General features: G+C 55.8%; 1 protein-coding gene across 1 annotated transcript; it reads right to left on the bottom strand.

Annotated features, from left to right (window-relative positions):
* Positions 1-17,461: 17,461 nt before the first annotated feature.
* On the bottom strand, positions 17,462-56,106 carry RUNX3 (RUNX family transcription factor 3). Its single transcript, XM_075721979.1, has 5 exons — positions 55,846-56,106; positions 54,530-54,686; positions 49,467-49,571; positions 30,530-30,694; positions 17,462-17,985 (listed from the first exon to the last, which is right to left on the bottom strand). Exons 1-5 carry the CDS (start codon positions 56,104-56,106, stop codon positions 17,462-17,464), a joined length of 1,212 nt encoding a protein of 403 aa, XP_075578094.1.
* Positions 56,107-69,864: the final 13,758 nt, after the last annotated feature.

Genomic DNA, 69,864 nt, shown 5'->3' with positions numbered 1-69,864 from the left:
GCAGAGCTCGGATCCGAGCGTGCACCTTCCCCGTCCTCGCCCCAGCGCGGCCGATCCGGGGCAGGTTTGTGTCTGCTTGTCCTCTCCCTTTGTCTTGTCCATCGCTCCGAAACGCTCTCGGGCGCTTTCATCTGCGCCGTGCTGGCTCTCGCCGCTCGGGGCCAGCATCTCCTCCGCTCCCGGGAGGCGGGCGGGCAGGCACGAGCCCTGCACGTCCCAGGAAGGTCCCACCAGCTTTTGCCAGCCGCAGGAGGGGTCAGCCCTCTCCCGAGCCGAGTCCCACCATGCTCTTCTGGAGCGGGTGGGAAAGCCGAACCCTTGTCACCTCAATTAAAGTCGTGCCCGAGGTGGGTGGGATGCAGCCGCGGTCCTTTTGCTGAGCTGCAGAGCAACGGGGCTTTCTCTGGCCACCATGCCCGAGCGCATTAGACCCTTCTTGGGGAAATAGGGCGAGTCAGGAGCTTCGTTTGGCTCCCGTTAATTGCCCCTGCTGGGCTGGAGTGGGGCAAGGGTTCACCGGCAGCGTGCACTCCCTCTCTGCCCCGTGTCCTTGCCCCTTGCGGGGAGGGGATGGGCATGCACCCATGGGCAGCCATTGGGCTCCCTGCAGCACCCCGAGGGTGCTGAGGCTCAGGGTGGGCTCTGTGTCCCCAGCTTCAGCACAGCACCCACAGCCGAGCGGCTTGTCCAGCCTCCTGGCACAGTGCTGCAGTGCGACGGCATGTCCCGCCTGCATCTTCACCCCCTTGCAGGGAGGGCAGCTGGTCCACCCCAAAATGCCTGTGCAATTCCCTCCGTGAGCCAGGGGATGGCCTCTGAGGCTGGGGCCGTGGGTTCACCCTTCCCTGCCTGCATGGGGGGCAAGGATGGATGTCAGGAGGTGCTGCAGGACACGCTAAGAGGGTCAGGCGGCGCCTTTGGGGGAGCAAGGGCTGGATGATCTCCCATCCTTCGTCTTGACTCAAGCGTTTAATCAGGGGAATGTTGCCACCATGTCGGGCTTTTGATGAGCTCTCATCTTCCTTCCTGGGAGCCAACGAGGGTTCAGAGATTGTCCTGCAGCTGAGAAAGGTAATCAGTGTGCTGGGAATGGGAGCCTTTGGGATGCTCCGGTGTGATAGCAGAGCGGCAGGAATGCTTGCTAATTTTTTATGAGTGCCTCAACAGGTGTTACATTTTTTTTCCACGCTAACTCTGGCCGTGTTGCTGGCAGAGGCTGGTGATGTGGGGCGTTTGCATTGGTGGGCTTGGATTGAACCCATGCCCGGGAGTCAGTAACCGTGCTCAAAGCACGAGGGGTCCAGGTGAATCGGAAGGATGAACTGTGCGATGGTGAACACTTTAATTTTCTTTAATTCTCACTAGACATGGATATTCCCATCAGCTTGGAGCTGCTGTCTGCCTTGCTCAGTGATGCTGGTGCTACCTCGCAGGGAAAGAGCCAGCGTGGGCTCGTGCACGTTGCGAACGCCGCTGCACTCGCAGCAGGGTCCCCTTGGCCACCGCAGGAAAACTCTGCTCGACAGCGACGCTCCGCCAGCTCCCTCCGTGCCAAAGCCATGGGAACTGCCTGACTCAGCGAGGTCTCAGCTGGCCTCTGCAAGGCAAAAATCCGTCCCTGGTGGGAGGGAAGGCTGGGGCAGGGGAGGGAAACGAGCCTTCCTCCTCCGGGAGCTGCAAACCCTGCGGAGATGAGTAATCCCATCCCTCACCAGCTGTCCCGGGTCTCTGCACGCTGGGAAATGGCTTCTCTGCGAGGCTGGTGGCCCTGGAGTCAAGGGGACCAGCAAAGGCACCGTGGTCCGGAGAGGGTCCCTGCTCCTGCCTCTGCATCCCTGCCAGCATTGCTCATGTTCCCGTGGGAGGTTTGGATGCTCCTGTTCCTGCTGGAAGGTTGTTTGGACCTCCACGACACACATCCATCCCTCAGCAATGTCCTGGCTGACATGTGCGGTTGTCCAGGTCCCGTCAGTGTTTCTGTCCGTGTGTTCTAGCGAGGCCAAGGCTGCCGTCTGGGCTTGCAGAGGAAAAAAAAAGACAAAAAGGCCGGACCCAGCCCTGTCATCCTGGCACAGATGAGGTCAGCCAGGCCTCTGCACGGCACATTTCTTACCAACGCCTTTCTGGGCACCTTCAGCATCTTCCTGCAGTGGTGAATAGCACGGAGGGGCTGAAATTTCCTCCTGCTTGGGCTGGACCCGAGGTCAATTCCTGCTACAGGGACGACGCTGGCTTGGATTTGGCCCCCACCAAAGGAACAGCGCTGCGACTTGTTTGTTTGTTTGTTTGTTCCCCCCCTTTTTTTTCTTTTTTTAAACAGATGTTTATTTTCCTTGTGGTTTTGGCAACCCCAGCATTATTGTACCGAGCTCGCCGAAGCCCGGCCCACTCGGGAGGGAGAGGCAGAGCCGAGCGAGCCGGTATCTCATGGGCATCAGTCGGTGGCTTTTTGGGGCAGGGGCTGAGCTGGTGTCTTGGTCCATCACCCACACGCCGTGGACACGTGGTCCCCGAGCACGGCTTGTAGCCGGATACATCCCAACGTGGAGAGCAAGCACAGCTCTCAAGGAGAGACCTCAAACTGAGTGAAAAGACTCTGATTTGGGGCTGACAGCAGCAGGGTGGGAACGGGAGCAAGTTCTGACTCTTGCAAAGCTCCTCGTGCCAATGGGAGGTTAAAAAGGAGCTTTTTTACATCTGCCGGAGCTGGGCTGTTGCACAGCAAAAAAAGCTCGTCCTAAAAACCTGCAGCCTAAGCAGATAGGAAGGCGAGGGCTGTGCGCTGCCGTTGCACACCTGGGGAGGCAGAGCTTTGTCCAAGCCCTGCGGGGAGGTGGTCGCAGAGCCAGAGCTGGCTCCTGCCTTTGCTGAGGAGCCAAGGAGCGCGGCCGTCCCCTGCCCTGCCTGCGCTGCGGGAAGCCGGCAGCCATGCGCCTGAATCGCGGGGACGCGGTGCAGGAGAAAACCAGAGACCGCTCCTCTTTGCAGCTCCCGGGGTCCCCTGTAAGCAAAGAATTTGGCTGGCATTTTTAATGTGTTCCTTTTTTTTAATGATTATTATTTTATTTTGTTTATTTTATTTTCCAGATGAGCTTCGGCCAGCAGGGTCGCTGGCAGTTGTAGGCTGCTCCGCTGGAAATTAAACTGGACTTTTGGTGCCCAGCTTTTCCTCGCTGAAGCGCCAGCTCTGGGCAGCACAGATTCCCCCCAACGCCTCACCTGGGGCTTCGGGCTGCATTTCCTTCCAGCTGCTCATTTTTCATCTGCAGAGCTGAACCTCTTAATACTTTTGTTGGCAAATGCAAAAACAAAAAAAAAAAAACAAAACAAAACAAAAAAATTAATCCTCTCCTGTAAAAACAGCTGATTCAGATCCGTAGTATCTTGATGTGGCAGAAAGAAATTAGTTCTTGCATGTGGGCTGAGAAAGGCTGTTTGTCCAGGAGGATGGGGGTGGGGAACGGCTTCCTTGATTCCTTTCTTTTTTTTTTTATTTACATGATTGAAATCTCCCTGCTCGCTGTATGGGCAGGGGTTGTTTCCTTTAGCAGTGAGACGGTGCTGGGGAAACGTGTCGGGACAACCGTGCCAGCAGCGCCTGCCTCCCCAAAGCACCGCTCGCCCTGACCCTCCCCAGGCTCCATCCCCGGGCACCCTTGGGTGGGCTGGGGACCCCCCCACCCCTTCGGTCCGAGAGCGGAGGGGAGCCAACGCCAACAGCCCCGGTGGTTTTGGAAGAGCCCCGGCAGCATCCGAGCAGTGGATGGAGAGGAAATAACTGGGAAATAATAGGATTCAGTCCAAGGCTCGCTCTCCCCAAGGATGCTGACGCTGGCAGAAGGGGAGGAGGTTCCCGGCCAGGCTGGCACCGCGCTGGGCACAGCCCCGCCGGGCCGCTTGTCACAGCCAAAGCGGGGGGCGAGCGCCGTGAACGTGAGCATCTCGCTGAGAGCAAAGCTCTGCCCCGCCGGCTCAGATGGTTCCAGGGGGACTTAATCCTGGTCCAAAAGTTGGACCTGGTTTGGTGCAGCTCCGTGGGCAGGTTGGGCCCGTGGCCCCTTCTGTGCCGTGGAGGACCACCGGCACGGCGGATGCCTCCCTGTCCCTGGGCTTGGGAGAGGTTCAAGCCTGGCATCCCATAAATTATTATTATTACCCTTTTTTTTTTTAAAAAAAAAAAAACAAACCCAAGAATAAAAATTCCTTTGTAATTGTGAAGCGAAAGCCTCGCAGGGCTTCTGCAAATGTGCGTAAAACTGACTCCGGCTGCCGCCGGCGAGAGACCATTTCATGGACAGGCAAACCAAGTCGGCCGGTGAAGCAGGGAGTCTCCGTCCCCTCCGTCCCACTTGCCCTCAGGTTTTCCCTAGCGCAGGCAGCGGGAAGCTGGGGTTGAGCCCAATTTCCAGCCCTTTCCATTAGGCCCAATTCCTATTTTTCTCTAAGCCCATCCTGAGCATCTCCGTGTGCTGCCGGAGCGGAGATTTGGTCCCCAGCCGGGAGCGTCGGTCCGTTCCGGAGCAGCCCTGAGCTCTGCGTTAGACCGGCAGCTTTCCGACTCAGAGGGTGAGGTTGGGGAGCAAAGAGTTAAAATTTATTCCATCCACCTGTATATTTTCACAAGCCTTCAGATAGCAATCAAGAATGCAGGAAACGGTGTATTTAAGGGGTCTGAATTTGCCAAAACTGTGTCACAAGTCAAACTTTTAAAGCAAAGTTTATTTGTAAGGTTACAGAAGCCCGAAGTATCTCCTGTGAAGGGGTAAGTCTCTTTAAAGCTATCCTAATTTTTTTTTTTTCCACCTCTGCCTTTTAAAATGATTGGGCTTGGGAAGAGGGAGAGGATTCATGAAGAGGGGCTTGGTTTTAATCTAATAAGCTTTTTTTTTTTTCCCCGTAGGCAAGTGCTAAAGCTCACCAAGGCACAGATCAACCCTGCGCTGGGTTATAGAGGGACCTTTGACGTTTGCCTTGAATAATTTCAGCTTGTTTGGAGCCGTGTGAGGGACCCGGCGGGGCTCAGAGATGCCCCCGCCGTGGCTCCCCAGCTCCGGGGGGGGGGCTCGACGCCGCCCAAATCAGCACCCGCCTCGTGGGCTGCTGCGACGGTGCACAGCCAGCACATGTGCAAGGTCTTCGGCCATTAACCCTGCCCACCCCTGCGTGCTAATTAACGGGGATCCTTGAATCCGTAAAGGCTCCGCGAGGGTGTTTTTATAACCTCTCCACATGCGGTGTTGAAGCGACAGCCGCAGAGGCGGTAACTGTACTCCTAGCGCAACGATAACACTTATAAAAAGTTCATTATATATAAAAATATTAATTATGTTTGTATTTCTTGTAGTAGGTAGGAGCTGGGTGGCTTTTTATTTGGCCGCTCGTCGCTCGTGGGCTCGCGGGGGGCAGGGAGGGGGCTGTCGGCATTCGTGTCTTACACCGAGGGCCGGCCACGTCTCCTGGTGACGGTGCCTTTGGCTCCCGGTTGCTGCCCGCCGTGCGAGGGGACCGGGATGGAGAGGCAGCCGAGGTCGGCGGCAGCTCCTGCCTACGTGCGCCCGGGCAGGCGGGCACGCCTGAGCCCGGCTCTCCCCCTCCTCCTGCAGCCTCGGCACCCGGGGCAGGGGGCTGGGACGGGCAGGGGCCATCAGCCCCGTGCGCAGGGGCTGGGGGTGCCCAGGGACACCCCGGAGGCAGACGGCGAAGCCGTAACTCCATGGTGCTTCCCAGCTCTTCGACACACGGCGGCTGCCTGCAGCAGAGCGGGCTCGTCCCTGCCTGCAGGAGAGCAGGCAGGCGAAGCCCCATGGCCGGGCGTGCGGCCCGCGTCGCCATCCCGCCCCGGGCCGCTGCCGCTCGGCCGGACCCCGGCGGCTGCTGTTCCGAGGGCGTCGGGTCGACACGGCGGGGCTGGAAGCGACGGCATCCTCGGGGCTTGGCAGCCATCGCCTGCGCGGCGGCATGCGCGCGGCTCCCTCGGGTTTATTCAAATCCCTCGGCTGCCTCTAATCCCTCTGGAAGGAATCGCTGATAAATATGGGCCGGGAGCGCCGCAGGTGATCCCTCGGCGCAGGGCAGCGGGGCCGGGCACCCGCGGTGGCACCCTGCCACCGCAGACTGGGTGGCCCTTTCTTGGGTGGTGACTGATGACTCTTGTAATTGAGATGAGGCTTTAATATCCACCGGCGGGTGAGCTGACATAAGGGAGGGGGGGAGAAAGCAGCAGAGATAGGGGCAAACACGGCGTGTCTGGGTGAAACGGGCGCTGCTCAGCCAGCCTGACCGGTTGAACCGGCCCGTGCCCGGGTGCCGCATTTCGGCACAAGCCGCCCAGGGCTGGGCTCGCACCTCCTCCCCGCCGCCGCGTGCCCTAACGCGGCACCGAGATGCCAAGGTGCATGAAAGTTTTTGGTTTGGTGTTTTTTTTTTTTTTTTTTTTTTTTTTTTTTAGCTGCAAGAGAAAGCGCGAGGTCGCCCAAAATGCCAGCTGGGTTGGGGTTTGCATGGGGAAGGCGAGCGGCGAGGTCTGGAGGGCGATGCTGGCGTTGCGACATGGCCTGGCTTGGCTGCGGCCACCGCCGCGGCACGGCCCCGAGGAGCCGGCTGGCTGCACGGCTGGAAAAAAACTCTTTGCAGAGAACAATGCGAGCGGCCGGGCCCGGGGGACGCCCGGCACAATGGGGCCGCGCTCGGCAGGGACGGGCCCTGCGGCACGTGGCCGTCCCAGCCCAGCACCGGGGCGAAGCGGCTCAGCACCACGCGCGGCGGCGCCGTGCTGCTCGGGCATCGCCGTGCTGCTCAGGCATCGCCGTGCTGCTCGGGCGTCGCCGCGCTGCTCGGGCATCGCCGCACTGCTCGGGCATCGCCGTGCTGCTCGGGCGTCGCCGCGCTGCTTGGGCATCGCCGCACTGCTCGGGCGTCGCCGTGCTGCTCGGGCGTCGCCGCGCTGCTCGGGCATCGCCGCGCTGCTCGGGCATCGCCGGGCGCAGCGGTGGCTGCGATGGGAAGGGGCGTTTTCCCCCGGCTCTCTCCACCCGAGTCCGACCCTTTAAACTTCACCCTCCAAAATGCAAAGGCCAGAAACCTACTTTACAGTCATTAAAAAAAAAAAAATTATAATCAAATAAAAGGCTGATGCCATGTAAAGGGGCATTTATGAAAGCCACCAGCTGGCGCGTCCAAGGAGCAGTGATGTAACACAGCAATAAAATAATCTCTTCGGGCCAAGACAATGATCTCCATGAAGCCAGCGATGACTTAGAGGGTTGGAAATGCCTCTCTGCTCCCTGACGATGGTGCTCAGGGAGGTACGTGGGCGCCTGCAAGTGCTGAGTGATCCTGCTTTCTCTCAATGAAAAGAAAAGAAAAGAAAAAAAAAAAAAATCCCCCTTTAAGAAAATTCCTGCAGCATTTTCCACACATTTCTTTCCCCCCCACCACGTGGATTATCTCCTCTGGTTCCAAAGCCACAGGAAAATATCATCGTATTTTTTCAAATGAAACCTCAAGGTAAATAAAGGCAAGGGTTTGCATCTGCATTCAACGCTCGCCACTTCTATCGCCCGGGCGGGGGGAACGCCAGCGCAGTTTTCTGCCGATATAAGATAGAAAGGTGGAGAACATTTTTTAAAATGTTCTGAAAACATTCCATCATCTATAGGAATCAAAGCCCCATTGAAAGCTACACAACCCCTCACATTCGAGGTTTTTAATGAAAACCAAATTTTTTTCATGCCCGGTGTTTTTCTTTGCGAGGATTTCCAGGGGAATACAACTGAAGCGGGGGGCGGACGGGGGGAACTTGGCTGGAGTTTCTCCTGGCCCTATAGGGCCCTCACTGCGGGGTTTTTTTTTTTTTTAATGGTTTAAAGATAATATGGCCCTCGTATTTTTGGCCGTGTCAAAGTGCTCTCTCTCGCCCTGGATCAGTGCTGGGTTATTTTTCACTGGAAAATAAATGATGGAGCAGGGGCAGGAGGGGAGATGGGGGTCTCGGGCACTTGCTGGGAGAGGAGGGCTCCCAAGGTCGGGCTGCCAGGCTGCGGGCAGGAAAGCAAAGGCCAAATTTTGGGCTTAATATTTGATGGTGTGGATTTGTGAGAGGGGCTGGGTGCCTGGGGCCGGCCAGCGCCTGCCTTCCGTACCTGGGGAAAACATCCCTCGTGCTGCAAACTGCCCGGCCCCGGGAGCGGAAACCTCTGCGCAGCCTCCCCAGAAAGCAGAGCGGCGGGGTTTATGTCCTTGCAAAAAAATTCTGGGTAGAAAACCAGTTGCTTTGGGTCAGCTGGAAGGCTACTGTTAAGAAACACCTTCTTTTTGGTTTTTTTTTCTTTTTTTCCGCCCCATTTACTTTTAGTCTAACTCCACGTGGGAGTGAGCCATCGTCGTGATGAGGATGCTGGCGAAGAGGGGCCGGCAGAGCGGCCGCAGTGGCCCCGTCCCACAGCAAGCACCTTCCCTCGGGTCTCTCCCTTGGCTGCCAGCACCCCGAAATCCCTGCGGAGCCGCTCGGTGCCCGGCGGGGTCCCCGGCGGGGCGCGGGGAAGGTGAGTGGGCGAAGCGTGGCCGCCCACCCAGGCGGGGACGGCGGTGGCTTGGCCGGGGGCACGGGACCACACAGCTCCGCGGCGGTGCGAGGGAGGGGTGGGGGAGCCCTAAAAGCGCCCGGCGGGCAGGCAGGGGCGGCCGGGGACCCCCAGGTTTCGCAGGAACATTTAATCCCCTCGTTAACGTCCCCCATTAGAACAATTCATTCTTTCACTCTGGCTTAAACACCCAACTTTACTTTTACAGCTCATTTCATTTATGACTGAGAAATGAAATTACTGTATCGATTCCATGGCAGACAGCGAAAAAACCTGGGTGTTCCCAGTCGTAATAAACCCGCCGGCTGCAAAGACAAACAGCAAAACCTGCCAAGGGGGGGGACCGGGCTGCAGCCACCCCGGGAACGGCACCGGGGACGGCACCTCCAGGTCCCCTCTCCGCAGCCAAAGCCAGCTCTGCTAGGGTTATTTTCCTCCCCAGCTTAAAAAATGAGCTGTATATGTTTGCAGGGACCCCGGGGGGCTTTGCAAGTTGCTAGAATGGAAAGGAAATATGCTGCCTGGTAGCACCGGTGTGAAATATCCCTTCTGGAGCTGAGCCAGAGCCCAGGCAGGGGCTGGAGAAGGGGTGCACCGGATTACCGGAGGGGGATCACCGGAGTGCTGCGTGGTGACGGAGAGCCTGACCCTGTCCTTTGGCCGCCCACCCTCCTGCCATCACAGTGCGGACAGAGCCAGGATTTGGGTAGTCCAGCCCAAAAAAGGTCACTGGGGTTTTCCTGGCCCTGCTGCTCCGCTGCTTGGTGGGGCTGCGGGCAGCACTGTGCCGCGGGCAGGAGTTTCGGGCAGCACCCCGGGGCTTTCACCGCCCTCCGCCTGCCCGCTTTGCCGTCCCGGGTGCCATCCCAGGGGTGGTTTGGCTGCTCACCAGAGAGACCAGTGGGATTTCCAGCCCCGTGCTCCCTGGAGCGCAGAGTCGGGCTGGAGGCGAACAGCACCCCATCTGCCCGGAGCCCAGGGTGCATTAAAAATATTTAAAAGCAGCACCCATGTAAGCACCCTGCCCGAACCGCAGCAGGACACGGGACCCAGGACCGACCCCTCAGGGGCTGGAGCAGCAGGGGTGACGCTCCTGACCCGCTCCGGAGGCCGGATCCTGCCGTGCGGGAGCAGAGCATCCCCAGGGCAGCGGCACATCCCTGCGGGGATCCGGCCGGAACGCGGTGCCCGCGCGGGGCTGGCGGGAGGTGGCAGGTGCCGCCGGGTGCCGTCGGGTGCTGCTGGGTGCTGCCGGGCACGCGTCCCCCCCGCCACGCGGACATGCCCCGTCACGCGTGTGCGCTCTGCCCACGCAGGCAGGTGCACGCCCGGGGGTGCTCACCTGGGGGGTGCGCCGAAACGGCACCGCGCGCACACACACACACGCTCCTGCCGCGATGCGGCCTCGACTCCCCTGCCCGCCTCGGCTGGCCTAATTAAAGCCCGCTATCGCCCCATCTAACGCGATTCCAAGGTTAATGAGCCCTCGCTCTCCATCCTCCCCTTTGAAGTCGAGCTGCTTTCATTGCCCGGTGTCTGACGGCGACGGGAGGTGCTCGGTGGAGCGAGCCCGGGTGCCAGCACCGTGTCCCTAACATCATTTTTAGCCTCTGTGGGTTAAGCCAAGAATAAAGCCTCACAGGGCATGAGCCTATTTTAATTTAAACTCTTCTGATCTCCCGGCCCAGCCCAACCCCTGCGCAAGAAAACACCTTCCCTGCATCCCAGCCTGCTGCTGTCAGGGAATTAACAGTTATACAGGCGACTTTGTTTGCATGGCTTAAATAAAAAAATAGCGCGTGTTATTAAATGACAGCCCTCGTGCAGAGTGGCACACAAGGCGCTCCGGGGGGGTTCGAGCCGTGGCTGCCGGTCTCGGTGCAGCCGCCACGCGAGCGGTGCAGCCAGCGCCGGCGTGCGGGCGCGGGTGCCGTCGGGATGTGCGCCCTGGTGACACGGCCCCGCTTGGTGACATCCCTGCGGGGCGGGAGGGATTTGAGGAGGCTGATGGGGATCCAGGGAACCGGGTTTAAATCTGGCACTGGGAATGACTCCTGAGCTGCGCAAAAGTATTTGGGTGCTTAATTCCCACTGGCTTTCTTGTCTGTTTTAGCCCTTGATCCCAAACTGGCTTTAGGGAGAGATTTCCAAGGCGGGTACCGGGAATGGCGTTGTAGAAGTGCCCCGGACGCACTAAAAATGAACCCAAACTGTTCCAGGCGGACCATTCCCCACCCGGGGAGAGCCACGGTGCACCCGGGGGGCCGGCAGCCCTTGGAACCCCGGCTCCCCCGGCAGCCCCGGCCTCGGCTGCCCCCTCCTCGCCGCGATCCGGGGTCCGAAGCCCCGCCGTGCCGCGGGGACGGCTCTTACCCGCAGCCATGCCTCAGCCTTATTCCCCGCACGTGGGCTGGGCCGGGGGAAAACAGGCGTCCTGGCACGGGCTGAAGAGTGAGGATTTGCTGCTGGAGTCCTATTTGTGGGAAAACACAGCCTGCCATTTTTTTTTTTTTTTTTTTTAATCGGAGAGTCTCCTCTGCAATACACGGAAAGATTTGGGGCTGATTTTAGCTGAACAAGCTGTGGCTCAAGGCTGAATGGTGGCGTCGGGACTGGCCGAAGCTGGGGAGCAAGAGCTCCGCAGAGGAGCTACGGCGGACCTGAAAAACAAAACATCCCGGCTGCAGCTGAACAAAACAGCTCTTGTGACCCCGGAACGCTGTTTTTATTGGGTTGTTTTTGTATTGCACCGCACTTGAGAAATTCTGAGCGATCAGGAATGAAGGATTGTTTTTTTCGGGTTTTATAGTTTGGGCACTGAACCAGCCCTCCGCCCCCCCGCTCCGCTCCCAGCTCCCATCCTCGCCGAGCCTCTCGCCAGCCAGCACCGCAGAGGAGCCGGCCGGGGCTCGCTGCCAGCAGGTCCTGGCGTGGCTGCGTGTTTGCCCTTTACGGGCCTTGGCTTACCAGCTCCTGCCTTTTCCACGCGGGTGGGAATGGCACCGGGCACCTCCCAGGGATGCTGAGCACCAGGGCTGGCCCCGGGGGCGTGGGACGGGGACAGAGCCCCAGCGAGGCCGGCGAAGGGGTGGCAGCTCCGCTTCGGGGGGCCAGTTTTGAAGAGCCTGTGAGAAGCAAAAGGGCTCATTTTTGTGCCTGTCTGGGAATTGAATGGAGAGAACACCCCCCCCCCCCCCCGCCCCCAACCCATATATATAAAATATATATAAAAATATATCTCTCCCCCAAGGCGCGTGGTCCCGCTGAGTAAGTAGATGTGAATGACGTGTAACCTAACACTTTCCCAGACACCCTAATGAATTTTCCATGTTTTCCACCATTTAGCTTCTAAATAGGCAGTATTCAAAAAAAAAAAAAAAAAAAAACCAACCCACCCAAACCCAACCTCAACAAACCACCCATCCTTTGCAGCAGGACGGCCCCGCAGCGGGATTAACCCCCGTGGATGCCCACGGAGATGATGCCGAAGTGGGAGCCGGCGGCTCCGCTTCACGCTGGTCCGGGCGATGGGCACCCACGGGGGTTGTTTGCAGGCTCAGGGTGCGGGAAGGGTGCTAGGCACCTCGCCTGGCCGTTTGGCCCTGCTATTTCAGAGGACCAGGATTGTGCCTTAGTGATGCTGGTTGCTCATTTGTGCAAGGTTCGTTGAGGGCTTGACGAGGGAAAGGGACGGTGCGGGCGAGGCGAGACCCCCGCGGCAGCAAGGCAGGCTCCTTCCCCTATGTCCTGTGAAGGCTAGAAACTTTTTGCAAGTTAGAAGTTTATTTACTAAGACTGGCAGTTTGGAGACAACACGGTCATTAAAATAGAGGCTGGGGTTTTGAGTTTGGTCTGGAAGGAGAATATAATAAGATTTTTGCTGAGACTTTTGTTAGCTTTGTTCTCAAAGGAAATATTCTTCATTTTTCCTCGGAGATTTTTTTAGCCCAAACTCCGCTCAATTTAATATCTGAATGTTCAAAGTCATCCAAGCTCCAGTGACTTTTTTTTTTTTCTCTCTCCCTTTCAGTTTTCATTTGCAAAAGAAAAACCAAACATTTCTGCTCTGGCTGCCCCGCAGTATTGCTTTCTGCCCTGTTTTTCCAAGTCCCCCTGGCACAGCGGGAGCCCTCGGGTGCTCGGCTCTGCCGTGGGGCAGCCCGGACCAGCATCTGCAGCCGCTCTCGGCTCCCAAAGGGCCTTTGGGAGAGGCTGACGCACCCCACGTCCCGCGCCGCCACGCTGGGTTCCAGCTTTCCCGCTTAATTCATTAAATCGGTGCAAAACCTGCGCCCAAGCAAGATGCAGCCGCAGCATCCACAGCACGCCGGATCCTGTGCTTGGTAGGTGGCCTGTATAAAAATATCGCCCACATAAAACTAACACCCATCCGGCCCGCGGGTGTTGGGTCCAGTTAACACCGTGGGCTCACCGAGCTACCCAGGCCTGCCAGCGCTATTTTAGCTGCCGCCGCGTCCTCCCCGCGCCGGCTGGGCGCAGCACGGCCTCGATCGGCAGCGCCTGATCCAGCCACAGCCTCACTCCCCGATGGGCATCACCCATCGGCACCAGCACCAAAAGCACTTTGCAGAGGGGCTGCACCCCTCGAAAGCTCCTTTCCCGCGGGTGACCCAGCGCACGCCGGTACAGCAAAGCCCTTTTAATTGGTCCTCTGTTTCTTTTCCCTTTCTTTCTTCTTCTCTCTTTTCATTGCGGCTTTAAACGAGGCTGTGAGTGAAGCGTGGATCAATTTGGAATGGAAAGTTCCTGTAAATAATAGCTACACCTCGGGGTGTTTCCTCTCCCAGTAGATGTGAAGAAAAGGCGGTTATGTCTAGGGTTTGACTTGAAACATATTTCCGCTGGCCAGGGCTGCGGAGCCGGGTTCTCGCCCATATTAGCATTTATTGTGGTTTTGTTCGGGCTTTTCCTTTTTTTTTTTTTTCTTTTCTTTTTCCCCTCTTTCTTTTTTTTCTCTTTCCGTGCAAACGCCGCTCTGGGTTATGCTTACAGAGATGCTGCAAAGGAGAGGCAGAACGTCGGCTCCGGCACGTCCGCCCCGAGCCCTGCTTGATGGGGAAGGCGCTGGCATCGCCCCGGCGCGCCGCTGCCGTTGCCTTTGCCGGGCTCATGAATAACGCTTGCGTTGAGTGGCTTGGCTCCTCGGGAGCCCCCAGCCTACAGCGCATTGGCATCAGATGCTATTGTAGGCTGGGATTTTTTTTTATTTTTGCTTTTCAGCTGTCATTTGGGTTCTGGAGGCGAGTGGTGAGTGCTAAAGGGTTTGGGCTTGGACCGCCTGGGAATTTGGGTCCTGTTTAGGATTTGTGCCGGAGCTTTTGTGTCTCGGGAAGCGGCGCGGCGATGACAGGCGGCGGTCGGGGCGCGGGATGCTTGGCTGGGGATGCAGGGATCACCTGCCAGGTCTCGCTTGGCGCAGCGAGAGCGGTCCAGCCCCACCTTGGCGAAGCCTACGGGGGTTTTCTCAGAGCTGACAGCCCGGGGTCCCCCCACCCTTCGCCTCCCCGTGAAGGCACCTGCCTGCCCTCTTCCCCGCACACCCTCACAACACCTTCTTGGGCCAAACTGTGGCCAAGAGCAGCCGCGAGTCCCCCCCCACCCCGACACCGGATCGGGGCACCAGGATGCTCGGAGAGATGCCAAAATTAGACCCTGGGGAAAGAGCAGCGTGACGAACCTTCCCCTGTACCGGGGCACAGATCTGCTCCCCCCGGCGAGAAGTGAGCAGGCGGAAGGCACCGGGGAGACTTGTAACCATACATTTATTATTCCACACGGAAAGTCATTAAAATGATTACACGGAGGCCTGACGATATAATCACGTACATTGGATAAGAACATCGACACCGATAATAGAAAAGCAGAACTGACCACTTTGCTATATGGCTTCGTACCAACGCGACTTCCACCCGCTCACGAAAGAGCCCGACTCTGTTCTCACCGAAGCCAGCGCAGCAGAGACGTCTCCAGCGAGAGCTTCTTCCAATGACTTCAACAGGAGCAGACCCTCCTCTTCCTCTCCCTCCCTCCCCGCCTCCCCCCTCCCCAGTGACAAGTGCTACAGGTTAAAAAGATGGGCTACATATTAAATATAGGGCATTACCTTCAAGTAGGGCTGGTATGTTACACAAATAACCACATTATTTGGTATCACTAGCATTTTTTTTTTTAATGTCCATCGTAAGACACCATTAAAAAAACCAACAACTTTAGCCTTCTTTATCTGCAAAGATCTTTGTTCTCATCTCCTTAGTTGTTTGTTGTTATTTTACCCTGCACATACAAGTATTAGAAGCATTATTAAGAATCGGATCCTTCAACACATTTAAGAATTATATTATTATAACAAATAAGACCAAAAATTAGATTTTATAGTTAAATATTCTGTGAGCCAGACAAAGGGGTTTTACTGTACAAGCGATTGTGCATTTTTTTAAAAAAGCAAATTATAGTGCAAAGCAAAAAACATTGGCCTGTCTTGTGACCATTTGCATACAAGAGGTGCATATATTTACACCTTCACATGACAATATGTCATAAAAATAACATCGTTGCCATTCTTTTTATTATTTTCTTTTAAATTCACTACAAACAGTCTTAAATTAACCTAGTACTACGAATGCCTTGTTTTCTTTGTGCTTTCAATCAGTGGCGCGATCGGATGATAAACGTAAATGCATCAAAACACAGGCTGCCGTGGTCCAGTTTCTACAGCTGGCAAGCACCGGAGAGGTGCTTGCTGTCGCTAAGGCAAGTGGAGGTTGCAGTTTTGCTGGGGTAGGGCTTTTTTTTTATTATTATTATTTAAAAGAGTTGTTCTTCTTGTTGCTTATTTAGCTCATGAGTGGTCATCGCAGCTTTCCAACGAAGCCAGGATGTCTTGCTCCAGTCTTGACGTGGTAGTGCAATTACAACGCTCTGTACCTCAACCGAGTGCTGACAAGCTGCCAACTGAGATTTGGTGATAGGCGGCATGGCTGTAATGGTGTCACTTAGGCAGAGGGGCTGGGAGGGCAGCTGTGGGGTTTCAATTTTCTTATGCTCATGCAAAAAAAAACCCAAAAAACAAAAAAAAAAACTTGGTTACTGGTGGCACTGGGGGCTGCGGACCGTCCCCATCCCCTTGCCACAGGGTAGGCTCCGGAGGGCAGCGGGTACCGCAGTTACCTGCTCCCCGGGAACCTGCCCACGCACCCTCAGCCCTGCCGGCGTGAGGAATTCCGAATCCAGCCCGAATTCCCACGCCTGCAGAAAGCACAGCCGGCTTGCGGGAGGCGATGCAACCCTGCAGCGTGCGTCAGAGCCAGGCCACTAACCCGGCCTTGGGGGAGCCCCTGCCACCTCTCCGGACACCTACAACCTCCCGTCGTGGTCCGTTCGGGTTGCAAACCCTTTGGTATCAGCTACAAGGGTGTGTGGTGCCCGGGAGACCTGGTTCCTCCAAATGCCACGTGATGCAACCAGCTACCGATGGGCCGGTGGTACCTTTAGTGCCCCTTCTTCAACTTATCTACAGCAAGATACCCATGCTCTGGGTCACTTGGGGGAAAGGAAAGGAGGGTGAGGGGATGGAAAATGCTAGATAACATTGCTTTGCAATATTCCCACCACCAAGGGACTGCGTAGAAATTGCTCCTTTCCCCAAATCTCAGTTAGCGCTTTCAGTATGAACTGACAAGTGTAAGTCGTTTCTTGATAAAAAAAGTCATCGTGTCAATCCGCTCTGGGTGAAAACATGGGAAAGAATCATAAGAGAAATATGATGCTTTGCCACCAGCTGCATGTGTCGCCACTCAGAGAGGATGAAAGGAAGACCCAGAGACCAGTGGCAGGGTCATGCCAAAGGCTCCCGAGTCCCTTTTGCAGCTAACGCGCTTGGAAGTGCATCTCATACATCTTGGATTGTCCTGAACGCCGCCTCCGCTTCAGCCACCATCACTGAGATTTGCTAAGAGGAGCAAAGAATTGAATGGTGAGGTCAGGACAGAAGAGCAAACAAAACAAAACACGTCTCGTAAAAAGTACATCTCATATGTAAACATACAGGAAAGGGGGCGTCTGTCAGGCACGGGATCAACCACGTTACTGTTTTAAAAATGACGACAATGATAAAAATGAACAATACAACCTCTGTCGTCAACAACAAATAATAATAATCAACATCACAGCTCTTGTTCACATGGCTGATGCCGGCCGACCCGCGAGGAGCGCGCAGTCCCCGCACGTGCCCGAGTCCCCGCGGTTGGGCTGTAAACCAGACTCTCACGTGCTGTGTGCGGCTCTGGCGTCGTCCCGGAGCTCTTTGGTGGTCAGGAGCCCTACACTGGCGGGGAGGGAAGGAGAGGAGATAACAGGGGGTTTTTTCTTTTTTTTTCCTTTTTTTTTTTTCAGTTCAGTCTTCCTGCACTGGCAGAGAGATGGCTTGGATGACTCCCTGGTCTTTTATCTTCTCTGAAACATTTTGCAGAAGAATGCTGAGCTTTTCGTAACTTTTGAATGCTTCGTGTGGGGAAGAGGGTGCGAGTGAGATGACTGAGAAGTGTTCTGCAAGAAACATCTGATTCCGCGTATCCTTTTTTTTTCCCTATGTACAATCCACATACTTAAAACATACTAAAGGAACCACATCAAGCGACAAATTCAAGCCTCGTGGACGTTCATCTTGAAATGGTAGGTCCTGGTCCATCTTCGCTTGATGTTTGCCCATGCTTGCATGCAGAGGATCCTGGTTTGCTTTTGGTTTAGGAGACTTTGGTTTACCTTTTCCCTAGGCATCATTTCGCTCTATTCACTACCAAAAGGAGTAACGTAACGGTGGCTGATTAAGTTAAAGCTATCGGTGCCCAGTTGAGTTCCTCCTAGTAGGGTCTCCAGACTGACTCATCCATCCTCCCAGTAGTCGTCATGGTCGTCGGCGAGTTACTGTGGCTCCCGTCCGCATCCACCCCGTCGTTCTGATTGCCCAGGTTGGGATTCATTAAGTTGTTCCCCGCCGAGGCACTTGTACAAGAAGAGAGCATCCGGGTGGGGGAGCGCTCGCCGCCCGCCACCATGGAGAACTGGTAGGAGCCCGAAGACGTGCCGTAGTACAAATGGTAGGGAGAGGGGTTGGCCTGGAAGGGTCCACTTTGGTTTTGCGTGGAGCCGGGGTAGGGGGGTGGCAGGTAAGTGTGGTGGAAACGTGTCGTGGTGGGCATGCTGGTCATGCTGATGCCCCCGATGCCCGTGGCGGAGGGCGTCGCAGTGTAAGGGAAGGCAGCGGACATGGCGCCGGGGTAATGCATCCGCGGGTCGGAGAACCTGGTCTCGGTGAGAGTCGGCAGCGTCGGGAAGGAGCGATCGAACTGCCGGGGGTCAGAGAAGGGGCTCAGATCTGACGTGCCTGTTGGGGTGGAGGAAGAAAGTGGGCGGTTAGAGCACCATCCTCGAGGCTTGTAGAGTTTGTCCTATAGCCTGGGCCATCCCCTGCCCAAGGAATTAAAGTCAGAGGGAAAAGCGTCTCTTGGATCCGCTAGGGAAGAGAGCTGGCGAACTTAAATACAAAAATCCTAAACCCATTTGTTTAAGTTGTTCCCATTTCCTGTCCTAAAATTTGTTGTTTCCTATCCAAGAAGGGACACGTCTAAGCCGACTTCTCTAGGGTTCTATTCATCTCTGGCAGATTAAAAAAACACACCCCATAAACACAGAAAAAAAATGTTTAGCCATTACATCAGCTGTGTAGTAAATAAATGGATGCAGGCCCCAGACGGCCGGTCCCTGAGATAGTCGGTGGTGTATATACACACACACGGAGACAGAGAGGAAAAGCTGGAGTCCAGACCAGCCTGCTAAGCCTTCTTGTGGGTGGCCTGTTCGTGCTGATACCATCAGGGGATGGAGCTGATAAACACACAGCTGAAAACTCCCAAGCTAGGAGCCACAATATCCCTCTGCTCAACTTCTCTTGTGTATTTTTCTCCTTCCAAGAGGACAAAGAGAGTGAGAAATTCAGGCTTTCTTCTGCTGGGGGAAAGGAGACTTGGGCCAGCATGGTGGGGACATCACCCAGCTCCCTCGGGAGCTGGAGCCCCCCGCGCCTTTTCTTGGGGGGGTATCAACCCGAAGGGGCCAGCCAGGGGAGGGACCTCTGCCCGGCGCTGCGGGTCCTGTCCTCCCGCGGGAAGCCCAGGTTGGAGAGGGGAATCCAGACCAGCAGACCCTTTGAGGACCTCAAGGCTTTTCTGTGGCTACCTCAGCTGTCCCGCAGCTGGTGCCATTTCCTTACAGAGCCCAGCACGCCTCTGGCCTTGGCGCACCTGAGACCGAGAGCAATGAGTGTTGCTCTCCAAGGAGAGACGCGAAACCCCTGTCCTCAAGACCTCAGCAGCCCACGCTGGGCTCCGGCACGGGCTATCCGGGAGGACACAGCTGCAAACGCTGTGGTTGTGCCTTTCTCAGCCTTTTAACACCCCTCAGGAGATGACAACCTCTAGAAAGAGCGGTTCCAGCCCAAAGTGCTTGGCTGGCACATCGAGCTCAAAGCCTTGGCCAGCTGGAGGTGGCTCTTCAACCCTTCTGCTTACTCCCAAGACCCCCATTTTTTCCTTGTTAAAAGCAGGGGCATCGCGCCTTTCTGCTTTGGTAGTGGATGTCACCTGGCCTCAGTGACTATTTTTTGTCACATCGGCTGGATTTTTAATCGACTCAGAGCAAGAAAATCTGTGAGATGAGTACGATAAACATGCTTGTTGGTTTTAGCTATGCGTATGTATATAGACACACACATTCATACGACTGTATATTTGCTACGCATGCATAAGGATGTGTTTTATATATATTTATTACAATGAAGCGTTTTTAACTTCTCAGGGCTGGTGTTCCAGGCCCTGCAGCATTTCCCCAGGGAAAAATACTCGAGCGAATCCCTTCCAGCTCACTAGTGGCAAGGGCATGCTCTGGAGGAGCGCACAGGGAGGGGATCTGATCTGAACCCTCTTTCTCATCCCAGGTGAGTCCTTCAGCCATCGGCCGCTGGAAGGAGAAGAGGAGGGGAGGTCCCTCCCTCCCCTCCAGCCTTTTTGCGGGCGATCGGCAGTGCCTGCCTTCCCACGCAGGCTCCACGGAGGAGAAAGGCGGGGGAGCACCTGGTTTGTGAACGTGGCTGCGGCTTTTGGTGCGAGATAAGAGAGGAGCAGCTCAAAGCCGTCACGAACCGCACCGCGCTGCACACACCCGGGGCTGGATGCAGCCGAGCCGAGCGTGGAAGCGGCTGCCCGGCCGCAGGGCCGTCCCTCTCGCATGCTATGCGGAGGGGTAGCGTGCTTGGGCTGGCTGGAAAAGCACAACACTGCGAAAAACGCTCACAACTGACCGAACCAACCTGATTTCACATCCTGCCGGCAGGACGCTCCGTCCCATCCCAAAGCCATGTTACTGCAAAAGCAGCACCGAAACTGCTGTCAGGCGCTGTGAGCTGAGGTCTGGAGACCAGCTCTGCAAGAAGCAGCTTGACCAGAGCCCGTAGCTTTAGCAATCCAGCAGCATCACAGAGTAAGGTAGGACCATGGGACAAAAGTCCTGGCTGAACTTGGACTGGAGAGAAAAAGTGCTATTTTCTGAATGCTTCCTCCTCACACGCACACAGCCCTGCCATTGCGGGCCAAGTAGCTGGACTGTTTTGCCATACGCTGAGAGAAAGCAGCTTCTAAATCCCACCCCAGCCCTCAGAAAACCCCGGCCGCTGCTCACTGGAGCAGACGACAATCTCCAGCGATCAGACCACGCTCCTTCGTTAGCTGTCGCATGCCCATAAATAATATTCCATAACATGCAAATCGAAATAAAACGTAAGTGCTCAGGGCACATTTCCCTTTTCCTCTATAACACACTCAAAGGGTTTCTTTTTTTAAAGGCTACGTTTTATTGGCCTGAACTTGCAACGTTTGGCAATGGGTCCTCGCTACTAATTTAGTCGCAAGCCTGTCAGAGCGTTAATTGCAGGCTGTGTGTGTGACGAGCAAAGCACAGCGATACCGCCGGGTCTGGAGACACTCCGGCTATTGCCTGCAAAATCCCGGCGGGCAGCGGGCGAGCTCTGCGGGTGCCGGGCTGTGACCCCCCCTTCTCTGACAGCTCTCTGCAGGGCTGGGCCTCTGCAGCCTGAGCGCGTGTGGGTGCGAATCCTGCAAGAAAGCAAATCCTGCAGCAAGCAAATCCCACAGCAAGCAAATCCCGCAGCAAGCAAATCCTGCAGCAAGCAAATCCCGCAGCAAGCAAATCCCACAGCAAGCAAATCCTGCAGCAAGCAAATCCCACAGCAAGCAAATCCCGCAGAAAGCAAATCCTGCAGCAAGCAAATCCCGCAGCAAGCAAATCCCGCAGCAAGCAAATCCCGCAGCAAGCAAATCCCACAGCAAGCAAATCCCTTGGCCGTGCCTGCCCCGGCCAGGGAAACCCGCGGCCCCGCGGAGCGAGCAGGGTATCCGAGCGACGATGACCAACTCACTTTCCATCTTCGCTGGGCTCTGGGCTTAAAGTCTGGCCCAGAATAAAGCTCTAGCTTTCCCCAACCAGTCTAAGGCTAACCAAAAAAAAAAAAAAAACCCCCAACACAACCCCAAACCCCACAACCCACTTGTGTATTTTGTCTCTCTGTTATCTGGGGGGGGGGGTGGGGGTGGAATCCGGCCTTCCCAGGCTGTGGCAAGCAGACACCGCGCTGCTCCAGTGTATCACGTCGGCCTCCGTCCCCCCGAGGCCCCCAGCAGCCCCCGGGGAGGCGAAGCCCGTCCGTCCCCGCTCCCCGCCGCGACACCCGGGCGGGAGAGCCGCCCCGGCCGCACGGCGCTGAGGTTCCCCCCGCCCCGGGGCCTCCTCCCTAGCCACCGCCGCGCTGCCGCGGCCCGGCCCGCCGCGGGGCTCGCCGGCCGCCCCGGCTCCCCGCAGGGCCCAGGGCGGGCGGAGGCGGCCGCGCTCCGCGCGCGCCGGCGGAGGGGAAGCCCCGGCCGGGCCCCGCCCGCCGCCAGCAGGGGGCAACGGCCGCGGGCCCGCGCGGGGGCGGAGGCGGCCGCTAGAGGGAGCCGCGGCCGCGCCGGGAGCGGGAACGGGAGCGGGAGCGGGAGCGGGAACGGGGAGCCCTGCGCCGGCCCAGCGCCCGCACGGCGGGGCCCCTCCGCCACCTCAGCGCCGTCACCTCAGGGCTGCCCCTCCATCTCTGCTCCCTGGCCTCACGGCTGCCCCTCCATCCCGGCTCCCACACCTCACGGCTGCCCCTCCATCCCGGCTCCCACACCTCACGGCTGCCCCTCCATCCCGGCTCCTTCACCTCAGGGCTGCCCCTCCATCCCGGCTCCTTCACCTCACGGCTGCCCCTCCATCCCGGCTCCTTCACCTCAGGGCTGCCCCTCCATCCCGGCTCCTTCACCTCAGGGCTGCCCCTCCATCCCGGCTCCTTCACCTCACAGCTGCCCCTCCATCCCGGCTCCTTCACCTCACGGCTGCCCCTCCATCCCGGCTCCTTCACCTCAGGGCTGCCCCCTCCGCCTCACGGATCCATGCAGGTCGGAGCCACACAGCCCCATGCCTGCCCCCCGTCCAGGGGCACCGGCCCTTCTGCCCTCTGTCCGAGGAGAACGCTGCTGAAACAGCCCCAGCAAGGTCCAAATAAAACATTGCCATTAATACCCTCCATAACCACCTAACTCAGCAGCAAAGCAACCCTCCGTCACGCTCAGCCAGCCATCAAACGGCAACCTGGAGCAAGCAACGTGCTAAGCAAATGCCAGGGAAATAGGAGCAGGTGAAGCTGCACCCTCAGGGCCCGTGTTCCCTTCCAAATCACAGCCAACACCGTGCTTTAAAAATCCCATCTCGCTGTCCCCTTCCCCAGCACAGGCAGAGCCCAGCGCATCTCACACACACATCTGCGTGGTAGTGCTGCCTCGGAGGATTTACTACGGTTTGCCTTGCTTACTCGCCGTCCAGCCCCCATTTGCTTTTTTGGACCCTGGCAATCTGAGCTTGAGTATTGCAGTTGTCCAGTTGCCAATCAAAATATTTGAAGGAAATGTTTATTTTCTTCTCGAAATCACACCAGCTGCTGCACTAACTGAATAAGCCCATTTAGCTGTAAGAATTTAACCATTGTAAGAGTGAATTGAGTCCCCCAACTACTCCAAAATCTGACCCAATCTATCAGCGGAAATGTCAATGTTTTGGATGGGAGTTTGGGGAAGTGTGGAATGTGTATTAAATAAAAGCCATGTAAAGGTCAAAGCCCTGATTAGTAATGCCACTGTCTCCTCGTTAGAGCTGTGCTGCCCAGGGGACCGCGGAGGCCGGGACACACCCCGTTATTTAATTGTGCAGCTGCAATTTGCACCTTTTGAGGACCCCCAAGTCCCCCCGCACGTGGAGCCGGATAGAAACAGGCTTTCAAAGCCGCTCAGCCCCTTTCCAGATAAAACAACCGTGCTCAAGTGACACAGCAGCTTTCTTTTCGCCTCCGAGACAATACGGGTCTTTTCTTGGGTGGATGGCAAGGAGATAAACGCAAAGAGCTGCCTCCGAGCGCCTGCGCGGCGATGGGAGCTGAACCTCGGCTGGTTCGTGGCAGAGCCAGGCAGGGTGGCGAGGGCTGGTTGTGAGCGTGGAGGTGCGGAGGCTGGTTCGTGAGGCTGCTGACCACAGAGGTTTCTCTGGGTGTGTTCAGCCGCCTCCCTTAAGACCGTGCTGGGTTTGGGAGCTGCCTCGGATGGAGTGAAACCGGTCCCTGCGCGCTTGCTGGGTCAGGAGTGGTGGATCTGCTCCGAGTTCCCTGGAAGCCTTGGTGGAGCCGAGGCAATGAACCTCACAAGAGGTTTTAAGGACTAACAGCACTGACGTGCATCCATCCCAGCAAAGCGGTGCAGGCTTCCGCTGCCTCCTAACCCAGGAAAATATCTGTTCTGCTTGGAGAGAGGAAGGGGCAGCAAAAGCAACGTCGGGACCTCTTCAGTGCTGCAGCATGGAAAGAGCTTTGAGGGACAGCTAAACAAGAGGCTCACCCGGGGCACGTGCACAGAGCACAGCGCTGGGGCTCGATGTACGGCAGGAGGAGATGATCGGATCATCTGGGGCCGTGCAGCGATGTACGGAACCTGAGCAATTCCACAGCACCCAAGATATCCCTCTCTGGTTCCCATTTTAGAGACGTGGGGAACATGCAGTGGCTTATTGAATCAAGTCAGCAATAAACCTAAGCACATGTGTGCACTACACAACACCCCCAAATACACAAAGTGTGTGGTACACACAGAGAGAATAAAAATTTAAAGGGAACTTTAAAGGGAAATTTAAAGGGAACTCGATAGTGTGGAACTCTCCAAGTGTACAGAATATATAAATATCTTCAGCCTGGCCATATATCACCATTTTATTTATATGCATATACACGCCTTGCAAAATTGTCATGAAAAATCTAGCCTGGGGGAAAATAAAACTCCTTTCCTGTCTTACGCTATGATGATTGACGACAATGTAAACACTAATGATACTTTATGCTTATGTATATAATACGCATGCATGTGCGAGACGGCGTGGGGACAGAAGTTCTCTCTCTGTACCTTTGGCTATTTTTTCTCTACTAGCTTCTGTGATGCTTGGACCTCCAAGTCGTCTTTCAGCATTTTTCTGACCTCTCTTCCTCTCTGCTTCCTTCCCCTGGTCGTAACGGCTCCATCTGGGAGCACGGAGAAGCAGGTGGCCAAAGATGTAGAGAATCTGCTCTGTACGGGAAGGTGCACGAGATGCATTTGATCTCTGAAGACCCAGCTCATCTCTAGAGAAGGCGCTGCTCTCCTCCCCACCCACGCACGCAGGCACGCTCTCACGCCTCTGCCACATATGTGAACAAGTTCATTCGTTTCCAAGTCAGAGCCAACTAAAAAAGAAAACGGCCCCTTCCTCCCACCCCATGAAAAATAGAGCAAAATTTATTTTGGGGGAGGAGGGGAGGTGTTGAAAAAAAAAAGAGGGTGTGAACAGCATCCGTTGTTACACGCCCATGGAGCAATTGTTCTGTATCTGATATAACCAGCTCACGAACTGGGTGCAAGTACTTCCTCTGCAGAGTTTGAAAAAAAAAAAAAACCCAAACCCCAAACCAAAACACAACAACACACACGTCGCTTATCACAGTATTGCCAGGCACCACCTCAAGACTGCCGAGCACGTTTGCTGCTCAGTTTTCTAATTCTCTTCAAATACCACGTGCTGGCGTGCAGACACCCACTCAGCCCCCCAAACCTACCCTGGTGAGCATCCCAAACCTTCGCTCTGCTCTCCTGGGTCCTCTCCCAGCACTTTCAAGCACCCCCCAAATACGCTGGGCAACAGGCTCCTGATCTGTGCAGGCGGGCAGGGCAGCGAGGCAGGGAAATCCCCAGGTATTCCCAGCTCCGTGAATCACACGCCACATCTCAACCTCCTCTGCACACTCTTCAAGCTCCGTTGGGATGCTCCCAGCCATTCGTTGGACCCATCCTGCCCTCCTGGGGGAGAACCCTGCTTCTAGCAGCCAGCCTGGATTTATTCAGGGCCAGTTCAGCCCCATCTCCTGTGCCAGCACTGTCCTTCAGAGTTTACATCAGCTCCTCTCCCTCCCTGATGTTTACCCCCTGGATGTATTTATACAGAGCAATCAGCTCCGCTCCCGGCCTGCCTTTTGCTAGACTAAACAAGCCAGGCTCTCCCAGCTTCCTCTCCCGCGACAGCCTCCCTCTTCCCCTCGCCAACCCCAGAGCCCTCCTCTGCCCGCATCCCCCTGCCCGGCACGCAGCGCATCAGGCTCCATCCCTGCCGCTCCGTCCCGCAAAGCTAATGAATAAGCTAACGGTGCTAATTGCAGCGGGTGGGTGGGCTGAAAGGGAAACGCTCCCTTGATTGCAGGCGCTCCCTCTGGCCTGCCTGCGCTTTGCTCTTTACCTGTATTCAAAGGGTATTAAAAAAAATTAACAAGCCCTGACTACATAAAAGGAAGTTGCTGAATTTACAACCCAGCCTGCAGCTAGACCACCTTGCCTGCCGAGCAGGTTTGGACCAGGCCAAGTCTGCCATGGGAAACCCACTGCGGAGCAGCAGGCTGATAGGGGAGGCTGATGGCGTGATAGGAGCCGGGGCTCCAGCCCTGCTCCGCACCGCAGCCGAGCAGCCCGGCAAGGTGGGCAGTGCCCTCCTGCAGCGGGATCCCGGGCGGGAGGCTCCCCATCGGCGGTCTGAATCTGGCAGCGAGGATCCCAGCGTAGTGAAAAATCCCACGTCAAAGGCAGGATGGCATCCCTGCAGCCTGAGGCAAATTCAGCCGGGCCTCTTGCAAGCTTGTCTGCTATTTCGCTCGTCTGCTATTTCATAGGAAATGCAGCACTTTGGCACCCTGAGCTGTGGCTGGGAGACGGAGGCGGCTGCACGTCAGCGGCAAAAGCAGCGGTTGCGGGTGCTTGGATGCTCTCGCGGGGGATGCTCCCGTCCAGCACTGGCCTGTGGTTCAGCTTTGACCGTTACATGCCAAATTCATTTAAGGGACATCCACTGCGCAGCGGGCAAATGTAATTGAGAGGAGCAGAAAAGCAGTTTAAAGATAGGCACAGGAGCCCACGGAGCCTGAAAGCAGGCAGGAAACCCATCTTAAGCGTGTTCCTTCCTTTGAGGCTGAAGCTGAATCCCACAATATGTTTTCTTCCCACTAATGCTTGCCTAGCTTCCTTTGGAAACAATTTAGTCTCTGCCCATGGTAGAATGTTTTTATCCATTAAGAAACGGATATTTTAAAGAAACCATAAGTCAATCTGGACAGGGATTAGGAAGCAGCAATTCAGTGTATTTGCTGGGCCCATAATTCAGGAGTTAACCTCAGAGCAGCCACGTTGCATTTCGGAAACAATAGGGCACTCGCTGCCTATGCCAAGAGGCTTCTTAAAAGTAATGTAATACTTTAAAAATGTAGATTTAAAAAAGAAAAAGAGAGCGAGATTTTTACTTTAAATGCATATGGTGAAGCATTCTGCTGATGATGACTGGCCTACGTTAAAAACTTCGCACTGGCTTTAAGTAACGGATTGGAAATCAAGCTGGTTAAAGCCGAGCAGTTTCCAGATCAGGAGATCTGAAAGCTCTTCACCAGCACGGACAATGTCTCCCGAACCGTTCCGCAGACGCTAAGGCTGGGAGAGGCAGGATGGAGTTTGCAAAAGGATCCAGCGTTTACTGTTCTCCCTGTGAAGTCAAGGGAATTTGGTTTCGCCGGAGCAATATGAAGAGTGTGCAAGGGGATGTTAAGTGCATTAATCAGAACAGCTTGCTCTGTTGCTGAGTAGATCAAATTTAAAATCACTTTGCAATTGTCCTCGTGTACACAAGGCCCCTACATGTTGCCGGACAATGCACAAAATTGCTTTTGAGTGGTTGAAGATGTTTCCACCACAAAGCTAGAACACAGGAGCCGGCTGCGCGGGAGGTCCTCCTCTGTTGCAATGGGAATAAAACGGTTCAGCATGAACCGCTGCTGAAACGTGGGCAAGGGCAAAGCGTCACGCGGGGAACTGGGGGCTGCGAGGACCATCCCGGCTCTCCCCCGGAGGATGTGTGTTTGTCACCATCCCACTTCCCCAGGGCAAGGGGGCCCCGAGGAGCAGCCGAAGACGGGCAGAAGCAAGTTCCTTTAACATCTTGCTTCACTTTTGAGAGCTACTTGATTTTTTTAAGCTAGGAGACAAAACTCGAAATGAAGCAAGCACGCAAGGCTCTGGCTTCGCGTGCCCCATAATAAGGAACCATTTCAAGCCATCCTAATGACAGCTTGGTGTCTTGCTGCGGAGACGGGAGAGCCGGGATTTCAAAACCTCAGATTTTCCAGACCTCACTGGAGAAGTATTGGGCCAAATCCTCAATGGAGGCAAACGGCTCTGCTCTGCTGAAGCCGGGGAAGCAGCACTGGCTGCTGCTAGATGAGGGTCTGCCTGTCCTACCTGCCCAGCTACTGCGCCAGATTCTCATCACAGCTACGCTGGGGTGAACCCAGAATTACCCTATTTTCCCCCCAAAAGCAGTGGAAATGGGAATGAAATCCGGTGTGTGGAGGGCTGCAGAAGTCTGCCCTGTTTGCAGCCAGCCATGGGAAGGGTTTGATTCTCTGCCCATCTGCATGGGGTAAGGCAAGGCTGAAGCCACTGACATACACTGGCACTGGGCGGTGGGAAACCAGTGCGGGAGCAGGATCCGACCCGCTCGGCCACGGTGCTGAGCACACGCTCTCCTCCCATGTTTCCTGGCATGCCCTTCAGAAACGATCGGTTTTCTCTTACCGGGAGGTTTTTGGTTTGAGACCATTTAACCTCAGGATGATCGTTTTACGTGGGGGCTATTTATAACCTCCGGGGGCTGCTTTACTGAAAGTCTTCTGCAAATGGCCGAGGGCCAGATTCTTCCCCCATTTACACCAGCATCCTTGCTGCGATCTCCACTGCGGCCACAGCCTTCGCTCCCGAGGCTGAAAGATTGGACTGGGCCAGAGCAAACACCTCTCCAAAGATAAACGCTGTCTCCTACGTGCCCGTCTGCTTCAAAGCCCAAACTCCGCCTGCTCTGTTCGGAGATTTAAGGTGCCCGGATCCCCCCTCGGTGGCCGAGGCTGTTTCTGAGCATCTCGGCTCCCCAGCCTGGCTTTGCCAGAAGCGGATTAGGAAGCGCTCATGCAAACTGCTCGGTCAGCAGAACCGGGAGGCCAACCACCTCCGGCACACGAGCGGAGGGCTGCTGGGCGCCGGTGCTCGCAGAGGGAAAACCTGCCTCTCCGCCTCTCGCTGGCCCCCTTTTAACCCCCGCACAGGGATGCAAAGATGCTAAAAACGTTAAGGTCGGGAAGCACCCAGGCAAAGGACAGCGGGGGCTGGATGAACTCCAGCCTGCCCCGTTCGTCCCTCCTAACCAATATCTCGTTATTCATTTTGCTAATCGGCGTCTCGTGTGTGTTACCTAAGAACGTGCCAAGTCGCGAGAATTACGGGCCTGTTAACTCCTGTGTTATTCTTGGCATGGGCCAGGCTCCACTTGCTTGGGTAAAAATTATGATCTTTGTGAATAAGCCGTGTGTGTGTGAGAGAAAGAGGGTTTTTTTATTATTATTATTATGATGATTGGTTGTAGTCAGCGTTGTGTCAAAAGGACAGGGCTGAGATTAAAATTACTGAGCTGATTCTGCTCCCAGTTACGCTGGTAAGAACCCACAGTAATTTTAAGACAGTTCCTCCAACTTGGGAACAAGGGAGCCAAGAGCAGAGCGTGCATGAACTGCCTTTTGCAGCATTCCTGGTACTTTGGATTCACTCCGCAGGAATGATTTTAGATGGCTAATTTTGTGTGTCTCCACTCCTGCTGTCACTTGACATTTGGGAATTTGGCACGGACGGTAGCTTGTGGCCAGTTTCATTTTTTTTCTTGTTGAATTTGTGTCATCACCTGATTCTTTGCTCCAAACGACGCTCTTTGGGTTTCTGGCACTACAGGGGACTGTGCTAATTTAAAATACGCATCTTTTTTTCTTCCCCCAAGAATCTCTTTCTTTATTAAGCAGCCAATGCGACGAGCCCATAAAACTCTTTCTCTCTCTCCCTCTTGCTTTTTTTAACAAAAATCAAATGATAATCCTACCCAAAATGCCCGGGTTGTTCTCATAAACCATGCTAATATCAATGAAAATTCCAAGCATAAAGATTTGCATTTCAATGAGAAATAAATTAAATTTTCACTGTAATTTTGGGTTGGGAGGAGCAGGGCAGCTTTTACAGTTCGGGTAACGTTTTCAAACATGTTTTTGTGCCCGAGACACCCTCTTTGCCAATGACACTGAGGTTTTCAAACATCTACGTCACTTCTGAAAATGCAACACAAAGGCTTTTGGAACTTTTCATATGAAACCGTCCAAGAAGGGCCACTTTTCACCAAAACTCAAAATGCAAACAGCTCAAATTCTATCCCTTAAATGCCCATTCGTTTTTCTGCTGATTTTCAAAGGCAAACACCACCGAGATTAAAAACGCATGGAAAAGGAGCACGTCTCACGTGCAGACAGGAGAACACTCATCTTAATACATCCTGGTGGGGTCTGGCTGTGCTGGGAAGCGCAGAAAGCCGGGAGCAGCAAGGCAGCTGGATATTTTCAAATGCAACGCTTAGTTTGGGGCTGAAATTCAGGTGCATGGAAATTTAGCAGGCTGACCTCTCTCGGGTAACTCTGGTGGCAATTCCTACCTCTTTCCTGGCAACAAGCTACGATGCAGATTCACGGGGAATGCCCGAGGGCTCAGCTATGCTGATGGCAAATACGGGAAGAGCAAAGCCTCTGCGTGTGCGTGTGTGTATGTGCGCACGCGTGGCCCATGCAGGTGTGCATATGTGTGGGGAATTATGCCGGAGTTGGGTGATGGATCACCAGACTTGGCATAAACACAATGCAACAAGATAAGAAACCATCTGGATTAGCATGTAAAGTATAATAAACCCTTTCTAGTTGATGCTTAACCGTCTACACGGGTGCCTTCATGTCAAAGAAGCTACTGGATTCCAAGTACGTTGCTCTGATCTCCCTCGCCTTCCTGCTGAAACTGCTCAGTTTTTCCTAAGACCCCGTATCGAATGGTGCACAGAGCAAAATCACCTGGGTTTACGATTCAGCAGCCGTCTGCTGATTTAATGGGTGCAAAAAGGCTTCCAGGGTCAAGAAACCCAACCAAACCCCTCCCTGGCTTGTCCCCCGGGCTGGGCTCCTTACGCAGGGGAGAGCTGGACTCCAGCCCCAAAATACCACGCAGAGGGAGGCCTGCTCGGCCGGGACGGCTCCGCTGCCTGCCCAGCCGTGTCTGGAGCACGAGGGTTCGGGGTGCGACGCCAGGCTGGGGCACCCAGCCAGTTACCTTGTATTGGAGTTTGCGCCTGGGACCCGAAGTGGCTTGGGGTGCTGAGGGATCCGCGAGGGTTGGGTGTTGTTGGGGTGACTCTCATGGACTGGCGCAGCCGTTCCAGCTCCCCGTAGCGGTCGGTGAAGGGTTTGGCTTGGTCTTCTAGCTTTTGTCTGTGCCCTGGAACATGATAAGAGAGTCTGATATCTAATCAGTTACCCTTTGGCTAGAGCGCCCTGGTTAAACACAAAGTCAGCGCAGCCTCCATCTTCGCGGTTTGCTATTATTCACACGGGGGTAACGTGTGGCCGTCCCGGCAGAGCTCGGCTCCTGGCACACACACGCAGGAAGAGCTCACGGTTCAGACAGACGAAGCCTGCTGCAGAAGGGACACAGACTGATCCATGCGGGAGGCCCCAGGTCGCCTGGCAAGTCAGCATCCGATCAAGGAGCGGGATGCGGGCGCCAGGGTCAGGATGCCCTGCGCCGAGCCCGAGCGACCAGCCTACGCCAGCCCTCACTCGCTCCGAACAAGGAGGGGAGACACATGCACGGCAGGAGAAACCCCATCTCCTGGCAGCGTGGTGAGTGGGGAACCAGCAAAGGAAACATTGAATTTTAAGTGTTTTCTACAGCGTTTGCTCAGTGGACAAAGAATAAACTCTCGTCTTACTCCAGCCCCCTCCCCAGCTCTGCCCACCCAACGGGGCCAGAGCCAGGCAGGGCTGGAGAGGATGCAGGAGGGAAGGGAGCAGCCTGGCCGCAGCACCGCACCTTGGCCATCTCACTTTGCTTCTTTCTGTTCCTCTTTTCCTACCCGTAAAATGGGGAGACTATTCACCTACCTCCCCCAGGCAGGGCAGCAACTAATGAGCATTTGTAAAGCACTCCCAGCTCCTTAGGTAGCAGCTGCTGGAACAGGGCAATAATTATTAAATTTATGCTAATTGTCCCGAGGCAAGAGGCGCATGAAATACACTTGATACATAACTTTCGCATTTTACTATATTAATCATCGCTGAACGGCTTCGCTCTCTCTGGGCCGGATTCCAGTCTCAGTTACACCCGCACAAAGCTGGAGAGACTCCAGAGAAGCCGGAGCTGCTTCAGTTTTACATCAGCGCTGGGTTCAGACCTTGGATTCTCCTTGCTCTGTACCTGCTGCAGCCAGACGGCCGTGCAACACCCCCAGCTCTTTGCACCTGTCATGAAAGGACGTTCCCAAGGTGGCAAACGCTTTATCCCAGCGTAATCGAGAGCAGAGCTCGGGGGCACTGGAGGCGTGCAGGCATGCCAGGGAGGTAGGAGAGGAGCTGGGGAGAAACGCTTCTGCAGCTCTTCTGAGAGCTGAGCCTTATCAGATCCAGCCCTATGGCCAACATCCACCAAGCCAAGCTCAGTTCTCGGTGGCTTTTAAGAAGAAAAGCGATGCATTTGAAAGGTGAAAAACGCAGCCACCTCTTGCTCGCACCCTCTCCTCCCTCCCTCCCCCCCCCCTCCATCTGCATAGCGTGAGCTTGGTGTCAATTTATAGTAAAGTCACAGAAAGTCCCCAGACTTCCCCCTCTTTAAATCTGATGCCTGATATCTTCTGATCTTGCATTTGCTTGGCTCGCTGCTCTCAGGCTGCATTTGCCAGGCTGTCTGTGGAGACGCCGTATGGCTCGGATGGGAGGGGAGGGCATCGACTCCGGAGGGGATCACGCTCCCGGCTGAGCTCCCTGCCACGGCAGCGCTCCACGGGTACCCCAACAGCAAACTGCCCCCAGGCACAGTTTTTGAGGGGCTTTTGCCCTCCCTCCTCTGGGAGCCCCACATCCAGGTGAGCCCACCCTCCCCCCGCCAAACTCTATAATCCCCAGGCTCCTGGGCGTGTAAAAGTCCAAAATGAACAAAAACGTGCTGACGCCAGAAAGCAAAACTTGGTAAGGACAAACTCCCAGCAGAAAGCAAAACTTGGTAAGGACAAACTCCCAGCAGAAAGCAAAACCCAGTAGTATTTTGAAAATGTCTTTTCCCTGCTCTGTGAAGTAAACCAAGGAAACCTCAAATCAACACCATAAACGACCTCTTCTAATCTCTGTGCATCCCTAGACCTCGGGCATCTCTGCGTTATCTGAGGGCCTTCGGAGACGTGAGCAGCATCTGTCACATGGTGTTTGTGCTTTCCCCAAGGGGCAAAGCGTGTGCAGTGAGGTGTCTTGTTTTGGTCCACATTTTATTATTTCAGTATACATTTGAGCACGGAAGAAGTAAAATAGGTTTACGTTTTTCCTTTAACCAGTTTTCTCAGGCAGAGCTTAACAGAGAAGCCAAAAGGACTTCAAGTTCCACAGAAATTTAATGGAAATTAAATCCTCTGCCTCTATCTCAGCTGAAACCCTGTCCTGTGGTAGTATGTGGCATGTGACGGAGAAAATCCTGAAAAATAAATCAAGTGATCTCTGTGCTGATAATGTTTTTAAAGATTATTCAGCTGTACGACTTAAACAAGGGCTTCATGTGGCTGCATCATGCTGCACTGTGGTTGCTCCAGTCCCTGTGCTGTCTGAATGCGAGCACAGCCCCGTGGGGTTTTTAAGCCTCGAGTAAATAGCAGCGCTGTACTTACACCCTCCAAAAGGGGCTGGTTTGTGGGGAGACCCAGCAATTACCAGCAAAACCCCCCAAAACTTAAAACCATCCTGATAAAAAGAAAGAAGAAAACTTGATGCATATCTAAGTCAAGGCAAACACAGGGGCTCATTGAGGAGTGAAAGCCCAGAGGAGAGCTGCAGTGGGATCAGGACCCTTCCCGGCTCTCCCAGACGCTCTCCGGTTCGTATCCCGCCCCATCTACACGAGCGGGACCCGGCAGCGCTAAACCGTATGAAACAAGGCAGCGAATGAGTTAAACACCGCCAGCTCGGACTGCCAACACTCTTTGGTACAGGCTGTCTCCCCAGGACTTCCTGCCACTTGTCACTTAGAGCTAGGGACGTCAGACTTTGTCACGCAAGAGAGAATCGCTATTAATGGGTTTCTTTCATCAGAACAACCTGAGCTTTTTAATTTCTGCAGCGGTTGGCTTCATTAAAAGCCCTTCCCCATCTACCCACAGCTGTCATGGAGAGGAAACCAATGCCGTCAAGTGAACAATAGCTCATACCTTAGGGAAGAGGAAGGTGGTTTCTAGCTTAACCCAAGGACTGACTCAAAGCCTCCCAAAGCCAGTGGGTGGATTTTCAATCGACTTCAAACAGCTCGAGACCTCATCCCAAGAAATCTGTCTGAGAAGTCTTAATCACCTCAACCTGTGAATTTTTGGGGCATGAAACCTGCTGTTGGGTTGGAGATTTTGCACTGCGTTTCCAGCTGTGCTAGCACTGGCTTGCAGGTCAATATTTATGGAAACAACAGTCCTTAGTACTATAAAATGAGGGCAGCTACTGACCTTAGGCACTTCTTGTCAACAGCCCAAGTGTTTTAACGCTGGATTGGGTTTCCAAATCAGTTAACTCTGATATTGAACATGACATGATGTAAACATTGACAGATCACCTACGATCCTGATGTAATAACAAGATCTGTATCAGCATATCAAACAAACGATCCCATTGAACACTTCCCAGCTGGAAGAGCCGATGTGAATTTGACACTTCAGGCCAGTAATAAGAAGCATACTGGAAGTTTTGGGTGTTTTCTTGGAATGCAGACAGCGAAACAGTGTGCGCCGCACTGGAGCTCAGGCCCTCAAAGCTGATTTAAAGACATGCTTTCTGCATTAAAACATTTCAAAGACCAAACAGACCCTGCTCTTCCTTCTAGGAGCGTACAACCTGATGTGGCTTCCGAAGCTGGGACCTGGATGGGGTTTCCAGGCAGTGTGTGTGGGGGTGCCCACAGTGTTCACCAAAAGGAGCTTATTTCCCCGGATTACTGATATGCGGAATATAAAGTTGCTCAAAGGTAGAAAGGGGCTGCAGGAACTTCATGGCTTGAGTGACAGCAAAATCTCAGAGCTGGCAGATTTGATTTGGAAAAACACCCTCTGGGGTGCCTGGGGGTCCCGGTCCCCTCATTTATCTGTGTTTGGATGCATATGGGGTTACTGTCGGGAGAGGCAAGGAGCCGCACAGCCTGCTCTCTGCCCTCGGCGGGTTCGGATTTGGGCGTCACGTTCATCCCCGTCCCCCGCTGTAGCCCCACGCTACCAAAGGACGGGAGAGCAGATGGTGGGAAGTGGCTTGGCCCTCCCCAGGCGTCTTGCTGCGAAACATTGGCGGCAAGCTGGAGCGAAGGAAACGCGGAGCGTTTCAGCTCGGGAGGGAATGTTCATTAACACACACATTTGCAGATCATTTCCTTAGCTCCACTGAGGAGGAGACAAGAACCAGGAGACGGCGGTGTGGGCTGCGGCAGCAGCTCGAGCCAAGCCATCAGTGGCCGCAGAGGCCCCTACTTGTCCACTTTGAAAGCAAGGCTCCAAGCATCCCACCGGCAAGCTCCCACCATCCCTCACCCAAGGCTCTGCTCAAATATGGACAGCCAAACTCTACGGCTTAGCCGAGAAGGAGCTCACCAGGAGCAGCCCGTGCAGCCATGCCACACGCAAGCCAGTGGCTTAGTCTCTACACGTCCGTGAGAATGGACCACAAGAAAGCAATCAGCAGTGGATAAAACTCCGGCTCAATGTGCAAAACACCTTTCAAATCCCTCTTGTAGCCCTCAAAATAGGTACTTCAGAGAGACACGCCAATCCTCTACAGAGGGTTGAATTTTTTCCCAGTCTGAGCCTCGGCTAGACTATCAAGTCCCAGCATGTGCTCCAGAAACAAGCCACATGTGAAACGCCTGTGTTATGGGAACAGTAGGCCTGTCCCTTACAGCAGATGTTGGGGTGGTTTCATCTTTGCACACCTATAACACAAGACATCAACGTGCCTCGGGTTTTCCCTGGAAACCCACCTCCGGCTTGAGACTCGCCATGGGAAATTCCCAGCCGAGAAGAATTTGGTGGAGCCCCACGGCCAGCAAAAGAGGGAGGGGAGGACAGCGTGGAGACGGGAACCAGGCTGCCCGCAGTGCCAGCAGCTGGAGGGGACTCAGTCGTGACGTCTCCACGGAGGAGGACGGAGATCTCCACTGAGCTCCGGTGAGCAGCAGCAGCCAGCAAGTGCCAGCGCTACTTCAGCCCACTTCTAAAAGTTGAAGCCCAGAAGTTCACAGGAGGGAACAGGAGGAAAATGTTAGAAGGAACCGTCTCTGCTGCCGAACAAAGTCAAGCACAGATAACTCATTATTCACATGTTTGAAGTTGGCCTGCTTACGCCATTTGGAAAGAGAATCAGTCACGGCGAGGCTTTGCTTTGGTTTCCTCTGGCTTTCGTGAGACACTACCGCTACTGTCTTTCTCCAGCTTGGAGAGAAAGCGAGTGTGTCGCAATGCGCCTCGGCTCGCATGTCCTGGCAGAGGATTTACACCGACTTGAACAACGAAAGGAAAATAATATTTAAGGGGGTGGGGGAGAGAATTTTTAAAAAAAAAAAAAAAAAAAAAAAAAAGGCTGCTAATTTATAAAGCTTTTTTAGCTGGTGGTGGTCTGAGATGAATTGGCTGCCTCTAAAAGGATGAAAATAAATATCCCTCTTTTTGAAGGAAATAGGCTGGCTCCCGGCCAGCTGGCAGGAAACACAGAGATATGTTGCATTTACAGTAGGTTTTTTACTGTCTGAAGCTCCAGCAGCGGGAGAGATGTTCGTTCGAGGCAGCCTGGTATTGATTAGCTGGCTTTGCAAGCCCTTAATCTCCTCTCACTTATGGGTTAGTCCGTTGACTTCGCCTCTGCCTCCCTCCCTGCCCACCCTGCGATGGGAGGCCTCGCAAGCAGGGCAGCTTCTGATAAATCCTGTTGTGGCCTTTTATTACGCTGGGAGACCCCCAAAACTAAGCCCTCTGGAAGGAAAACAAAGCAGGGCATTAATTCAGATGTTTAAACAGAAATCGAGGCTAGCATTTCCAAAAGCTCCTGGGATGCGAGAGCCACGGCCCATGTTCAAAACACAAGGAACATCACACCCAAATTTCCATGCAGCTTCGGCACAAATCCCTGAAAGACATGGGCTCCCCATTCCCAGGGTTTCAGTGGGGAGACTGAGTCTTTCTGGATTTGCAAAAGTATTTAAAGCACTTTACAGCACAGGTAAAGCTGGGGGCATTCTCAGCAGCAGACTGGGTAAAATTCATCAGGTTTAAGCATTTAGCCCACTCGTGCCTTGCTGAAAAATCCCCGCAACTGCTTTCCTGCATCTTTCTGTCCTTAATGACCTCTGAAAATCTGGCTCTGAGACTGCAGAGTGAATTAGGTGGTTTTTAAAAGTTTTGATTTGCAGATCTGAAAATTTCACCCCGGCTGTCACAAACTATCAGATCAGTACACATCTGCGGGAAACACAGCAGCTTTCATAACAGGGTGCAAAACCCACCAGCCTCACTGACTTCTCCGCAGTTGCTCCCATTTCCAGGAAGGCAAAATTCATTTACGGGCTGTGATCCAGTTCTCGTGGAATTAGGCAAAACCCCTGATTCAAAGATTTCAAAGCTGGGTGCTTGGGAGGAAGCAGACAGATCTCAAGTACATCCAGCTGGTATTGCCTCAGTCATGTCTGAGATCAGATTTTCAGCTGCATATATTAGCCGTCACTACGCAGATCAGTGGAGTGATGCCAATTTACAGTGAGTTAATGCCTGCTATCTAATAACTTGAAATGGGACCTGCGTGGTACCAGTATAGCTGGTTTTTCCCAGTTAGTAACCTGTTCCATTAGGGCAAGCACATCAAATTCCTTTGGGTGACACTGGTTAAGGGTACCCTGCCTAGGATGGGGAGGACCATCTGCTGGGTTCAGACCTGTGCAAGGAATGTGCCGCGGTAGGGCTAATGCCTGTGAGATGTATCTGGCGCTGCAGGGCCACATGGCAGCTGACTGGGGACGGCACCATTTTGCCGGCCGGGTCCCGTGCTCTCGGTAACGCAACGCAACCCAGATCAGACCCAAACTTTCCCAAGGTCTGAGGATGCTGAGCGCTGGGTTTCCCCTTTGCCCTAGGACAGCACTGGAGCCGAGCCCTGACATTTGAATGTTAATATCCCCGATCCCAGGATGGAGCTCCAAGCTCCGTCTCCAGAGACTGGCTGGTATGTCAGATAATTACAGCTCCTGCCGAGCTTTGCCAGCGCACATAACGCAACGCTATAAGCAAGAGCCCCAGAGCAACGCTACCTGCACGGCACCCTTAATCCTCTCCACAACGCTGCTCCTCCAAAGCCAAAAAAGCAGAGCTGCGCACGGGCTATCTGCAGGCAGAGGGGCTGCACCGGGCTCTGCGGCTGCCTGCTCCCACACGTGGTTTTGGGATGTGCTCATCTGGGAACCTCCAGCAGCACGGGGCTCGACCGCTCCGCGCCTTCCCGCTGCCGTCGTCCTCGGCGCAAAGGCTCGGAGGCTGAGACAGGCACCGGGGCTGCTCTGCGCTTGCTGGGTCCCCCTTCTTTCCTCCCCTCTCTCCCCCTCTCCCACTACAGTGCGTAGATTCACTGGAAAGAGTAAGATAAAATAATGCAAAATCATGTCTAAGCACCTTCCGCTGCAGGATATGATTTATCTCTGGCTGATTGCAGAACAGGTGACTGGTCTCCGGCAGCGGAAGAGAAGGGTCTTAGGAACTAAATTTCATCTCACTCTGAGTCAAATCCTCTTCCTCCCTCTGCCACATCATTGAAGTGATTGGTTGCGCTGATAAGCCCTTTCGAGAGGGAGAAACGAGACGTGTCCTGCCCTGACATCTGATGTGATCTTGTGGTTTTGTTTGATAGTTCTAGTCCTTTAGCTGTTGTCTTCCCTGAAATGAAACTTGCCTTTTAGCACTGACTTTCCCCCCCCCCCCCCAACCTTTTCCAATCCGTGACCCTTCGCACTGTCCTCCTGAGCTTGCAAATCCTGCCCGAGGGAAGCGGGGCCACACTGCATTAACAACCCTGCAACGTGCAGCCCCAGCTACAGCTCAATAAACCCTCACCGATGACAACCTCCACGTACATGCGGTGCTCCCACATCACCCGCTGCCCAGCCGGTTATTAGATCCACTTTACAAATGGGTAAACTGGGGCACGGGGCAAAACACGAAGCAAAACACGCTCCTTTGCGCAGGAGCGAAGCTCACCAACATCCTTGCTGCAATGCTCCCAAATACTCCTTGTTAGTGCCGACGTGTCCCGTCACCTGCATCCCAGCCCAGCCCGCTCGTCCCTTTGCACAGCTCCCCTCGGGCCGCGCCGCTGGACCCCGCAGGAATTTAATTTTGCTATTTATTTGTACACACAAACTCGCCCCGGCGCATGGCATCGAAACACCGCCAACATCCTTCTGCAAGAAGCCTTCAATGAAACTTAATCCTCCAAACAACCCCCATCCACCAGAAGATCCTTTCGCTCCAGTTTAATCTTCTTCAAATACACTATCGATGCCCACTTCCCCAATTCTGATTTAGTTTCAAAGCGGGAGCAGGTATGCCTCTTCCACCCCAGCTGAGAATCATGCCCTGGGGTGTTCCCAAAGTTTTCAAAAGTGGGAGGTGTTGCAACGAATTTCAACAAAGATTTCTTTGTACAATGCGAGCAAAAATAATTTCTCTATTCTGACCCCCAACACTGCTTTGCTTAGAAAATATTGGTCATTTTTAAGTAAAATGATTTTGAAGTTATTATGCGCCAGGTGATTATAAAAGGCGAAGTGGAATTTACTATATGTGGCAAATAAAATAATTAGAGGAGTGAATTTACTGGAGCCCATATAATTTTGGTTGCTCTATTAATACTTCTTTTGAGGCTGGGATTACAGCCTCGAGCTGTAGCACCAAAGACACAGACAATGCAAACCCATTGCTTTGAGCGTGGTTGGGCAACCTTTGTCCCTGCTCTGCTCTCCTGGGGGAATGCTCTGCCAGCCCCCAGCACCTGGGCATCCCCCGGGGCATCCCCGCGCCCTGCCGAGGGGTAAGTGGGTCCCACATAGGGCCAGGGGTCTTGCACAGCCCCACCTGCAGAACCTCAGCGCCGGGCTGCTTTTCTTCCCAAGGGATTTTTATCCGGCCCCCCCTGCGGAGCTGAGCCCTGACTCCCTCTCGCCTCGTCTTTGCAGGATTGGACCCTGAAGGGGTTAACTGGATAGCAGTGCCTATAAGAAATTAGAGGAGGAGGTAGTTTAACATAATTGCTTGCGATGCATGTATCAACAGCGGTCCCAAACTGCCTCTGCAAGAAAACAATGCCCTGGACGGTCTCAGCAGATACCAAAGGGTGCAAATTCCCCCTCTGGGATCAAAACACATTAGCGATGGGAATACAAACAGAGAAACCCTCCTTCGCAGCAAGTACTGATTTGCAAGGGCTCCTGCATGAACTCCGGAGCCCGGAGCCGGCGTCTCCGCATCCCTCCCCACCCCAGGGGCCGGCTGCTGCCCCGCCGCCCGCGGGCCTCCTCCACGCTCCCAGAGATGTGGGTTCAACCTCGTCCTTTGCCTCCCGCCCAGCCGCTCGCTGCGAAGGCCCCGGTTAATGGGGAAATTGGGAGATTTTTAAGGGCTCTGGCAGATGGAAGGCGAGAGCGGGCGGTGCGGAGCGCCCCACTCGAGCTGCCTGGTGGGGTGTGCGGTGGTGGCACCGCTGCCACGCCATCCTCCCAGCCCCTCGCCCCGGCCCGTGTTTGCTTCTCATTTGTCTCCATCCAAAGAGCAGACAGGACAGGGAAGGGTGGGATGGAGCTGGAGGGTCTCCGTGCAGGAGGCACGGGGCGGTCTGGGCTCTCGGGCACCATCCATGCAAACACCCCATCCCGGGCACCAACAACCCCAACAGCAGCCAAGGGACAGCAGAGAAAACACCAATAAAACTACAAGATTAGAATAAGTTGCATTCCCACTGAGGATTGCCTGTGCCTGCCTTGTTTCAGGACACCCCAAAAAGCCTACACCCCATCCAAAGCCCTTTCTGGGTAGGACCCTCCGTGGGGCTGGATCAGACGGGGAGAGGCAGAGACCCGCCAGCTCTGCACGGGCTCCGTCCTCCGAAACCGGCGGCTGGAGCATGGCCGGGATTAGCCTGATGTCCTCGGGCAGCACCATCCCCCCCGTGCCCAAGGGCCACCGCAGGGAGCACCGCGGCGGGTCCCCTGCCAGCGAGAGCGATGCCAAAGCTCCCGGGCTGTCATACGGAGCCCGCAGGGTTTCTTTCAATGTTCGTCTCAAACGGCTGCAGCGCATCCAGAGCAGAGAGTTAATAGGGAAGCGAGAAAGTGTCAGTCAGGATTTCCTCCTCTTCCTCCCCAGGGAAGGGGACAGGTCTCAAGAAGTGGGAAATCAACATGTTTTAAGCACCACATTTTAAATTAGAACAGATTATAGCAATTTTACATTGGCATATAACTGTCTGGGAAGTAGTGAGGTCATTTACTTATTTAAATGATCTTGTTGGTTTGATTGATTTAGTTGTCTCCCCCCCCCCCCCCCCCCCCCTTATTTTTCCTTTTCTTCACTATTTCCCCCTTTCCCTGCCCCACCCACCCCCACCCCCCCAAATTCCTGGACAAACTGGGAAATGTCTGTGTATTTATATCTAGCTAAGGACAAGCAGGGGAATAAAACAAAAGATCCTAATAATACCCAAAACTATCACCCCACAGGAGCACTTCAGCAACGAGCCTGCTTTTAATTATGGAAACATCTCAAGTTGAAGTTTTGCGCATCCCCACGAGGAAGCCTTTTTGCCAAGATAAAGATCTGAAATCGTACAATACTGGCACAACGCAGCCCCTGTCCTGGGTCTCCATTCGAGCTTCTGAGAAGCACAAGACCCTGTAATAATTTATTATCTCTTCTCCCAGCACTTGCCAAACCCATATCAAATCTCCGAGGGTAAAAGGCGCAGCAAACACTGCCCTGGGCACGCTGCAGACCATGGGGTCCCAAAATTGCCCGCAGGAATATGGCAGTAAGGGGTCACTTTGCCTTTGCTCCTCTTTGGCTCCCATCCCGTAACCCCGGCCAGCTGCCCCTCTTCCTCATCCTCAGCTATTTTCGGCTGTCCCTCACTGACACGCACCCACGTGTGCCACTGGGTAGATCCCGATTTCCCCGTGTCCCAGGAATAGGAGAGCTACAGATTTGATTTCACCACCCAGATTCACGGAGCTGGCATCCCCGAGGGCCACGATGCATCGCCCCAAGCCTCCCCGCAGCGCACCCGAGCCCCGCAGAGCTCTTCCAGGTCCCCGTCTCCTCTCAAAATTGCTTCAAATCATAACAAAACCATGAGACAACCTTTTACCTTCCCCCCCCCCCCCCCCCCCCTCGTGCGGAGGAAGCATGGTGCAGATTTACACAAATGCCCCTGCAGCACAGGTCCATGGGACAAAGCATCCCGAGATGGGCCAGCCAAAATCCCTACCAGGCCAGGGGGCAAATAACAGCTTTGCCGTGGGGTTCCCAGCATTGGCCCTGCTCCCTGGGAGCGGCTCTGCCTTTCCCAAAAGTTCCAGCAGTTTCCGTTCCATGAACACGGTGTCCGGCGGGGCTGGAATGCGATGGGTGAATTTATGCACCATTTAAGTTAATTGCGTGACCCCCATACAGCCACTTTTCTCAAAGGTAATGGGAACATTTCTGCTTCATCTTTCTCTCTTTCCCCCCCCCCCCCAAAACGGTGCAAATGAGGGAAGCTCTAACGAGATGCTCTGTTACAAGCCATTTACCAAGGAGTCAGAAATCTCGCCAGAAGCCATCAGTGCTTTTAAAGACATTACAACCCAAAAGTTAGCAAGGAAATAACCAACTCTGCAATATATTAAACACATCATTTTGTACTTTTGATGGCATTTAAGCCATTAAGGCATGAAAATATGATACTGCTAAAGGAATCAAGTTTGCACAGGGCTGCTGTACCCCAGGAAAAACAAACAGGAGCCTGGAAGGTCGCACCACGGGGAAGCTCCCACCGCCGAAACCCCCCAAATCCGGGCCCTGCTGCCAGCGAGCGCGGAGGGGCTGACTCAGCTCTTCGGCCTCACCCAGCCACGGCACGGCCTCGGCTCTGGGCAAGCTGCCTTCGCCTTCAAATAAACACATCCCCGCCGCGCTCGGGGGCTGCGGGGGAGCGGAGCTGGTTTGGGGGTCGAGCCCAGCACCGAGCAGAGCGGGCGGTGGGGAGGGACCAGCTCCACGCGTGCAACCATCTGAATTAAAGCGCTGAGGCTTCCCAGTGCAGCCCACGGTGAATGCAAATCCTGGATGCTTGGCCTCCCACCCCCCTGTCCAAAATCTGCGGGTGAAACTGGGCAGGGTGGGAGGCTCCAATTAGCACAGCACCGTCTTATAGGGGATGCCTAGCGATTTCTAGTTGTTAGCAGCATATCAGGGCCTCTACAGAGCTTCTTTTGATTAATGGGGGGGAATATTTCACCTCTTTTCCCTTCCCCGAGTAAAACAGGTTTCAGTTTTGCTATTTCTGGTAGTAAATCTCAGGCTCATCTGCAGCCACGAGGTATGGGGAAAGTAGAGGGGGGATTGCCTGCCTTGCTAGCACGGTCCATGCATCCTTTTTCTCTCTAGCCTCAAACTGGAGCATCCACTAGGAATAAAAGGAAAAAAAAAAAATTACATCCACAGCACAGACTCCTCTGAACTCAAGAAAAATGGGTTCAGATGCAACTTAAATTTAAAAAAAAAAAAAGTGAGAAAGGCTTTTCCAGGGTAGTTTGTGGACACGCTGGGGTTTGGGGCCGGCGAGGCGCTGGGCGTGGGATGAGAACCGAGACGGAGGCGGTGAGATACGGGGGTGCGGGCAGCAGCACCGAGGTGTGTCCAGGCTGGCAGGTCACACACAGGACGGGGTGGTTCAGGGCACTGCTTTTATCAGCATGGCTTCGAGAGGGATAGAGAAGCCGCAGCGAGGTGTGTGTCATCCCCAGTAAATGCTGAGACAACCTTTTCTCCTCCCCGGCCGCCACCTGCAAGCGCTCGCTGGCAGAAATGCCCTTACGGCGGGGCCGGGGCCACGGGCACCCTCGTCCCGCAGCCACCCCGGCACCCCACTGTTACCAGTGGCAAAGCCCTCTTCAGGCTGCATTTACAGACAGGATTTCCCCCTTTACAGTCAATCTTTCTCCCAGCTTTTTTTGCTTTTTTGCCCCATACTTGAAGCCAAGAGCCCCGAATGCACTGGGTGCTCAAAGGCAGGCAGCACCCAAGCCGCAGCCTTGCGCCCGCTGCCTGCTAGCACCCCAAGGACACAGATGCCACTAACACCTTGCACAGGCACGGCCAAGGGGGTTTCCACCCTCTGCAGATCCCAAACTCTTCATTTCCCATCCAAAAGCGTGGGGCTGGGCTGCGGCTCAGGCTGACGCACATGGGGGGCAGGCAGGGAGGGAAACCCTCACCCAGCTGAGGCTCTCGAAAACACGAAAGCAAAAAGCGGCGGTTCTTGGAAACGACTCAGAGCTGTGGGAGGTGAGAAGCCTTTCCACCCACCGGCTCTGTGCTGCGCAAGGGGGGAGCGGGTGCTTGCAGCAAGCCGGAGCGGCAGCCGCCGGGCTGTCTCCTCCGGGGTGGCACTGCTGCCAGCATGGCCCCATCGCTCCCACCCCAGGGACACAGGGGGAAGAAGCCTTTTGGGGAGGAAAAGTGGCCACTGAGGGGATTTGTGCCTGTGCAGGATGGGGCCCAGCTAGAAAAAACACGCAGAGGCAACGTGGTGGGAGAGAGAGGATATGAAATGCTCTTGCCTGGCCGGGGGAAGCCCAGCCAGAAGCCCCCTCCTCCTCCTCCCGGTCCAAGCCAGCAGACGCTGCAGGATGGGGACCCGCTCCTGGCACTTGCTGCGGTCACACCAACCGGGAACATGACCGAAAGCACCAAACCTGATGCACACACCCAAAACAAGCAGGGCAGGAGACACCAACCACCAGCACCAGCACCTCCGCAAGCATTCGCACCACTGCTGCGGCCAAATGGGCAACAAGGGGGGACACGGGGACCCCGCTGCCCCTCGCTCTTCAGGTGTGGAAAGCTAAACTACATCCCTCCCTTCCTCACCCTGCATTTCATCATTCACAGAATCACAGAATCATTTAGGTTGGGAAAGCCCTTTAAGATCATCCAGTCCAACCATTAACCCAACACTACCAAGTCCATCGCTAAACCAATTAAGGAGAGAGTAGCAATTTCATGTTTCCTGGCTTGGTGGCTGGATTAGAATCATTTAGGCTGGAAAAGACCTTTAAGATCATCAAGGCCAACTGTAATTCAGCCCAGGACAGGAGAAAATTAAACTGCAATGTAAGAGCAGGGCGGTCTGCAGCCCCCAGTGCCTCGCTCCCTCCTCTACTCACCTTCTTTGCTGCAGGGGTGGGGAGAAACAGCTCCATTCACCCAAACTTATGCAGCATTAAACCTCAGGAAGCAACTTTACACTCAAAGCAGTCCAAGCCCTCGCCATGCAAGCAGAGAGGGCTCTGCACATCCCAGCGCGGCTGCCTGGCACCCCTTCCCACCTCCCCGGCACCAGCACCTGGGGCACTTCGCACACTCATAGCCAGAGGGTTCATTTTTAACCCCGGCGAGCACGGCTGGGTATAGATGTGCTTCCCCACGTGGGTTATGGGGGGTGATCAAGTCCTCTTGGTCTCCCTTTCCTCCTCGACATGGTAGCCAGGACAGCAGGGATGGGGTGGAAATCAGAAACAAGGGGTTAAGGGCAAAGGAGATTTAGGAAGTGGTGAGAGAGGTTAAGGAAGACTGAATGGCAGCAAGAAAAAAAAAGTCAAAGAAAAAGGCATTTAAAGGAAAAAAAAAACCCATAAAAAACCCAACAGACTTTGCACAAGAGTTCCCAGGAGATGGGCAGAAAGGGGCTGGGGCTGCAAGGGGAAGCTGGGTGGAGGAGAGCAAGAGTGACAGCGGGGAGGAGGTGAGAGGTGGGAAGGGAACGGAAGGGAAGGGAAGGGAAGGGAAGGGAAAGGGAAAGAGAAGGGAAAGGGAAGGCAGGCAGCAGGTGGGTGTGATGGGGGAGGCCCTGGAGATGCTCCCATTTACCCAGGAACAGACTAAACATCCCTGTATAGCTTCCAGCTATTCATTTTTCCATGTTCTGCCTCTTGTGGATTATTTTGCAAGCAGCTGTGGATGCGAGAGGGCTTTGCACCAGGGCTGCAGCTCGGCCCAGTCGGGCTCTTGCTAAATAAAGAGCTGCAGAGAAGGGGGGGAAAAAAAGAAGGAAATTCCACAGGAAGTTCAAATATTTTATTACTTCCTGTTTGCACAAAGTATGTCAACACTTGGCACCCGCCGCGCCATTTGTTTAGAGCTAAGGTGTCAACTTGAAAAAAACGTCCTTTTTTGCCTCCAGATCTAACCCAGAAAGAGCCTGAGCACAAGGGAAAAAAAAAAAAAAAAAGTCTCAAAGCAAGCGGGGCACTCGGAGGGAGCCTGCGTGATGGCTTGCAGGGGACGCTCGCGGCCCGTGGCAGAGCGGCCGAGACGGGGGCTCGGCCAAAGCCGCCGCCGCTATCGGCCCCGCACACGCCCTGGCGCTGCTCCTCCTCCTCGCCTGGCTGTGGGTCCTTCAGACGGGCACGCTTGGGGGTCTGCCCCACTGCGCTCCAGCTCTCCCGGTCCCCCCCACCCAGGCTCCATCCCCCAGCCCCGCGAGGGGCTCCGGCCGTCACCCGCTTCCCTGCGATTTCTCGCCCAACTCAATTTCAAGCTCCTCAGAAGTTTTTTTTCTGGGCGCAGCTTTAGTTAAAAGACTCGCTCAGTGGCTGAGATGAAGCGATGGGACAGGGGTGGAAGATGAATGGGATGCTCAGAGGTGGGGCGTGGAGTCCAGCTGCATTTCTGACCCAAAAACCCCACGAGAACGTTTGCTGGAGGAATTCTGCCGCATCTGAGAAGATGATGCCCAGGGCATTCCCAGGATACCAAGACAAATGGCCAATTCTTTCCACATTAAGGGTGCTTTTCTGCCCGCTCGCGCCAGCCCCTCCCCAGCCCCACACCCAGCCACCTCTGATCCTGCGCAAGGGCAGCCAACGCACACCGCGTCCCGCTCATTTGCAACGCTGCAGCCAAGGGGAGGAAAAAAACCCATATACGTTTATGCGCACACATATAGATATGCACATATATACACACATATATGTATTTTTTTATATATATGTAAAAAAGTACATACTATCTATACGCACACATTAAAATGGCAATTCCTGCCGGCAGCTCTCGCCTCCCAAAGCCGAGCAGGGGAGGGCAGCGCAAGCCATCGTGTTTGGCCCACGGTGGTTATTCCCGGGGCTCTACCGGCTCCGCTTGCCGAGCCCGGCGGGTGCCGCGCACCGAGGGGTGCTATGCCGGAGAGCCACCCAGTGGCAGGTTAACCGGGAAAAACCACGCTGGGTTTCCACGAGTGAGCTCGGATCGTTTTGCAGCCGGTATTTCCACGCCAAGGGATTCTGCAGAGGACTGCAGGGAAGGCAGGGCAAAGGGCATTATTTAATTATTCTTCTTCATTTCAGGCTCACTAGAAAATGCAAACCAAAGTGTGGCAAACAAAAGGGTTTTTTTAAATTTTTTTTCTTCCAGTGCAAGACTAGATTTTCATCAATCCTGAATTTAAGTCCCAGGGTCAAACTGGGAGTCAAAATATGACCTTTACTGCCAACAAATCTACGATCATCTCAAAAAAAAAAAAAGACAACTTGGGTCTAAACTCCTTAGATCAGCAATTTATGGGCTATGAGGGTGCAGGGATGGGGGAGAGATCGACCTTTGGGGTCCACACAAGGCAAGGGCATAAGCAGCGAATAAACACCACGCAGACCTCCCTAAGGAGCCTACACCTCCTGCACAAACATTTTGAGGTCCGCAAATCAGGAAAAAAAAAAAAAAAAAAAAAGCAGAGAACTGCTGACCTTGCAGCCCGGGACAGCATCCCAGGGAGGGCATCCCTCGGGCACGCCAAGCTGCTCCATCCTCCGCTTTTGCCTAATGATGCCAAACGAAGGCACAGCCCCAACCCAAACAGCGCAGGGCCAACGCGCCCACGGCTCAGCCCCCCAGCTCCCTGCCTGGCTACGAAGCCTTCCCCTCCGTATCAGAAAGTTTAAATTAAAGATCGTGAGCGATCGACCGAGATGTTGAAATTCAGGAGGAGCGGGTATGATTCAGCAGGGGTTTGGCGAGTGCCGGCTATCGGTGAAGTCAGAGCAAACCAAACGCTAAGAGTAGTAACTATCTCGCCTTGTATTATTATTTATGTATTCCTGATTATTATTATTATTAGAAAGGCAATCTGATGGAACAGATAAGGGGCTGAGCCAGGAGTCAGGAGACCTGGTTTCTATTCCTGACCTGGAAGAGTTGTGAAATTCCCTGCCCAACCCCTGCCTGCTTTCCCCTCCCAGCCCGGGGCTGAGCCCGCTCCCGGTGTCTGCAGCGCCCACCACAACCCACGTTTGCTCGCCGCCGCTGCCGCAGCCCCACAACAGGGACCTGCCTTGTGTTTCTGGCTTCAAAGGAAAAAAAAAACCAAACCAAAAACCAACAGCGTTGCATCGCCTGGATGCTGGCTTTGCAAATCCAGCCCGGCAGCTCGACAGGCTCCCGTAAAGCCTCTCGTGCTCCAAAATAAAAAAATCAAGGGGGAAGAAAATCCAGCAAGCCCCGATGCAAATCAAACACCAGCCTCCACCTGGCCTAGCATCGAGGGGCACCGATGGCCCAACGACAGCATCAACAGAAGATATTTTCGAAAGCGTATTTAGAAGGATCAAACCATTTCCCTTCAATTTGGGCACCGACAGCTTTGCAGCAAAGGGAACAAGCTCTGCCTTGTAGTCCCCGTGGGGGTGCTGAGCGAGCAGGGCGAAGCCGGAGCAAAAGGCCGGTGGCACGGGGTCCCACCGCACAAGGGGTCCCACCGAGCAAATTAATGCTCACGGCAGAAGGAAACGCCTCCGGCCGACAGCACCGGAGCATCTCCCCACACTCCTCGGATCACGGGAGATGCCAAGGTGAGCTCAAACAAGCCCGACGCCGAAAACCAAGCCGGCGAGGGCGATTCGCCTTTGCAAAGAGCCATCCCCGCCAAAGAGGCACCGTCCCGCATCCAGGAGAGCCTGCTCGATCAAAACAGAAAGGCCTTTCTGCGGTCGGATCACCTCTTTGGTTTTCTCAAGCGACGCAGCCCCTGCCCGTGGGCGCTGCCAGCCAGAGCCTTTGACAACCCGAAAGCGAAACCACGGCTAACCAAAAGGGGAAGGCGCTCTCCGAGCTCTCCTGGGCCCGTGCGGACAGACAGGCAAATACAGGCACGGTACGGAGGAAGCCTGCAAACATTTTTAGTTTAAAAATCAGCAAGTCAGCCTCCAAAGCCCGGGCACGGCATCTCTGGCTTTGCAACCCCCCCAGAAACACCCTGCGCCCCGCCAGACTCCAGCCCTTTATATTTTTGCTGTCCAAGCCCAAAGCGTTTTCCCGACGTCCCAACCACCACAAGCACCGGAGCGATAAAGCCATCCCTCCACGATGGGACACAGAGCATGGCGAGGGCAAGCAGCCGGCGGGGCCGCGCGCGGCGCTCCGCCGTACGGAGAGAATAAAAGCGAGGACGCCGTGCCCGCCGCGTCTGGGCTTCGCTCCGCCGTACGGAGAGAATAAAAGCGAGCACGCGGTGCCCGCGCTCTCGGGGCTCGCTCGGCCACGCCAATGCCGTCTCGTTAGCTCTGCGTGCTGCGAACGGCGCCTGCCCCGGCTGCCTCTGCCCGGCCGCAGAAGCATCCTGGATGCTTCGGCCACGCCGAGCTCGGCCCCCTGCATCCCCCTCCCGCGCTTGTCAGGGGCTGCCAAATAAAACACATCACTTACTTCGTGGCTCCCGGGGTCCGTCTACGGTCACTTTAATGGCTCGGTGATAGGTAGCAACTTGGGTGGGGTTGGTGAACACAGTGATCGTCAGGGTAAAGCTTTTTCCTAAGTAGGGCGAGGTAAAAAAAAAAAAAAGAGAAATTAGGATATTCACATGGGTTCAGCTCTTGCGGGAGCAAAAGGCTCCTGCTGGAGCAAGCTCAGACACAAATATCCACATCCACCAAACTCCAACACACACATCATTTAATTTTATGAGACATTATTGCCGAGACACAAAGCTCGGCCGGCTCCCGCTGGGGTTCAGCTGGCTGCAGCAGAGAGAGGCTTGGACCCGGTTCAGAGCGGGAGCCAGGACCTTCCTGGATGGAAAAGCCACTTGTCCCCCCCTCCCCTGCCCTGTCCCCACACCGACCCCTCCACCCACAGCAGCTTCCCGCTGCCTGCCCGCTCAGATGCTTCCCCTTTTCTCATGGGAATCCAGCCCAAACACGGCGCTGGCCGCGGGACCCCCTCCGCGAGGGGCGGATTCGGGTCCTGGCGCCCACGGGATGCTCCTGCGGAAGCAAGCTGGCGAGGTGGCCTCAGTCTGCAGGCGACGGGTGCTGGCGTTTGGGGGGAAGCCCGGTGGCTTTGGCCCCGCGGGTGCGCCCGCATGGGGACATTTGGACGGGAGCTGTGCCAGGCTCTCGCCGTGCGGCCACCTGCGGCCCGCGAACGGGGGTCAGGGCCCCCAGGAAGCTGCAAAATGGGGACCTGAATCCGGCCAGCTCCGGCCACCAAAAGTGGCCACCAGACCGGTGGCCCCACCAGCTGTGGGAGCTGTCCCCTTCTCCCAGCCCTGACCAGAGAGCAGGAACCTGCTGCTGGGACAGAGTGCAGACACCATCATGGGGCTTTCAGGGATGCTTTTGAAGCACCGAGCTTGCCACCTTTAAAAAAAAAAAAAAAAACCAAAAAAACCCAACAAAAAAAAAAAAACACCACCAAAAAAAAAAGGGGGTAAAGCAGTGAAAAGCTCTTGGGAGCCCAATTTTGCAAGAACACAACAGTGATCCCTTGGCCCAGCAGAACAGGTTTCCATCCGCAACCCAAAAACGCTTTTGGCATCATGGAGGGCGTTACCACGCCTGCACCCTGCTGCCGCCCCGCTCTCCTCTCCCAGCTCCCACCCCAGCCCCAAACCCACCCACCTCCCGCCGCCCAGCCCCCGCTGCCCCCCTCCTCGCCCCATCTCGGCTGCCGTCGCCCACTCGACGCCCAGCCGGCGGGGAGGCCGCGGGCTTCCCGCGGGGACCGGCGCCGCGCGCTCTCCCGCAGCCCCCCCGCATTCGGGCGTCCCTCGGGTAAAGGGGGGAGGTTGCACGTGCGTGGGAGCAAACCGCCTTAACCACCCCCCCCCAGAGCAATCACCGTGGGATTTTAAAGGTATCGAGTATTTCTGAGGTATAAACCCCAGCAGGAATCGGGCTGGAAATGCCCGTGCAATAGCCCGTAGCTCCTCCAGCCTTTATTTCACAAATAAACGCAGTGCAAACCGCCTCCCCTCCTCTTCCCCTAAAGGGACTGGGGGTTTTCAGATCCTGACCATCACACATCTACGGGGTTGGACCTGAGAATATCCATAGCAAACCAAACCAGTGTTTATACAGCTAGAAGGAAAAAAAGAATAAATGGAAAAATGAAATTATCTCCTCCGGAGAACATCCTGCAGTTATCCCAGGTGGGAGAGTTTCCCTACAGGAACGCTGCCTGCAAAGCGGACAGCAAGCACCAGCCCATGCCCTACCTCAGCCTTCAAAACAGGACTTAAACACTGCACAAGCCTCCAGCTCTTTTTCTGCACAAAAAAGGATTTTTTTTTTTTTTTTTTTTTTTTTTTTTTTTTTACCCTTCCCAAATACAATTTTAATCCTCGGCGAAGCGGTCGCGCTGACAACCTGCACGGAAGAGCCGCGCTGCCGCAGCCCGCAAAGCATGAAGGCTCCCGGGCGCCCGCACGGCCACGTAAAAAACAACCAGCGCGGAGGATTTGTTGGCAAAACGTTTGCAGGACCGGAGTGCGGGGATGAGGATTATTAGGAGCAATTATTTAGAGAATTCCACGGGAGAAGAGGCAGGGGGAGGGAGCCCCTTGGTTTGCAGGCGAGGAGCAGGCAGCGTGCAGGCGAGTCTGGCTGACACAGAACCCTCCCGCACGCCCGAGGAGCCGTGCACGGCTCTCCTACTTACTACTGCATCGGGGTTTTTTTTTTTTTTAATATTTTATTTTTAGTTTTTTTTATTCTCCATGTCAAATAACTTCCCTGCATTTCGGTTCCCCCCTCTGCGCGCTGCAGATATGAATACCCCTCCAGGGAGGAGAGCCGCAGCGCGGAGCCAGCCGGGCCATTTCTGTGTCTCTTAACAGCTCTCAAAAATCCTCCCATGAATCGAAAATGACAATTATTACTCAGCATCATTTTTACTCATTTCCCGCCTTCTCGTGAAGGCAGGCTGAGGTTACTCTTTCCCACTGCGCCCCGGCCCCAGCCGCGGCTCACCCGCTGCGTGGGGCTGGATCCCAGCTCCTGGGTGGGTTTGGGAGCACCCACAGCTCTGCGGGATGCTCCGGGGGGATATTCCAGCCGGGAGAGCAGGCGGTGGGGTGCAGCGAGCATCGCAGCACCCCGCTGGCCTCGGCTTTCATTTTATATAGTGCAATCCGAGCAGAAAAGGTTGTTTTGGTTTTTTTTTTTTGGTGGGTTTTTTTTTTTCTTTTGAGCGAAGCATAGAGGGAAACTGCTCCTTCTCCCCTCCCTTTGTCTTACACATGGAGATGGTAATTTGGGGGGGGGGGGGGGGGCTAAGGACCTGCTCTTCCCAGTTCACAGTGCTGGGGAATGATCCCAGACACGTTAATACTAAAAATACCCAATTCTGAACCACCTCAAGTCATGTTTTCAAAATGAGAGCCTCGCTGCTTTTGATTTTACAGGGCTCCTGCAGCTCAGGCACACGTACGGGCTGTCCACGGAGGCAGACTGTCCGCGTTTACAGATGCACGCTTCCACACGTCGGATTTACACAAACATTTATACACACACACGCACACAGAGCTCTGCTCCAACAAACTATTTCACAGCAAATCCAGATTTCTGCCAGAATAAACGAAACCAGCACCGGGCTTTCAGAGATTAAGCCAAACAAGGGAAAGCAAGTGCGACACCCAGAATAAAAATTCAATAGAAACGATTTTTCACACTGAAGAGGTCTGAAAGAGCCCCTTGCCGGGAAAGCACGGCCGTACGCGGGGAACTAAGCACACGCTTCACACTGCGAGAAAACCCCACTGTGCCGCCTTCACGCCAGCCCCAGGGAGCCCCGACGGGGTTGTTTCTCTTCAAATATTACAAAGCCTCATCCCACAAGAATATATTTAAAAAAAAAAAAAAAATCAGCACTTGAGTTACGCTCCTTGCTCCGAAGCCTGTTAGAGGCAGCAGAGGTGTTTCCACTGCTGTCATGAGTATTTGCCAGGACTCTGCCCGAGGAAGGAGGCTTATGCACCCGAGTGCTTTCTGAGACTGTAAACTACTGTTAATTCAGAGGCTGGGACTGCAGAGGAGGAAAGTTAATAATGAATTCAAGAGTCAAGCTGAGATTGGGTTGCATTCAGTTTGGAAATTTGTGTAAGGAGGATTAAAAAAAAAAAAAAAAAACAACCCAGAAAGAAAAGAGCCTAAGAGAATAATTGATTACAGAAATGAAAGCTTAATTCATAAAAGAAAAACATTTTCCATCCATCAACCTGCAACCAGTTAAGTGGAGAGTTTTAAAGAAACTGCAACATGGAGAAGGAGCCAACAGGAAAAAGGAAATGTATGAAAGAATGTAAACTATTCAAGTTTCATAAAGAGGAACAAGTAAACAGTTATTACATGCAAATAATTCCTAACATCACTGCTTTTAATTAATGCAGAGAAGTCAAAATATATCTGACATCGTGTGTATACATTCGAAGCCTTTGAGAAAACGCTGCCATATAGCCATTAAAATATCATATTCTTATTTTTTGTTTAGACGAACGATTAAGTGCTCCGATCTGCAGCGTTTATTGGCGATGAAACGCTGAAATTCTGTTGATAGTCTTGGAAATTCAGGTACGGCCGGGCTGCGAGGGCTCAGGCGGGAGGGAAGGGCAGGCAGGGCTCTGCCCCTGACACCCGCTGCGTTTTCGGGGGATTTATTTCCCTCTCCTGGGACGGCACAGCCTGATTTCCTTGACGATTTGTTTTGAAAAAGCCTGGGCAGCGTGATCCGTTTAGGGCTAAATGACAGAGCCAACCTCTACGGCCAGAAACTAAAATTTCTGTCCCGCTTATTCCATGCGGCAAGCGTGGAGAAAACGAGCGAACCTTCCCCAAAAAAGCACCCGCAGCTCTGCCCTGCGCCCGGCTCCCGCACCTCCCGCTCGAAGGGAGCCTTTCCGCACCCCTGCCCACTGCGCTCTTCGTGCCGAGCACCGGATTATTATTTTTAATTTAAACACCTGATTTTTTTTTTTTTTTTTTTTTCCCCCCCACCATTTTAAGAAAAACCCGAGCTGCCAGGTGGGTTGCTGCCCCTGAGCACATTCACCTGCGGCGGGGCCGCTGCCTCCTCCTACCTCGCCGAGAATTTGGGGAGGATTTGGGCCAGGGCTGCCTCACCCCACCGCCGAGGTTTTACAATGAGTTTTGGGTTTGGTTTTTTTTTTTTTGGTGTTGGGTTTTTTTTTGTCTCCTTCCCCCTGCACTGCCCGTACCCAGCGCCTCGGCAGAGGAGAACCCCGGGGTAGAGCCACCGGCGGGGCTGCTCCCGCATCCCTCCCGCATCCCTCGGGAACCGCTTCGGGGCTGGGGGGGGGATTCCTCCTCGCCCCACAAGCCCAGCCCGCAGCAACCAAACCACGGGCCCGTGACAAATACACCGTTAAAAATAAAATAAAACTAAACTTTTTTTTTTTCCCACCACTCTTTTTTTTTTTTTTTTTTAAAAAAAAGCGAAATAAAAAAGCCAACCATTTCCTGGCCGGTACCTACCCCTGCCGCTTCTCCCAACAAATCTGAGGTCGTTAAATCTCGCCACTTGGTTTTTCATCACGGCGGAGGCGTTGCGGAGCTCTGCCGAGTAGTTTTCGTCGTTCCCTGCCATCACCGTGACCACCGTCCCATCGGGGACATCTCCGAGGGCTACGACCTAGGGCAGGGCGAGAGGATTTTAGGCTGAACCGAACTGCGGTCCGCGCTAACCTGCCCTACGGTTTCCCTCCCTAAAACATCCACCCACCCCCCCCCCCAAAAAAAAAAAAAAACCAAACCAAAAAACCAAAAGCAAAAGCAATCCGAATCCCCGAGGAAGGCTGGAAAATTGGAGGGGGAATGGGAAAATGAGCTAAAAAAAAAAAAAAAAAAAAAAAAAGGGTTAAAAGGAGCGAGGGGCTTCCGCGGGGTGGGGAGGGGGGGGTCAGGCCGGCCTCGGTGCCGCTAGAGGGGAATTGCGCTTTTATTTGGTTTGATTCGGGGGATTAAAAACAAAACAAATAATAATAATAATAAAAAAAAAACCCAGCAAAAAGTGTTGCCGAGCGCTGGGCGCCCGCTCTGCGGGCCCCGGAGCTCCGCGCCCGGCCCGGGGGAAGCGCGGCCGCGGACGGGAGCGCGGAGCCTGCGCCCGGCTGGCGGAGAAAGGCCCCCCCCGCCCGGGGAGCACCCCCGAGCCCCCACCCCCCGAGCCCCCCGAGCACCCGGGTTGCACCCCCGCCCCGCCGGGCTCCCCGGGGCTCCGCTGCCGCCCTGCCCGGCTCCCCCCGCCGCTCCTCCCGCGGAGCTGTTTTGGGGCTTTGCTCGCCCGGCCCCGGCCCCCCCAAGCCCCGGGGGCGCAGCGGGGGTGCCCGGCCCGGGGGTGCCCCGTCGGGTGTCCCCGGCCCGCGGGAGCGGAGCCGGGCGGCCGCGGGGAGCCCGGGCAGCGCAGCCCGGTGCCGGCGCTGCAGCTCTTCGCTTGCCTTTTTTTTTTTTTTTTTTTTTTTTTTTTTTCAGATTAGATCTCCCTTCTCTCCTCTCCCTCTCTCCCAGGAAGGTAATTAACCTCCACTCTCATTAAACTTCAAAGTTGCCTGAGAGCTCCTAACTGTACGGAATATCTAAGATGCTGTGACCGCGGGGCAACGCGGAGACTTGATTAAAAATAATAAACCGGGCTCCCTCGAAGGTGATGTCAGGAGCGAGCCGCAGCGCAAAAGGGCGGGGGGGAAAGGGGCGAGCGGGGCGGGGCGGGGGGCGAGCGCGGAGCCGAGCCGGTCCCCCCGAGCCGGCGGGGCCGCCCGCCCGGCCGCAGCCCCCCCGAGCTCCCGGCTTACCTTGAAGGCGACGGGCAGCGTCTTGTTGCACCTCCAGTGGGACGGCAGCACCGAGCACAAGAAGTTGGGGCTGTCGGTGCGCACCAGCTCGCCGGCGTGGTCGGCCAGTACATCCACGACGGAGCGGACCTCGGGCCGAGCCCGGGCGCCCGGTGCGGGGGCCCCCAGCGCCCCGCTGTTCTCGCCCATCTTACCGCAGGGGAAGGCCGTGGAGGGGGGTGTGAAGCGCCTGCTGGTGCTCGGGTCTACGGGAATACGCATCACAACGGCGGGCGTCAGGGAGCCGCCGCGGCCGGGGGGTACGAGGAGGGGGCCCGGCGCCCACCGCTCGGCTGCGGCGGGGCTGGCTGGCGGGCAGCGGCGGGGGCAGCGGCGGCCCGGCCCCGCGCTGCCTCGCTCCGTCCCGGCAGATCGCCGTCCTCGGCGGGGCGGCGCGGGGGAAGCGCGGAGGGGGGGCGGCGGCTCCCGCCCGGCAGCGGGGCTCTCCCTCCCGCTGGCTTCGCCGCGGTCCCGTCCGCCCCGCCCGGGGAAAGGCGGCGCGGAGCCCCGGCAGAGCCACGTCGCGGCCGGGCGGCCTCGGCTGCAGGCGGGTCCCCTCGGCCGGGCGGCCCCGAAAGCAGCTCCCAAGTGTCAGCCGCGCCGCCCGGTACCGTATTTACTGCCGGCCCCGGGGGGGGGCGGGCCGCGCCCTGACGGACGGGGCGCCGCGCCAATGGGGGGCCGGCGCGGGGCCTTCCCCCCGCCCACCGCCCGGCTCCCGCGGGGCGAGGGGGCGTGGCCACAGCCGAAAGGGGCGTGGGCGCGCCGGAAAGGGGGCGTGGTCTCTGCGAAAGCGGGCGCGGTCTGGGGGAGCCCCGCCCTCCCCCCGCGCTGGGCTGGCCCGGCGGGGCGGGCGAACGTCGGGGCCCCGGTGGCTTCTCGCCGCCGCCGCCGGCGCAGGGTTCTGGGCGCCACGGGGCCGCTTTGGGGCCGGAGCCGCCGGCGTGCGGAGCGGCTGGGAGCACAGCGCGTCCCCCGCCGCCCCCCGCCCCCGCGGTGCCTCGGCCGTGGCGGGACGGGGGGGCCGCGACGGTGGGAACCGCCGGCACACGCGGCCCCGGCGGGGGCGGCTCGCCCCGCGGCCTGCGCTCAAAACCGCCGCTCCCCGACCTCCGCCTCCTGCCCTCCCCCCAAAAACCCCGAAAACCGCCCCGCTCTCCGGCGGTCCCGGGGCGCCCGCAGCGCCCGGCGGCCCCGGCAGCTCCCCCGGGGGCTGCGGCTGCGGGCAGAGCCGGCGGCTCCGGCCGGAATCGTTGGCGAGAAAATTCGTGGCGAAGCCACCGGTTCTGCGGGAAGACAACGGCGGCGGCGGTTCGCTCCGCTCCGCGGCTGCCCGCGGCGCCCCGGCCGCGGAAACGCCGAACCGCGGGGCGGGCGGGGGGCGACCGGGCGGGCAGAACCGGGGCCGAGGCGGAGGTTCCTCTGCCCGGGCGCTTCCCGGCGGGGCCGAGCTCCGCCCGAGCGCTGCCCGCGGTGGCCGGGGCCGGGGTCGGGCCCCCCCCGTCGGAGCGGAGCCGGTCGGGCCGCAGCGTTGCCGGCTGCGCGCTGCGAAACGCAATTTTCTTGCCACCACACCAAAATCAAGCCCAACACACACACACAAATTCCTCCTTTTCCTGAACTCCTTCCACAAACTAACGAAACATTTTCCTCCGCAAGCCGCAGTTACCCGCAGGGGAGAGCCCGGGCCGGGCTCCGCATCCCGCTGCTCGCAAGAGGCAAAAAAACCCCGTGTTTGTCCAAATGAAGGAGAAAAAAAAAAGATTTTTTTTTTTTTTTTGCCTAAGGAGGAGGACGGAGGCTCCCCCGCGCCGCTAGCAGCCCAGGCAGCGCGGGTGGCTGCACCGGGCCCCGGGGAGCCGCGCCGGGCGAGCCGGGCCCGTCGAGCCGGTGCCGGGGGCAGCTGGGAGCCCACCCGGCCCCGGGGGGGCGGCGGTGCCCCCGCCAGCCCCGCGCATCGCCGCGTCTCCCGCAGTTACCGGCGCTGCAATCCTGCCCTTTTTAGGTGAAAGCGCCGGGTTTCGTTCCATTCCCCCCCATTCAGCAGCGGGACACCCCCCCACACCCCCACACCCCCCGGAGCAGGGGGCAGAGCTGCGGCCGGGGGGACCCCACGCCGGCCCCGGGGCACGTCCCCATCCCGGTGCCCCCCCCGGGGCCGGGGCACGGAGCTGTGCGGGGGGGGGGGGGGGAAGGGCACAGCGCGCATGCGCGGCAGTGCGCCGGCGCGGCCGCTAGTTGGCGCCAGAGTGCCGCCGTGCGGCGGGCGGCTGGGGGTGGGGGGGGGCGCGACGGGGCGGCCCGGGCCGCTCCCCCCCGCAGCCCCCGGGGCTACCCCGGGGCTACCCCGCCGCAGCCCCCGCCGCAGCCCTGCAGGCGTTCCCCGCTCACCCCCGCCCCCACCCCGAGCTGCAGCCCCGGAGCTGCGCGGGGCGGGGGTCCCCGCACGGGGGGGTGGAGCCCCGCCGTGGCTGCCCGCCCCGTCCTGCGAGCCCCCATGGCGGGATGGGGGGCCCGGTGCCAGCGGGACCGAGCCGCCTGCCTGCAGCGCGGTGCGCGCTTCCAGCTTTGCATCTCCCGCCTTTCCCGGTTGGTTTGCTTCATCCGCTCGGTGCCTGCCCACAGCCCCGCCATCCTTCCTCGGGTCCCTTTTATACTGGGAGCAACCCACCAGCCAAGGCACCGAATTGCATCACCTCGGTGTCCTCAAGGCAACACACCACGGCTTCCCCAAAATATCCTGAGTCGGTGGCTGAGGGTGGCTATTCCCAGGTGCGCAGGGTGCCGAGTCCCGCTCCTTCCCCAAAAGCCGCTCTCCCCGGCACCCTCTGCCCTCCCACCCTGACTTGTTCTTCGTTTCAGGGCCGGGGACGCAGCCTCACCCCCAAACCCCTTGCCTGGCCCCGCACTTCTCCGCTGCGGGGGTGCGGCGTTAGTCGCCGACGTGCAGCGATGTCAAACGAGACCCAAAGCACAGGGGAGCGGCAACCCGGGCTCCCCCCAAGCCCACCTCGGCTGCTGGTGCCCGGAGGGGCAGAGCCCAGCAAACCAACCCCGCCGCTGCTTCTGCAAAGAGGTGTCCGAGCGAGCAAAGCCGTCCCGGAGCTACGGCGACCCGCGGCACCGGCGATCCCTGCGTCTTCGTGGGAATTATCTGTCATTTGAATTATCCTTCTCGGCACGGCAGGAGTCAGAGTCTCAGTCACGGAGAAAATCTCGCACTGCTCTCGTCCTCCGCAAACCAGGAGACGTCGGCGCGTGGGGATTATTCCTCCGCCACCCTCCCCGCGCTCCAGAGGAGGTTAATAGAGTATAAGACCCAGGATTTGCATGGGCCTCTTTTCAAATACTTAAAAGCTACTGTTCACATCGCGAGGAGGTCAGCGGCTCTTTAAATCATTACTCACTGGGATTACTTCCCTTACAGGCTCCTCTGTAGTTTTTAATTCATTTGGGCTGCTATTTAGCAGCAGAGCCACTCGTTTCGACGGCAAGGAAGCGAGCGCGGAGGCTTATAGGAAGTTTTCTATTAAAAATTCATCGCAAACTCTGCCTCAGACCTCTCAGGAGCACGGCGCTCAGTAGGGCCATGCGGGTGTCTGGATCTATTTTGTAGTTAAGGGAAGGGGATCTGAGAGCAGCATGCAGGGAGGGAGCGTGCTATTCATTCATAAATCAAACAACAGATGCTGGGTCCAATGGGGTGCACGACGGTGACAATTTTTAACCCCTGAGTGTCACCGCTAAAATGGGCTCCCACGGGGCAATTACGGGCGCTGCAGGCAGAGGTTCCTGCGGGAGGAAGCTGCGGGGCTCAGGGGAAGAAATAAGGGGAAACTGGGGCGGGGGGGGGGAAAGGCGGCGACTGCCCCAGACATAAATCAGGGGAAGCCTGCGCTTGGGCGAGGGACCAGCTGCGAGAGCGGCCTGTTGACGACTCCAGCAGGGCTGCACCGGGCTCTGCTCGGCGGCTGCGGCACCCCGGGCTTGGGCGATACCCGCAGTGGGGGAAACCCTTCTCAGCACCCGCTCGCAGGGCCAGGGCTGCAGCCTGACATCAAATCCTGAGCCGGGACATCCTTTAACCCCATGGGAGCCACGGCTGCCCAAATTCGCCTTGCTCTCTGCATACGCAGCCCTGGCACCTGGCGGCCAGGATCCTTGCGTGGGGCAGCAAGAGGAGGGGGAAGACTTTAGCAAGAGTTTCAGATCCTGGCATGAAATGCTGTCCCCTGGGAAAATCAACATGAGATTCCCACCCAGTTGCCTGGGACCAGGTTTCATTCACCATCATTTGAAGGACTAGAAACGGCCACGACCGGAGAAGTGGATGCTGACTCTGCAACAGCTTTGGGGCTTGCCTGTCCTCCCAGTTCTCCCCATTTTATACCAGTGCATTTAATTACCAGTCCTCCCTTAAATCAGCATCCCCAGCGAGACGCTCCACACGTGCGTGCACCCACACACACATCCTCAGCCGCTCAGGGACCGGAGTGGTGAGCCCCGAGCGCACGCACTGGGGGGAATCGGGAGCGATGCCACTGCCGTCGGGGGATTTATCGTCTCCCAAAACAGCGCGCGAGGGGAGCCAGGCCCCACCGCTCCCCGCCCCGGCCGTTGGTGGGTGCCCTGCGCACCGGGCGTTGCACAAATACTCGCGCGTGTGCAGCGCCGATGGGATGAGATGGGGTTTTTTTCAAAAGCTGCGAAGTGACTTAGGTGCACGAGTGCGATGGACACGAATCCTGCGGTTCCCAAGTCACAAAAGTGCCATTCTTCATTGTTCGGAACCGCGATTCTCCTGTCCCCACGACGGCCCGACAATGAGGAGCATGTTCAGGGCGCCCATCCTCTGTGCTATTGATAGCACGGCCGAGCTTTTTGGAGCGTGGGTCCCATCTGCCACTTCCACTCCTTTTTAAAAGATCCTAATGACTGTCAGATCCTTTTAGTTCTTAATTAATTTCAGAGTTCAACTGCAAATAGGAAACAAGGCAGCTTTTGCCCTTACGCATATGAATATTACTGTTCCATTTAATGTGGTTACTGGTGGAATGCTGTTATTCATTCCTGCCTGCAATAAAAGCCACATGTTTTTAAAACTTTGCACTTGAAAAAACTTTTAGGAAAGAAATCAAGTATGTTTTGTATGCATGGCATGAGATAAAAACTAGTCATAAATATTCAAAGAACAGTTAGAGCTTTATGCTTGATTTAAACAAGTGAACAGAGAAGTACAACGGTTGAAGTAAGTGGAGAATGAAAGCCCAATGCTCCTTTAAGAATGTGCTTATGCAGAGAAAAGGAACTATTCATGCAAAGGTTATGGAGCACCTAAGGACATCCCATCTCCTCCAGAAATGCCCAAAGGTGGATAGCATGACTGGAAACATTGGGCTTTGTTCAGAGCTATTCCAGTTCATGGGAGTTTCTCTCTCTTCGGGGGTTTCAGAGGAGTTTTAGCGGGGTGCAATGCCTCATGCCAGACCCTATGGGGAATGAGGACTCTTCTTGCATGGAAACGTCTCCAACACGTCCGTTCCCCACGTTGGAAGGCAGATGGTTGAAGTCGTGGTGAGCGTTTCATGGGGCACCTGGGACCCCTGGACAGACCTTCCTTGGAGCCCCCGGAGCCCGGCATGGCCAAAACACGAGGGAAGGGACTGAGCGCTGGGGCCCCGGGCAGTGCCCGTCCCGCAGCCGTGCTGCTGGAGCCCGGGGCAGCGCCGAGCCCTTCAAAACCCAAAATGCAACAGGGGGAGAAATAAAAAAAAATTCCAAAGGAAAGAAAAAGGGGAAATGTCTGGATGGTGGAAAGAGGAACCGAAAGGCACATGACGACAAGAAAAGTACAACAGGGTGGACGCAGAAAAACACAGTATGGTTTCTAATTGCAAGGAGAGGCGCTCGCAGGAGTTGCTGTCACGGAAGGGCTCCCGGGCAGAGCGCCGAAAGCCAGGGCGCAGGGAAATCCTCCTGCACGTGCTGAGCAAAGCACTCTTGCAACACAAAAAAGCTGCAGAAAGCTGGGGGTTTTTGCCTTGGAAAATAGCCATGCATCAGCCAAACTGCCCCATCGCTCGTCCCCATCCCCGGTGGGGTGGGAAAATCGACCTCCTGTCCCCATACGGTGGCTGAATGTGCAAAGGGGTTTCCTAAAGAGCATTTTTCACTGCTGTTCCCTACAGCCTGGCCCAAAATATTGGGGTGATGCTGGATATCAAACGGGTGCTCAGTGCTCCCGTGCTACGCTGAGGTTTGCAGGGCAGCAGGGAGCCTGCAGGGACCCTTGGCGAAGGGTCTTGCATCCACACACTGAAACAGCGGCTGGGGTACGTGCTCGAGCCCTGGCGAGGCGAAGCGAGGCTGTGCTGGGCTCCGGCTGCCGAGCGATCCCTTTGGGGAAGTCAAATGTGAAGAGAGAGAAAGTGAACCTTGGGAACCGCTCGTGTTCCCACACGCTCACCTACCTCCCCGCGCAGGGCACCTGGCTGTCGGCAAACCTCGGCCAACGGTTTAGCTGCTTCAGGGCTGCCCTGTCTGCAAATACCCCTCAGATGTGGGGACAGAAGTGGGTGCTCCGCCCCCCCAAGGAGGGCAGGAGGGGGCTGGCAGCCGCCTGCGATGGGTGCTGGTGTCAGACGACGGGCGCTGGCATCAGACAGGGAACTCCAATTTCCCTTTTGGTTCAGGTCTGATAGAGCATCTTAGGGTCACATTTCAGCAAAAGCAGCTTTACCAGCAAATGCAAACACACTACATTCGTTTAACTTCCTTGTGGGATATCAGCATCGCAAAGGGAAGCCAGCCCGGTCACCCTGAGGGCATCCCACCGATCCGAGAACTCCCGACAGCCCTTTAACCAGGCAGCCCACAGATGTGCTTTCCAGGGTGGCCTCGTGCATCGTTTGCATCTTGCTCCGAAGAGGATCACAGGGTCGCGCCACCACACGCTGGCTGACCACAGGGCAGCGGAGATGCCTCACAGCAGCTTTGCTAAATTTCCAAAGCCCTTCCTGGAATATCCTCTTGCTGGAGGTGGAGAGTTTCCCCCCCAAACCTCAGCCTGCGACGCCTCGCTGGGAGAACCACCGGCATGCCGCGGTGGCCGGCAGTGACACCGGCATCGGCGTTTCCTCCCCACCTCCCTCGGCCCCAATGCTTTCCCCATCTTCCCCCCGAGGTGGTTACCTCATTTCTCTCGCCCGGGCTGAGCCCTGACGGCGGCAGAGCCGGCGGGTTGGGAGGGAGGCAGATCACAGGAGGTGTTTTATAAATGCATGGTTTATAAATGTGCCTAAGCCACCAGCTTTCATCCACGCAAGGGGTTTCCCTACCTGTCTGCAGGCAGATGAGCTTTGCAGAGCAGTGCCAGCACAGGGTGGCTGATAGTTGTTCTCCAGCAAGAGAATGGTTTGGAAAAACCCCCAAAACTGATATTTAAAGGCAGAGGTCAGGGTTGGGAAGAACGGGACCGACTGCAGCAATGGGGCCCAGCGAAGCTGCGAGGTCTGCACAAAGCAGCACCACGTGCAGCTGGAGAAACGCAAACAGGAGGCTGGCGGTGCGTTTCTCCAGCCCATTGCCGTGCCGCTCGGTGTGGGGCACGAGCAAACGGCCGGCAGCGCGCAGGTCGCCTGCGGGCAGCTGCCTGCTCGGCCCCGCGGGCAGGTCCTGCATCTCTGCATTCGGCCGTCACCCCCGGTCCACCTCGCTCGGGTTGCTCCTCAAGCAGCTTGCCCGTGAAACCACCGGCACACACAGCTCATTAACTCTACCTTATGGCTCAAGGCAGAAGACACAGATGAGGTTCAGGCTGGCTGGCAGCCCTTTTGCAATGCCGGGGCCATGACTGCGCTCCAAACGTTTCTGTCAGTGCAACGCATTGGCCATTTTCTACAAAAAATAAGGTCCTGGGCAAGGACCAGCTCTTCCCGTGTGAGGTGTTTATCATCCCTATGTGATCAATCCCTGATCTCTGCCATCTCCGCCAGACTTCGTGGTAACCCGCAGGAGAGAATCAGTGATGATCCTCCAGCAGCGACACGGAGCAACCGCAAACTCTGCCGTCAACGACTCGCCTACAGCAAAGTAATTCTGAGAAAACCGGCCTCTGGTTCCAGTTGCAAATTGTCCTGCAGGCCCGCACCATTTTTTCCAGGTTCATTTGCTTTTTTGCAATTATTCACTACTTTCACTTCTATGAATAACTCTGGGTGATGCTATTTCGTAGCAGGGCTGCGGTCGGGCCACTTTGACTAGATGGGCTCTGGGTTACGTTGCTTCTGCTCCTTCCTCGGATTATTTTTTCCGGTGCAAACATTTGCTTTCATATTTGCCCTTCCGTAAAGACTCTCATCGGTGTGAGTTTGCCTGACATCCCGCGCCAATAAGTCTGGCGGTTGTAGAGTAGCTGCAGAAAACGAGCCCCCGAGAGGGCTCAGCCTGCGAATTCACCCAGCACTTACGCATCCCTTTAGGCACAGAACAAATCCCCAACTTGGAGGAATTAGTCACAGGCTAAAAACGACGCAGAAGGTACTTTTCTGGTTTCTGGCTACGAATTCAGACAAATCAAACGCGGTGTTATTTAGGGACTGCTGTTAAGTCATTGGTTGCTCCTCATCCATCTCCAGCAGCTTGGAAAGGGAACCGCGCCTGCTTGCCTCCATCAAACCCCTGGCCCCGTGCTCATCAGCATGAGCTCATTTTTTTTTTTTGCAGAAGTTTCTTATAAAAGTTCGTATGCAAGCAGGAGGTGCCTGTCTGCCTGGGTCAGCTGGCTGACACCACGAGCAGGCTCCTCGCCCCAGCCCAGACAACGGCCCGGGAAGTTGAAGTGGTTCAGCAGCAGGTTGGGGCTGGAGACGAGAGAAATGGAGAACTTGCCCAGACGAAACGGTAGCGGCTTTCAGTCTCGCACGAGCAGGCAGCTCTGCGGGGAGAGAGGGATCTTATCTGCGAAACACAACCTCAGCCGTGTCCTGGGGTCTGAACTGCTCCGTGCCTGCCTGACCCTCCAACACCGGTGGTTTTCAAGAACGTTTTTACATTTTCTCCTCCGACCGAGCGGCGGGCCCTCGCTGGCAGGAAGCGCGGGCTCCAGGAGGAGGCACTGGTGGGGGAAGCGAGATGTCTGGGTTCAATCCGCAGCTCCGCTGCAGCATTCCCCAAGGACCCCAGATGCGCTGTGCAGGGGCTCCCCAGCAAGTGCTTCGGTTCCCCCGTCTCCCACCCCTCGGCCGCGGCAACCCCCCTGCACCAGACCCTGCCACGCAACACGTTCCCAGCACCACGTGTGCATCCCACCTCCGGCAGCAAGGACCCCCCGGTTTCAACCAGCCCCCCCAGACATGACATTAACCTGAGGAAAGCCCCGGGGAGCCCCGGCAGGCTCGCATTCACATTCTTGGCATTTCAAGACACAACGGGCACAAGCCCATCCTGCCGCCAGCGAGCGCTCCCCACTTCCACTGATGTCAGTGGGATTCAGGCGGGCTGGATTTCGGCGGGATCGGGGTCATTTCATCTCCCAGCGGCATGGGTCGGCTTTGCTCGCCCGCCGAACGGCAGCAGTGGAACCACAGAGGTGGTCGGGGCAGGAGGTTGGATGTCTCCAGTGAAAGTTTGAGGAGACAAACTGTGAATTCCCCATTTCAGGACCGTATCCCAATGCCCCTGCTCTTGTTGGATGTGATGAGAGTATTTCATCCTCTCCGACACGGGGTGGAACAGTGAGAGCGACCACCCGAGCAATGATTTCTGCAGGGCGTTGGGTTAAATGGTGTCTGCTGGCTGTCGAGGTAGAAGGAGGTTTGAAATGACTAAAAGATGCCACCTTAAGGGCTTGGCTAATCCACCTCCTACACCAAAGTGTGTGTTGAATTTCCAGGCAGTGCAGGAGGAATTCCCAGCGCTGCCAGTCCCATTCAACCCCTTCTGAGAAGGGCGTCGAGCTCTCGGTGCTGCCGGGATGGAGGTGCTGGGAGCTGGCATCATAGGTGACCTGCTTGTCCCACCACAGACCCAAAGCTTTGACTTTGTGGGTCCGAATCCCTCCCACAGTCACAGATTTAACTTTTTTTTGTGGGGTCCTTTCATCACCATTAACCAACCCCATTTGTCTTCTGCCCAGCTAGATCCAACCACAGCATGCAGAGCCACATTCCTCAAGGATAACGTCCCCTCCGGCCGGGGCTACCTGGGCAAACAAACCCTGGAGGATGGGTAGGATAGGCACATATTTCTAGTAAATATGAGCAGCGTTTTTGCATTTTAAAAATATCCTATACTGCTGTCTCAGAGTAAATGAAGACGAACTCTGGCATTACAGCAGGAATGAGCCCCTGCAAACGACAGGAGAAAAATGTGTGTTGGTGGGGCCAGCTAGCACAGTTCGGGCTCGAAAGAGTTAACCAAAGTGGGGGCTGATCAGGAACTATCTCGTTTGCATCTGTTATCCCACTGACCTCCATCTGAGGGAGGAAGGTGATGGGGAGAGTTGCAGGATGGAGGATCCAGGACTGAACTGCCCAGCCCCGGCTCCCGGTGACACCCGGCTGCACACCGAGGTCCCACCAGCACCCGCTCTACCGCGAAACGTCTCCATAATCCCACCCAAACTCAGCCCTTCCTCCAACAGACCAAAAGTCCCCAAATCGACATGAGAAAGCGAGCGGTGACGGATTTCAGCAGCCGCCGGGCTTGCAAGAGCGGGTCAAGCCCCTGCTTGTGATCGCAGGGCTGCCACGCTCAGTGAAAGCAGAGCTACCAGGGAGCAGAAACGTGATATTTTGGGAAAACCCAAGTGAAGTGAAGCTCTGTGCCCAGCTCGAGGCGCAAAAGCAAACGCACAACGCTGACATGGAGTAAATTCGGGTCTGAAGCTTTGCCACGTCGAGGTGCCTATTAGCTGCAGAGGTAAGGAAGGTTTGAAGCACGTGCGTGGGACCCGACCCACGCCAAGCCAAGCACGGCCATGGGAACGGGGCCGAGATGCTGGTGGGTGTCCCGCCACCCCCTTGGGGATGAGCAGTCGGGGTTCCTGTTCCTCCCAGCCTGGCAGTGTCGCTGAGTTTTATGGAAAAAAAAAAAAAAGGTAGGCTCGCTCATTCGGTGAGATTTTTTCCAAACTGACCCAGGGCTAATAAAAAAAGGTGTTTAATTACAGGGTTCAAGGTAATTGGGCACAAAAGTGGCCAGTACAATGCGGCGCGGTGCAAAGGAGCTGCAGAACGAGGGCTTAGTTTTGCAACGGCACATCTGATTTAGTCTTTACGTTCTCTGGCCGGCACTTTCTCTCTCCTAATGAGGGAAAACGGCACGGCCTTCCGCAAATCCCCACGAAGCAGTTTATTCCTGACTTCAAGTCACTGAAATCACGGCACCGCGCTCTGTCCTTAAATTATCTCCGTGCATACGCTCCAGTTTAAAGGGGAACGGCGCAGTCCATGTCTGGCATTTAATGCGTGCCAGGCTGCGAAGAAAGAAACAGCCTCCCCGGCTTCCCCGTGCACCCCATCGATGCGCGGCCCCGTCCCCAGCTCGCGCATCTTCTCGCCGCTCGCTTGCCCCCGCCGTCGCTGAGCGTGGGATGCAGGGAGCAATATTCCTTTAAGTATTTTGTAAGCAATAGGAACAGAAATGGAAATAGGCAATTTTCGCGGGAGTTTTTAGCATTTGTAATTGAGTGTAGCTTCCTCCCCGGCTTTTTGGCTTCTCATTGGGAGAGAAATCGAGCTACAGCTGGGGATATTCCTGTAACAGCCCCACTAGTGGCAGCGGCTGGATGGGAGGCGTGCGCGGGCTGCGTTGCTGGTTAGGAAACGTGCCACTCCCGGGAATAACCCACATGCTCGCTCCGGAGATCAGAAAGCAACTGCTGCAGTCGCTTGCTGAGGTTTTCCTCCAAGAAAACTCCCTTCCAGCTGCAAGAGAAGCACTGTTTAACCAACACCCATCTAACGGACACACGGACCCCGTGCTGTCGGCTCCATCCTGGAATGCCAGTGCTGCACCTGGAGCCATGCGGGAAACCTCTTGCAAAGCCCCGATCGAGGTTCGTTAACACAACGAGTATCTTTTAATGACCGGCTCGCCCTGTCCCGCAATCACAGGCGCTGGCGCGCTCTCCATCGGCATGCGGAGAGTTCGTGACGCCCTTTGTCTGTCTGTCTGTCTGTCCCTGTGCCAGACTGAGCCCTGGCCGGGACCCAGGAGGCACAGAGGGTGCGAGAAGCCAGGGCAGACTTTGGTCCAGGGTTGTGCCGCTAACATCATTCCTACCATTTTGTTTTGATTTTTTTTTAGAAGCTATTTTAACAAAAACCATGCTGCCTTGTGAAATCACATCCCAATATAGCTGCCATAAACACACACACACACACACGGTGACTTGGGGGGGGGGGGGGGAAGCAACTCCGGAGCCCTAAACCCCATCGTTACCAGGAGAAAAGACCCTTGGAAGGTGCCTCCTCCCGGCCAGGCTCCCCACGGGCACGCGGCTTCCCCGCGCCGAGAGCTTGTGCCCACGAGGCCAAACCCCGCCGCGATGCCAAAGGCACCGGTGAAACCTCAGCGCGGGCAGTCAGAGCCCCAGCCCGCGGCGGGGCCGGCTGGGGGTGCGTGGCCGGTGCCGGCGGTGATTCGGGGCAACCGCTAGCGCATCCCTTGCCACCCCTGCCCCGAATCGTGGCCGTGAAAGCCGTGGCAGCTCGGGGGCACGAATGCCTTGTGGGACGCTCCTCGCTGGGGTGATGGGACCAGCCGGGGGGCAGGAGGGCCCTTCCCAGCCGCCACGAGGAGAGCTGCATCTCCCCAAGTGGGAACAGAAACCCAGGAGCCTCTTATCCCTCCATCCAGGACCCGGCCATCCCAGAGGCAAAGGTCAGGTCTGTACGGGGCCCTCCTGCACGACGAAGATTGCGGAAAAAAGCCCATTTTTCAGTGTCTCCCTTCCTAACTGAGGCCTTTTATTTTTTTTAAATCTCTCCCTTCTCCTCCTATTTTGGTTGTTTTTATATTTTATTTTACAATAGCTTGAGTAATACGTTCCTCATGTTCCAAAAGCACTGGCTGCTTCCAGTGGGAATGGAAAATCATTGTTTCTTTTTATTTTCCCTTTTCTTTTTCTTTGTAATATGTTTATGTTATGGAAAATACCCCCAGATTGCAGACGCATCGGCTGTCCCGCTTTCTTGAAAAAAAAAAAAAAAAAATTAAAGCGTTTTTAGGAAGACAAGAGATGATGATGAGGAGGATAACGCTGCGGTTGAAGGCTCTGCCTGGCACCCTGCAGACGGCTGTCGTGGCCGGCTTGGGTGTTGCTTTAGGCTGTCAGCGCGTCGCGACATCACGACGGTCCATACAGCACCCGGCGCGCTCCGCCGCATCCCGCCCCATCGGAAGCGGCCGAGGCGGGATGCCGGTGCCCTGCGTGGGAGGTGGGTGCTCTCCGTCCCCCCCTTTCCCACGCGTACTTCTCTGCCAGGGGGTGCCCAGGAGGGAGCTGCCCCCGGGGATGCTTCTGCGAAAGGCCCCGTCATCCCCGCCGGCTGGGAAACCACATCCGCCGCCGGCGCGGCAGCTGCCCCGGCGAGGCCAGGGCAGCAAAGGGAAGCAAAGGGAAGAGGCAGAAACGGGAAGAAACGGAGAGAATTTTTTCCAGACAAGGCAGGGAGCGGCAGCAGGTCCAGAGGGCGGAGGAGGATTTGTGTTTGCAACCAAAAAGGCTGAAGCAGACGCGGCTTCAGCCGGCGCTAATGCTGGGGATGCTTCCCCGTGCTCCAGCAAATGCCGATAGCCTGCACATAACCGGGCGCACCGTACCAGCTCCAGCAAATGCCGATAGCCTGCACATAACCGGGCGCACCGTACCAGCTCCAGCAAATGCCGATAGCCTGCACATAACCGGGCGCACCGTACCAGATTTGCAGCGTGCCTTCACTCGTTTCTCTTGCCCATCCCGGAGTGCTGCCGTCG

This window comes from Pelecanus crispus, chromosome 16 (genome assembly GCF_030463565.1).
Source record: "Pelecanus crispus isolate bPelCri1 chromosome 16, bPelCri1.pri, whole genome shotgun sequence".
Lineage (NCBI taxonomy): Eukaryota > Metazoa > Chordata > Aves > Pelecaniformes > Pelecanidae > Pelecanus > Pelecanus crispus.
Note: the sequence above shows the minus strand (reverse complement) of the source record. Positions and strands in the feature narration are given on the sequence as shown.

Excerpts from the sequence above, each read along its gene's own strand:
- RUNX3 (XM_075721979.1), bottom strand. The coding sequence starts at position 56,106 with ATGCGTATTCCCGTAGACCCGAGCACCAGCAGGCGCTTCACACCCCCC. Across the intron at positions 54,687-55,845 it reads CGCTGCCCGTCGCCTTCAAG|GTCGTAGCCCTCGGAGATGT; the intron begins GTAAGCCGGGAG and ends GCCCTGCCCTAG. Across the intron at positions 49,572-54,529 it reads TGTTGGGAGAAGCGGCAGGG|GAAAAAGCTTTACCCTGACG; the intron begins GTAGGTACCGGC and ends CGCCCTACTTAG.